We start from the raw sequence: 71,879 nt of genomic DNA, 5'->3' as shown, positions 1-71,879 counted from the left end.
CACCACACACAAGTAATGTATAGGAATACAAGCAGGGAAAATACACGTGTAAATTTTAGGCTGGATGTATAGTCATAGCACTTTGGAGGAAGAGGGAAGGGGATCTCTGTGAGTTCAGGGTCAGTCTAATCCTACATAGATTCAGGCTAGCTACGTATCAAAACCTTGTCTAAAAATAACAGCAGCAAAATTTGCCCCTGGCTGCTCAACAGTTAGTTGTATAATTTACCAACAACTTACAGCCTGTGAAGCCACACAGGTTCTAAATAAAGGCTAGCAGGTAGAGTTTCTGGTGCTGACAAAAGTATCTGTGATGGGAAGGATATCAGCTCACTTGAGCTATGTGATGTGCACCTGCCTTGGGGAGAAGCAGATGGGATGAGGCCTACTTTCAGTTCCTCAGAAAGTGATGCAGGAAATGGGAGATTAATTCTAATCACTTTAGAGTAGATTTACCAGGAACAGAAAACTCACTTGGAGCCTTCAAGTTGGAAATTTGCTTTTCTAATGTGATGATCTAACATCAAAGAAAGAAAAATCCCCTTGTTGGCAAAATGGACAATGCCCAGTGCCTGGAACTAAGAGCTAAAGAGAATATGACTTCCTAAATCTCATAAAGAGTGAAGGAGTCCAAAGAAGGAGTCTTCCAGATGTAGCTCATATACAAAGAAGAAAGGGGTTTGGGGGACCACACCTTGTCTTAATATCAAAAGATTTGAAAAAGGCCACTTCTCTCCATTGACTTCATTTGATAACCAGTCCTAAGGCCATCAGCAGAAAATGCAGGATTACGTCCACCCTTCTAGGGGTGCCAGCATGTTTTACAGCCTGAAAAATCCTGCACAAACCTCCACCATTCATACTTCAGAGGCACAAGAGTTATCCAAATTACTTGGACCGTGAGTTTGCTGCTCATGTATATCAAAGCCCTTTCATGCTATCACAAAAACCAGACCACTGAATGTAAGATGAATGCCCTGCCAAGAAAACTGGCCTTAGCGTAGTCCCCTACTGGTACCAAGTAACTTTCAAAAAGCCCTGAGGCTCTGAAAACCTAGCAGCTGCAGAACCCTGTAGAACTAAACCTTTTTCCACTAGTGAGAATTATTAGGTACTTCAGACTCAGACTTTGCCCTGGGGCTGTGTGACTCCCTAGTGAGGTTCCCCCCTACGCACACACACACTCCACACCCTTACCCCAGTGGTGTTTTGCTTCTTGAACTCCAGTGGCTCTTAGTTGTCACTCTCCTCCTGGACCGGGTGGACTTAAACTGGAAACAGTCCATTTCTCTTTCGGATTCCTTGCCCTTACAATACAGAAGTTCAAGTTAACATTTTTTAATTGTGTGGAACTGAATTAATGTAAGCGGCTTTCCCACCCATCTCAATGCACTGGGAGTGGTAAACAACCACACCCAGCAACACCCCCATGTAGTGACCTTTAGCAAACAATTCCCCAACCAGATCTTAGGAGTGTGTAACACAGGAATCATAAACTCTGCTACCTGGATCAGCAGGAACAATAAAAGCCCAGTGTGTGCTTATCTGTAAAGTGGCCAACGCTTTGCAGAGGTGAGGGCAGCGATTCAAGGTCTCCACGAAGACTGGAATACCACAGCAGCCAGCCTCACACACTGTCTGAACTTTGGAAAAACATCCAGAACCTTCTTTTTCTTTAGGACACTTGGATTTATAGAAAAGCTGCAATGCAGGGAAGCCCTAAAGCCTCCACTAGCTTCCTATTCTGAGCATTGTGATTTAGTTTGGTTTACTTATTATTATAGCTAATGAATCAATATTGCTGCATCATGGTTAACTATATACAGATTTACTTAGGGTTTTCTCAGTGTCTGTCTGGTTCTAGAACATCTTCCAGGATGCCATGTTATATCTCATTATCTTGGCTGTGACAGTTCTGAGGATTTGCTTGTTCTTGATGACTGGCAGTTTTAAGGATAGTCATGTATTTTGTGGAATCTCCAACTAGGATTTGCCTGATGTTTCTATCACAGTTCGACAGGAATTAAACCTTTGAGGAAGAAAATGGCAAGAGGAACACCCCCCCCCCATCCCTTCAGGGCTCATCTCTGCAAGAGCTGTAATTGTATTGTCAATATCTGGTAGAGTCAAGGAAAAGGGCCATTATCTTATGTCCATTACAGGAGGTTGGTCTCACCCCTCTGGAGAGCAGCAAGCGATTCCTTAGATTACCCCCTGGAGGGCTGACCTTGGACTCCCAGGGCAGAGACTCCCAGGGACTTGAAAGTGAACAAAAATGAAAGAAGGTCCCATCAAAGCAACATGCCTCCACATAGAAGTCAAAATAGTGCAGGGAGCTGACTGGCGGAAGGTCATCGTGTGAGCCGACTGAAAGGAAGGCAGAGTGCTAGTGATAAAAGTGTGACCACGGTTCGCCGCACCTGGCACTGAAACACATCCAGCCCCAGCACGGCTTGAAACACAAAGGCAGAAAAGTTGGGTGTTTACAAATACAGTCCAAGGCAGCAGGAACTGCCTGAGACTGGTCTGCCTGGAGGCAGCCACTGTTTCTTCTCTCCTTCCTGACTCTGTTTCTTGAACCTCTGACCCTATCAGAAGGGCAAATTTGTCAGAGCCTGCCTTGTAGAATTCTATGGGATCAAATGGGACAATACAAAAAGTGTTGGCACTGGTGCCCTGCCCAGAGTGTCAACATTCCACAGTCACTGTCACTGCCAGTGGAACATGGCTACAGCGCTTTCTTGGAGGCATGCTACAGTCTAAACACAAAAAGGCTCATAAGGCCTCTAAACTGTCTGCAGAAACATCTCCACTAGGCCTAACAGTGCATTCCTGTAAGCCAGCCACTTGGGAAGCTGAGGCAGGAAGGTTGAAAGTTCAAGGTCAGCCTGGGCAATTTAAGGCCATCAAAAATACATATTTTTTTAGTAAGTTTGGAGATATAGCTCAGTCAGTGGTAGAGTGCCTGCCAGCATGGTTGGTTCAGTCTCCAAAATGCTGACTTTGGAAGATAACTGTCCTTTTACTGCACATGTAAAACTTGTAGCCATTGACTTTCTCACATGCTTTAAAACTGCAGTCACAGCCCAACAGCCGTTACACAGCTTTTATTGGTCCAGTGAATGTGGACTCCAGCTAAGGAGCATGTCGTCAGTCATTCTGACCTGCCACTCAAACCAACACCAGCACTTCCCCCTCTCAGAAACTGGTGGGAATGAGAGCGACTCAGATGTGTGAAACTGCCTCCCAGTCTCCATGGAACTCCTCGCTGAGAAACGCCTTGTCTTCTGTTAAGTCCTGTGCCCAGCTCTGTGACTCTAGTGGAGGTGATGAGAAACCACAGCATAGATTTTCTTTCCTCTACGTGTGCCAAATACATTTACACTCCAACGACGATGTCATGGGTGATACAGGTGTGAACAGCGGCAGCAGAGAGGATTTGCTGACCCCTGAGTCATGCTGGCTATTATTCTAAATTTTTTAATCTATTTATTTTATACACAGTGTTCTGAATGATGTATATCTGCATGTCAGAAGAGGGCAGGAGATCTCATTATAGATGGCTGTGAGCCACCATGTGGGTGCTGGGAATTGAACTCGGGACCTCTGGAAAAGAAGTCAGTGCTCTCAGCCTCTGAGCCACCTCTCCAGCCCCATTCTAAATTCTTAACGTGTATTAGCTCAATCTTTGTAATAAGCGTTCGGTCAATATTATACCCATTAAAAAAGAGTAGAGTGAGATTTAGAGACAGTTTAATAAGTCATTAAAAGGCAAACGGAGGGCCTTCAAGATAGCTCAGCAAGTAAAAAGGCACTTGCTGCTAAGCCTTGATCCACAGAATCTACATGGTAGGAATGCCGGTGCCCACAGATTTCTCTGACCTCTTCTAAACTAAATTCTGTCTCCCCCACACGTTTCAAAAGTTATTTATATTATTTTATTTACGCATATGAGTGTTTTGCCTGCAGGTATGTGTGTCTACCATGTGTGTATACCATGTGTCTGGTTTCTGGATATGTCAAAAGAAGGAGGCAGATCCCTTGAAACTGTAGTTAGAGGTGGTTAGGAACCACCATGTGGGAGCAGAGAATCAAGTCCAGCTTCTCTAGAGGAGCATCAAGTGCTCTTAAGTGATGAGTCTCCAATAATATTTTCATCAGTTAAATGGCTGTTAGGTAGCTCATTAGGATCTGTGTTTAGCTGTACTTAACAGAAGATACTGTTTAAATAAATTGAGTAAAAAAAGCAGAAGGTGGGTAATTAAAAGTTACAGTAGCTGCTCCACTGTTTTGCCCTTCAGGTCCTCTCTTCTGGGGTCATGTCAGTGAGTGACTTTTAGCCTCAGGTCCTCCTCAGTAGTTCAGTATGGTGATACACTGTGCTTTTTCCAAGAGCCACTAAATAGCAATGTCTCTTGCAATCCACGGGCAAGCCCTTCTGCGAAGAAGGTACCAAATGGATCTGTACTTTAGTGTTGCTCGTGTTTCTCTGGATCCTGTGACAAGGAAGGAGGAACCATGTGTCATAAATGACAGTTGCCCGACTGGGGCTGTGCTGTTGGCAGCCAGTGAGGACAAAGCGGCATGGCCATCTCTGGTTCCCATCTGTTAATCGTCTGGAAAATGCAGGTGAGGCGGGCCGAACAATTAGAGAGCCAGAAGTGGGTGACGGTAGCCAGGCTCGTCTCAGACCGAAGTTATGTAGAGTTGAGGAAATTCTTTAACATCACAGTATTTAAGCAGGATTCTGAGACTTACAATCAAGATGAAAGAAAACTGGTAATTTATTATTATTATTATTATTATTATTATTATTATTATTGTTGTTGTTGTTGTTGTTGTTATTCTGAAATTTTAATTGGAAGATTTTTCTCTTGAGCTCCTGAGGAATTATTTTCAGATTTTCTTTCAAGAAGAAACATTCATCATTAAGCTCATGGTTCGTCTTTTGGGGAAAGAAAGGGAATGTTTGAATTTGATATTTAGAACTTTTCCTAACTGAATTAGACTAAAACTTTTCTTTCGACCTCAGTTATAAAGTTGGTAACAATCATTTAGCCCTTGAGAACTTCCTTGGGACTTAGTAGGTGTTGAATGCATCATTCTTTATAGTCATTTTTGTTTCATTATTAGCAACAATCGGGTAACTGGTAAGAAATGTTTAAAAATTTGCTGGTGAAGGAGTGCTTCTGCAGCTGAGTGTGTGGTGCGTTCCTTTCAACACACGTTAGCCAAATATATCTTAACAGTACAGTAAGAAAGAAGACTTAAAACCCCCTTGGGATGATATGAAATACAAATATTTCCAATAAATATGAATAATGTGGAGCAAGACACATATATTATGAATGTTTACATGTTACAAGAGAGATATTAACAAAATTCCCTTTTTGAGTCTAAACCCCATACTGCATAATACCTTTCTGAAACACAGAGCTCTCCTAACAAACTGATGCAGCTCGAAAATAATCTTCTCATTAATGCTAAGCTATAGCTTCTCTAAGGAAACATTCATAAGTTTTTACCACTGTGTTCCAGAAATACCTTAGGAAGAAAACTGCAGTAGACAATGTAGTAGAACATTTCCCTTGATAGAAAGCAAAGCTATGCATGTGCCAGTAAATGAAGAACTATAACTTCCAATTCAAAGACAGGGCCATGGTTAGGATGCTGTGAATCTTGTTCAGTGTCTGGCTGGTTATATCTCCTGTCTGCAGAGTATGACCTCACACCCGAGGCTGAGGGAGGCACTCAGAGTACTTGGGGCTGCAGCAGTCAGTCAGCTGCTATGCAGGGGCTGTGGCACTGTGGGCCCAAGACAAACAAATGTGGTCCGTAAGACACAGTATATTCAGGTAAAGCAGAGTCCATGAAAATGCATCAAGAACAGTGAAACAGTGTGGGGGGAGGGGTGTCCTGTGTCAAGGGAGTAAAGGTCATTTCCTAAAATTAATTTTTAGTTTGTGTGGATAGGTGCTTTGTCTGCAGACACAGGTGGTACCCACAGAGGTTAGAAAAGGACATCGGATTCCCTGGAGCTAGAGTTACAGAGTTGTGAGCCACCATGTAGGTGGTGGGAATGGAACCTGTGTCTTCTGGAAGAGCAGCCAATGCTCATAGCACTGACTGAGCCATGTCTCCAATCTGAGTAATTGTAGCATTTTTAGGAAGTAGAAAACATCAATAAGTAACAATTCTCAACATGCTTTCCCTTTTATGTCCCTTGATATTATTCAGAGAAAAATAGCTTTAAAAACATACATACATATGCACATATTACATACACATAGACACATCACACACACACAGACTCTTCAGGGCTATGAAATGGCTTAGAAAGTTAATGCAAAGCTTACCCACATGGTGCAGGAGAAACTGACAACAGCACAAACTGCGATCTGACCTCCACACATGTACTAGAGCATGTATGTGATGCCACAAACACATAACCACACACTAAGTAAATGGAATACAATATTTCAGAGAATCTTCCAAATTTATACTCCACAACTCACTCTCTCTCTCTCTCTCTCTCTCTCTCTCTCTCTCTCTCTCTCTCTCTCTCTCTCTCTCTCTCTCCTGACCTTGTGGCACATGATGAGTTATAAGTTAGCAGTGGGTGAGAATGAGCCTGGGCAAAGGCTGTCCTTTCTGTTCTTCAAAGTTAATGCAATTTTTATAATGTGATGCATACCAAAGCTCTTTCTTAGCACTAAGTGAATTTTGTCCCAGACGTTTCCCTGCTCTATAAAGAACCAACAGTGCTGAAGCCTTACCAAATACTCAGTTTAATCAATAAATGAGTGTCCAGTGGTGGTGTTATTAATGTTCTGAATTTATATTTAGTGGAGAGATGCGTCATGCCCTTTATTGGAGATGCCTGATGCAATACAAAGGAAATCTTCTTTTTTTTTGATATTTTATTTACATTTCAAATGTTATCCTCTTTCCTGGATTCCCTTTTTCAAACCCTCTATTCTATCTCCTTTCCCCCTGCTTCTGTGAGGGTGCTCCCCCACCCACCTATCTGCTCCCACGTCACCGCCCTGGGATTCCACTACACTGGGGCATCGAGCCTTCACAGGACCAAGGACCTCTCCTACAAGGCCATCTGCTACATATGCAGCTGGAGCCATGCAAACCCCTTCAGCTCCTTCAGTCCTTTCTCCTCTATTGGGGTCCCTGTGCTCATCCCAATGGTTGGCTGTAAGCATTCACATCTGTATTTGGGGCTCTGGCAGAGCCTTTCCAGAGACAGCTCTATCAGGCTCCTGTCAGCAAGCACTTCTTTGGTGGAAAAATAGAGCAATCATCACGATTTATCATTTTTCTGTATTCATTGATCAGTAACTAATCTTTCACTATTTCATACCTCCTAATATGTCTCTTCTCACTCACCACCCAGGAACACAGTATGGATGTAGACCTGAGAGCCTGTGGGCTCACCTTGTCTAGTCCTCCTCCTCACTTTCCTTGGTCAGCACCTACCAAGCAAACAACTTTCCATGTAGTTGAAGAACAGGGGAGGAGAGTTACTACAGTTAGGTTATCTAGTGATTTCAACCTGTGGGTCATGACCCCTTAGTTGATGAAATGACCTTTTCATGGGTTGCATACCAGATATTCTGCATGTCAGATATTTATATGACTATTCATAAGAGTAGCAAAATCACAGTTATAAAGTAGCAATGAAACAGTTGTATGGCCGGGGGTCTCCACAACATGAGGAACTGTATTAAAGGACTGCACATTAGGAAGGTGAAGATCCACTGCTTTTTAAACACTTCTCAGCGCTAGAAGGAACCCTAAGGTGGAAATGCCCAGCTGCTTCAGAACGGTACATACAAACAAAACACTCAAGCTCAACCACATTGGAGATAGAGGAAGGCAAAGTGGACCTTTGACGCCAGACGACCAAGGTACTGTCATAAGGTCCCTCAGGCTTGAAAGAAGCAAACTTTTGTGTCAGTAACACAACCAGGCCTGATGAGTGAAGCGGATCAAAGAAACTAAAAACGGAGCCCGTGGCTAAATTATTTATGCTGCTGCTGCAGTTGTATTGATCAGAGGTTGTTTCTTACTGAGTCCCACCTTTGTGTATCTACAGACGCTGACGTCTCCTAAAGAATCCTGCCCCAATATGGGGGCGGGGTGGAGAGCTAGGCAGGACCACAGTTATTTGATATAGTCTTGCCGTATCTAATGACAGCTGATGATGTCTTTGTATATCTCATCTCCCGAGAAAGAAATGGTGTATCATTTCACCCTGTGGCCTGAAGGAGAAACGGTTCTGCCTGACCTGCAGAGATCATATTACCTCAGCATCAAAGAACCCAGTGCAAAGGTACAGCTTCCAAAATGTAAGCTCGGTGCTAAAGGGACATTCCCACTTTGAGAATCTTAGTTCCTTATTCAATCTCCACTCTCAGAACTCTTCATAGTCCACAGTAGGTAGTTGTTTATGTTTGGTGGATGAGTTCGTGAGTGAATATTGTACTGGGATCCAGGCCCTGGAGGTCTTATTTAGAAGCATGTCTTAGGCCACTGTCTCCCAAGATAGCCTGGTCTTCCTGTACTAAACTTCCTTCTCTGCAAAGTCTTGCTCGTCACAGGAACAGCTTTCCCTCCCTTGAAGCTGGAGATGATTTTAGGATATGGCCACAGTGTTCCAACTTCACCATTGTGGAAAGCCCAGGATAAGGATTGATTCCTTGTCCTTAGCCAAAGGATTTCAAAGCATTTGCTACCATCTCTGGGCCTAAGATTGTGCTCTCTGCGCTCCCGAAGATAATCTGTGAAGGATGTGGAAAGGTTTGGTTTTTGGCTCACTTGTCATTGCCAGCACCTCATTTGCTACGGTGGGATAGGGTCCTGATAAACTGATGAGACGGGAAAGATGATCAACTGGTTTGATCAGAGGAAATTGTAAGAATTTGTGGTAAATGTTGTTTGGAAAGCTATTTAAGTAAGACATACAGAGTCAGATCTTTGGTTAATGCACTGGTTTTCTTCCAGATAGTGTTTTATACAATTAAAATTTAAAGCCTGCAGTACTGAAAAAGAAGAAATGCTAGGCATGCCTTCTTTCCTATGTGATCCAAAGTCCTCTGAAATCTCATCCATGCTGAAGACCCTACAGACAGAGTGAGATTTAGGGATGTAACACAGAGAGATAGAATTTAGCAGATCAGAGTCTAATTTGTCTTGAGCTGTTTGACGAAGTCCCCTTAGTGGCCATTTTTTTCTGCCAACCTCTGACCCAATATTTTTGTGAATACTAGGTAAACCTTTTAAAATGTTGTGTTATTTTTATCAGACCATATTGCTCCCATCTTAAAGCTAAGAACATTTCAAAACACTATCAGAATCCTATAGAAGGCACTCCCTGCTCTGCCGGACCCACCCAATGTCTCCAGCAATGCACTTGGTAAATGTATTGATTTATGGCTGTCTTTTGTTCTGTGGCTGTAAAGTCTCAAGTCATCTCTTTGGACCATGTGACTAGAGGTATAAGAAATTAAGGAACTGAAGACTCCAGTTCTCATAAGAGTGTGGGGAAATGTGCCTTCAAGGTGTTTTACTTTCGAGCAGGTAAAACAACTTTGGAAAGATGGTTTGGCAACATGGACTCTAATGGTAAATGGCCCAGCATTTCCACTCTTAGCCTCACTCAGAGATGACGGTTTTCGGGAAACTGTAAACTGCAGTGCACAGGAAGACAAAATCGTCAACTCTGTGGAAGATCTACAGCTGAGTAGCTGAGGAGGACCGTACCCTGTGAAGGATCAGATCATTTCGGATCCCCAGCAACGTCATCCGGGGCAATTCTTATTTCCTTTAAGAGCTACTTGTTGTCCTCCCTCAGGTCTGATTTAATCTCCTGTTGACTATCAGATAAAACTTTGGGAGTATATGTTTAACTGACCACCAACTTCCACTGAATCAAAAGCCAAGAAAGCCACCAGATTACACTGAAAACTGTAACAGAATTTTCACCACTTTCTTGCAATTCTCCCTTTCTCCAGTCCCTGTCTGTGTGTTGGTTATGCTTTGATTTATGACTTTCTTGTATAATTACTAGAAGCCTGTGTAACTCCTTCCACAGAGGGACAACCTCAATCCGAGTTCTCAGGCCATGGTGACTTATATTTGGCTCCTAGTAAACTCTCTTTGAGGCTAGAGATGTGGTTTGCATGGATGGCTCACAATGTTGGTCTTTCCAACCTAGGTCTCCCCTTTAAGCTTCACACAATGCCTTACCAAGGCATTGCTTCCTTGCAGTGAATGTGACCCTTGCAGTAAATATTGTTCAGCCTCCGTTTTTTTCCTAGAAGCTTGATGCAATTCTCCACAAACCTCTCATTGCATCTTTTATGCCCCCCTAAGAGAGCACCACGTGGCTGATGCTACCAAGTTTCCAGCCCATGGGATAGTACCGTCTGTCTTTAGGGTGCATCATTCTTGCTCTGTTAAACCCCACTGAAAATACATCACAGACTCATAGAGAGGTGTGTCTCCAAGGTGATTCTAAATCCAGTGAAGTTGAAAATAAGATTAGTCATCATGCCCAATTGTGTATGTTTTTGGAACAGGTGACACTGACTTGTTTATTCATTGTCAACTGTTTGTTTTTCTTTTTTATTTTATGACATCAGAGCTGAGTAGTGACACAGACTATTTGACTGCAAATCTAAAGTATTTAATCAATATCTTACCCTTTAAGAAAAATTGCCGGGCTGGAGAGATGGCTCAGTGGTTAGAGCACTGACTGCTCTTCCAGAGGTTCTGAGTTCAATTCCCAGCACCCACATGGTGGCTCATAACTATCTATAGTAGGATCTGATATCCTCTTCTGGTGTGTTTGAAGACAGCTATAGTGTACTTATATATAAAATAAATAAATCTTTTTTAAAAAAAGAAAAAAAATTGCCAACTTTCGTGCTGGTTCACAAAATAGCTACACATATTTTAAAATTGGGATGGAGAGATGGCTCAGGGATCAAGATCACTTGTTGGTCTTGCAGAAGACCTGAGTTCAATTCCCAGCACCCCTGTGGTAGTTTACATCCATCCATAACTCTACTTCTGAATTTCAGCAAATTCAGTGCCTTCTTCTGACGTCTGCAGACACCAGGCTTGCACCATGCATGAGAGACACATACAATTGGCAAACTATTTATACATGTTAAAATAAATCTAAAAATTTAAACAAATTATGTAAGAGTAGTCTGTATACAAGAAGAATTATATTAGAAACCAATACAAACTTATGGGAAATATAAAATATTTGGTATAATCTTAAAATTAAGCAGCTCATTTATAGATAGACCATGTATCAAAAATTACATGTGACAACTGAGAATTTTTATTAAATAACAAAAAAAAATATAAAAATTTATGAAATAGCTTAAGTAGTCAATAGTTAAAAATTGCTCAATTTTGGGAACAAGGAAAGGCTTTCCATTCTTGCAACATTCATTAATTATTTTACTGAAAATACTAATTGAAGCAATATGACAAGAAAGGCAAGTTAAAGACATGATTAGAAACGAAAATGAAATATCCGAATTATAGATGATAGAAAAATTTACAAACACATTCTAGCAGAACTAAATGAATTTAATACCATTTCGGGATCCAACTTTATTATACAAAAATGTGTTTGTTTATACCTACTAAAAATAAATAGAAACCTAGAGAGGTGATCTTCATTCCTAGCAATTGTTGGCCTTCCTGCTTGGATGGAACGGTGTCCTGGGACTCAGAAGCCCAGGAACCACAGCTCTGTGGTGGGACAGTGTCCCAATGGAAGGCCTTCCTGAGCCCAGGAACCACAGCTCTGCGGTGGGGCAGTGTCCCAATGGAAGGCCTTCCTGAGCCCAGGAAGCACAGCTCTGAGAGGAAGCAGCTTCAGTAGAGGGGCTGCAGCTCCCAGGGGAGGGCATCCCCAGCTGACCTGAGATCAGGAGCCTCAGCTCCACTTCTTCCCTTCTCTCTCTTGCTGCTTGGCTTCTACCGATGAGAGAGCAAATCTCATAAAAGAGATTGATTCATCGGAAGGGTCCAGGGTGTGTAAGGATGACTGAAAGGTTGGCTGCCTCTGCTTCCCAAACTGGACAGCAGGGAATTCAACAAAGGGCAGGGCTCATATAGGGTTTCTTAGGGGAAGGGGGAGCTTTTTTCCAGAATAGAGATTTACAGATTGAGGATTGGTGGGATTTCAAGTCCTGAGTTTAGGGAGCTTAGGGATTGGTGTGCTTTCCTGCTTATGGATTGGTGGGGTCTTGTGCTCAGGAACTTATGGGATGTGTGAGAAGCTCAGGAATTGTGGGTTTTCCTGCTCAGAGACTGCTGGCTTTTTTCACACCCTCCCCCCTTCCCTTCATCAGGCCCATGGGTCAGTATAGAAAGACCTTACAGGCTGCAGGCAGCTTTGCTGAGGCTCCATTACTGCTTGAGGGCGCTGGAGAGGAGTTGGCACCACCGTGGACAGCTCCTGTGGCAGAACCTCGTGGTGGCTGCAGGCTGAGGCCTGAAAGGAGCTGTTTTTGACAGTTCCTGCTGTGTGCCACTCGGGGATACAGCAACACTAACCAGAATAAAATTCCTAGCTATATACAAATAAGCATATGTGTAGAACACAAACACTGAAAGGTACAAGGCATGGAGAGTTTAAGGCTTAAGAATGAGGTTAGGATAGGATCACCTGGCTCCATAATTTAAAAACAAACAAACAAAAGAAACCCAAAATCAGTAAGACAGGCACTGTAATATGCCCATAATGCCAGCACCTGGGAGGTGGAGGAAGGGGTTACTGAGTCTGAGGGCAACCTGGGTCACATAGCCTGTCTCAACACAAGCCAAATCTTCATCCAGAAGATGCACAAAGCATGGGTGCTAGAAAAATGGCTCAGCGGTTAAGAGCACTGACTGCTCTTTCAGAGGTCCTGAGTTCAACTCCCAACAACCACATGGTGGCTCACAACCATCTGTAATGGGATCAGATGCCCTCTTGTGTATCTGAGGACAAAAACTGTATACTCAATAATTAGAAATCTTAAAAAAAAAAAAAAACCCAAATTCTAAAAGTTTATTCTTAGAATACACCTAATGTCACAGTATGCAAATGTTACTTCAATAAAGGTGTTTTTGAAAGACAAGGCTTTCCTTTCTCCTTTCTGTTTTATTATTGGGAATCTTATATCTTGATCACTTCCCAGTCCTCCCATGCCTGCCCCTCCCCCATATTCTCTCTCCCCAGCTCCCCCAAAAACATAAAAGAAGAAGGAAAAGAAAGAAAAGATCTATTGTGTGTTGTTCATACACTTACTGGAGCATGGTCAAATTCCTAGTGGCCAGCTCAGAAAGGGGCTGTGAGTCTCTGTCCCCAGCCCCTAGAAGGGACTATGAGTCTTTCTCCATCTGCACCTCTGCCGGAATTCATCAACTGTGGAAAGCCATGTGGAGGGAGGAATGGGGAGTGGGGCTAGCTCAGCACGGCCCAAGGATATCAACATGGCTTCAGTTTGAAGCCCAGACCATGGACATCCATATTGTCTTCAGTGATAACACAGGGCATTGACCCTGCCTTTAACCGTATCAGGCCCTCAGCAGCTGCATTGATCCCTGACCTCAAGATGGCCTCCCGTGGATATGATCATGTGGGAGCATGGAGATTGAACTTGAATCTTCTAGAAAAACCACTTGTTTCTAACTGTTGGGTTATCTGTCCGACCCCAGGAGAACAGTTTATATTGGAGACGATCCTTCATTTGATGGAAATTGATAAGTAGCAGATTGCTCACATTGCTGGTCTCAGTGTTGATATTAGGTGCAGCATTTAATCCTTCGTGAAGTATTTTCTTTGGTGGTAAAGTTTTCTGAAAACAACATCTGTCATGTTAATTTTATTTTCTCTTTTTTGAGAAATATAAATCTGCTTTTGAGAATGAAGGTTGATATTAATCTCTGTGGTTTTAGTTCGCTTTTGTTCTCAGTGCATAAAAATGAAGCGACTTAATTTGGGGCCTAGTGACAGTTCCACCAAGTCTTTTTTTTTTTTTTTTTTTTTTTTTTTTTTTGGATAGTTTATAGTTTATGTATTTACATTTCAAATGTTATCCCTTTCCCCATGCCCCCTCTCCCATTCCCCCTGCTTCTATGAGGCTGTTCCCACTCCCACCTCAACACCCTGGCATTCCCCTACACTGGGAAAAGAAGCCTTCACAGGACCAAGGGCTTCTTCTCCTATTGATGCCAGACAATGCTATCCTCTGCTACATAAAATATCACCCTGAGTGAGGAAACCTAGACACAAAAGAACATACATGGTATGCACTCACTGATAAATGGATATTATTCCAAAAGCTTGGAACACCCAAGACATAATTCACAGACTATATGAAGCTCAAGAAGAAAGACCAAAATGTGGATGCTACCGGCTTTTTTTTTTTTCTTTTTTGGACATCTATGAGTTTCCCCTATGGAAGCAAAGACCCCATGGAAGTACAAGATCCTAGACAACTGGAGAAGACCAAGCTGCTGGACTACACTCTAGAAGCCCTTGTTTCCAGCAAGGCTCTGACGGAACTTTCAGAGAGACTATCAGTAGCCTGACAATAACACTCGACCAAGAAGCAGCAATGACCTGGGAGAACAGAGAAGTTACTCAGCAGTTATGGTAGGGAGCAGGGGAGGGAGGAGGAGATACCTAGTTTTGGATTTCTCCATTACAGAGCAGAAGTTACAAAATATCTCCAAAGAAGAAAAACATCTACGGTTTATTGAGACAGGGGACCTCCAAAGTAGCTGTAAATTAGACCATTGCTACACAGCTCCCTGCCTCTGATGGCCAGACCAGGGCAAACCCTGCCAACATGGTTTCCTAAAGAGGTGTTCTTGTCCAATCGTGTGCATGCCTAATCTAATTATCGATGTCAATTGCAGATAGATAGATAGATGATAGATAGATAGATAGATAGATAGATAGATAGATAGATAGATAAGACAGACAGACAGATAACTCAAGTCCTATGACTAAGAGAAAGCCTACAGCACAGAAATAGATTGTGAAGCCAAGAGTAGTGGGTGTGGCCACTCCAGCTGCAAACCTTTTAGAGAGACAGCTATTTAAATAAAGGAGTATTCGATCTGGGCAGCTGCACCGAAAAGGAACAATTAGAAGAGTGTGTTGAAACTAAAGGTGAGAGTCCAGGAACCTTGCTGGCACAAATGCTTTTCCGTTCTTTCTCTCTTTTGTTAAGGGAAAGTTGAGCATCTGGAGGATATTGAGATCTTATCGAAACCTGCACACTTGGAGTGTTTACAACACAGTCCCTGTGTCTATTCTCATCTCAGAAGCCCTGGTCTTGGTCTTTGTTACCTATTGGGTTTCAGGAAGGCTGACTTGAGATGCGGCGTTGCCATTTCCTGGGCCTTTACTTTTTTTCCCCTTCTGGAAGCCAGGCTCTTTGTTGTGTCTCCTCTGCATTCATTTTCCTCTGCCCTCACACCTCCCAGCAACGCGATGGGGATTTTTTCCCCTTGTCCTGGCTCTTAGAGCCTGGGAGCGCCAGTCTAACCGCATCAGATCAAGTCCCTGGAGCTGTCTTGAGCTGGGTGCTCGCCTGCCGGGAGCCCCGCTTTGTGTGCTGGCCTGTTTGTCGGGACCGCTGGGGGACACGACCCCCGAGGAGGCGTGGCCTCGTCCCAGCACCACCCGGGAGGGCTGGACAGCTCGCCGCCGCCCTTATTTGTTCCGTTAGCTGGCGCTGGCCAGCCTGGTGCAGCCAGGACCCGGGAGGCTGGACAGGACTGCCCGGGTCCTCCTGGGCCTGCATCCCACCCGGCCCCGCCCTCGTCTTTCCCCTCTCCACTTTTAACCGTGCCTCTGGAGGAGGGCTGGGCAAACTCCAGCTGAACAGAGAAAGGCGGGGAAAGGACCACATTCGATGAGCCTGGCTGGCTGGTCTAGAGTTCCTAAAGGGTCTGGACCATGTCGGAGTCAGGAGAGATGAGTGAATTTGGCTACATTATGGAATTGCTTGCCAAAGGCAAGGTAAGCGTCTCCACTGTTGGGGTTGTGTCCGAGGTCCCGGCTGGGCACTCAGGACCCGAGGGTGGGCTGCGGCATCGCAGCGGTCCCGTACTAGGGGGACACAAGTCAGAATCTGGGTCCGTGCTCCTCACTAGCGCGTCCCAGCTGTACACAATGCACGGTGGCCGCCTTTTCTTTATGTCGAAGAAAGGGGACTCTTTGAGCTAGTTGGGGCAGCGGTGCGGGAGCCTGGCGGGAGAGGATGGAAACTAAAGGGATGCCCTACAGCACGGAGATTTGGAATGGGTGACAGGCGCGGGGTGTAGAGAAAGGGTCTTCGGATCTGTTAGCTCAGAGGCCCGGAGGCGGCTCGGGGTCCGCGGGCAGCCTGTGGCTGTGTGGGACAGGGACAGTACTAGCTCTGCTTCTCAGCTGCTGCCCTAGGCGGGAAACATGCAGAGCAGCCTTCCTTTGGTAGAAAGGTGGAGGGAGCTATGGACTGGCTAAATGCCAGCCAGTCCCATACCTCTCCTGAAATCTTTGGGACAGGAGCTGGGAATGGCTCAGGACGTTCGTAGGGTGGCTTCGCCTGAGTGGAAAGCCTTTCGAGAAGCTGGACCTCAGGGGAGCGTCTGAGAAACTGCCAGAGATGCCCTAAGTGGTATACAGGCGGAACATGCCACGCCGGGAAATACCGAGCAGGGCTTTGCTGGTCTGGGTTGGAAGAAACCGTGCTTAACTGCGGCTACGTTTGTTCACTGCACCTGGGGCTTGAAGGGGAAAAAAAGAAGGGAAAAAAAAAAAAAAGAAAGAAAAGAAAAAAGGAAGAACCACAATCAATGCATGGCCATCAGAAAGGAGGATTGTGCCTTCCCGATGTGAGCCCTTAAAACTTCGGCCCCACACCCCATTCCAATACGCATAGCTGGTATGAAGCATGAAGTAATTTAGCTTTAGACCAGACAGTCCTGCGACTCCCAAACTGAGTATCAGGGCAACTAGTCCTCCCTGGATTCTCCTATTCTGTAGCCGCGGAATACATTAATCCAAGATAGAATATCCAGTAACAATTTGAAAGTGAGGACCATGTCTTGGACCCTCCGTAGCATTCATAACCTGGACCAGAAACACAAATGGTGGACCCCGTTGCACTTTCCCAGGTACCTGGGGCTCCATCCAGAAAACTTGAGTGTTTTCTGGTTTGGAGTCTGAGCACATATGGAGTCATCCTGGCCAGAAAGAACATTTAAGCACTTCATGTTCCTAAACAGCCATCCTGTTATGACTTCTGGATTTATAAAGTATACCAGCCTACACCTTCCTCCAAATGGATTTCCCTTAGAGAAGCCCAGAAGCAAGTGCCTGCCAGGGAAGAGGGTCCTGGGTCAGAGGTGGAACTCTGGAGAGCTGGGACAGTACTCAAAAAGGGAGCGTCTGTTTAGGAGCTCGTAGGTTGGGGAGAAGATGCCTGTCTTGATGGGCTAGGGAACGGGATGATCAGTAAGTTGCCTGTGCTCAGATGTTCTTCAGCATACACCAGTGGGGTGTGCTTTTCTCCAACTGCATCCAAATCGAGAAACTTGGAGAAACCAGTTTTTGGTGGGGTAGGGGGTCAGGCCAGGGATGGGCATATTGCCAACTCTCTGGTGACTAAAGTAGACAAATGAACGCCCCCTATACACTGAATGAAGAAGGCAAATCTTGGTGAATTCTGGAAACTTCTTGGAATAAACTAAGGCACATGAACTCTCAGAACCATGGTGTGCTTGTCACAACGTGCTCCCTGTAGTTGAAACCTCAGACACACCAGGTGTCCTGCACTGGATTCCCCTGCCTCTCTCCCTCAGTCAGACTGCCTTCTCTCTGCTCCAGCAGTGGGCCAGTGGCTGCCAGGAGCACTCTTCCCAGACCTCCACAGCTAGAGAGGCCAACAATCCTTGGAAATCTTTGAGGTTGGAAAGTGGACTGTTGTTCCTCCATATCTTTTGGGGGTCTGGGCGGGGCAGCAGCAATAGCTTAACTGTTTATTTCAACTCATGTGTGCCTTATCTACTTTTTGGTTTTTCTAAACAAGGCTTCTCTGTGTAGCCCTGGATCTGGATGTCCTGGAACTCACTCTGTAGACCAGGCTGGCCTCAAGCTCAGAGATCTGCCTGCCTCTGCCTCCTGAGGTGATGGGATTAAAGGCCTGCATCTCTACCTCCCAGCCTGTCATTTTCCAACTCCATATAAAATCTGTGCTGTGTGTGATTACAAGAGCTTTAAGCACTTAATGTTAGCCATGGAATAGCAGACTTTTAAGACTGATTTTTTTTTTTTTTTTTTTTTTTTTTGGAGTTCACTGGGCAATGTGGGTTTTCAGCATATCTAACGATGGGAGGCTGGACTAATCAGGAGAGGCAGAGGGGTGGCTGGTAGTCAGCCAGCATTCTCCCTGCTTCCTTCTAAGTTTGGTTTGTGAGTTGATTATCACTTTCCCTCTAGATGCTGTTTCATCTTTACAGCACTTCTCAAGCCCCGTGCATGGACTCATTTAACAAACAGCCAGCAGTGTTGCTGGCCCCTGGAATACTCAGGGAACATGCACCAGGCCTCGGGTTTGATCTCTAGAACTGCTAAAACAAAACTGTTCATTTAAAATTCATGGCTTTGGGGCTGTAGATGCAGCTCAGCTCGGTAGTGGAACGCCTGATTAGCATGTATTAGGCCATGGACTAGTTCCCAACACTACAAAAGATAAAATAATAAAACATGTGCTTTAAGGAGCCTTATTAGAAAACATGGGTGCATGTTTGTTGCAACATACTCAGACTTTTGGGGGTTCACAGAAGAAATTATGGGAGTTCATTTCCACTTCTGTCCCTCTGTCTGGCAGCATCAGGATATGTGTCTACTTGAAATTAAACCAGCTCAGTGTATCCCCTGCCTGGGGAGGTGAGTGAGCCTTTAATCTTAGGGTAAACTAAAACCTTCATGCCTAACCTGAGCACTTTATAATGCTCTCTTGTGGAGCTCGCTTTAATATTTAAAGTACTCATCGAGCCCCAGCATGGTGATCTTTCTACTCACCAAACAATACCCTGGAGACACACAGTTCATTAGACATAGGCTAATTCTCAAGAGCCCCACCCCCAAATAAGTGTAAATGCTTCCTCTTGCATTTCCCTGCCAGTAAAACTTTGGCCATTTCTGAAAGCTTTTTGCTTCTTTTGTAACAGAAGAGACTTTGAACTAAAACCGAGTTTTAAAATCTGTGGTCAATATCTAGAGATATTCAAAGCAATGCTCGCAAATGCTTTTGGTCTCTTGAAAGGGTTTCTTCATTAATTTTTAAAAATCATCTTCATACCCATCTTTCCTTTACATCATGATGCAGTCTTTTGGACTGGCAGAATGAAGCATGCGGAATGGAATGTTTACGCTTCTAACATTTCTTCATCTACCCTGCACGCGTCAGAACCGTACCTATCAAGGCCCAGACAATGGTTTTTCTTTCACAGTTGCCTCTCAGGTACATCTTAGGAGCACAATAGTTTCAGTAAAACTGAAAGGCAATTGGGAGAGATTACATTTCACTTAGATAGACAGGCAATAAGGCCACCACTTGACCACGATTGGAACTTCCAACATTTGGGAGGTATAAAAGACTCAAGAACTTTAAAAAATACTTTGTTTTGTTATTTTATCTCTGTATATTTTGCTTACATATATATGTCTGTGCACTTCATGGGTGCCTGGTGTCTGAAGAGGCCAGAAGAGGGCGTCCAATCCCACGGAACTGGAGTCCTGGTGCTGTGTGCCCCCATGTAGTGCTGACAGAGCAGCCTTAAGAGTCTCAATCCACCTTGCCGCCTCTCCAGCTCCGGCACCCAAGAACTTTTACAAATAAATATGTAATGGGCCTTGAAACACGAATGTCTGTAAATGATGCAAGAATTAGGTTTGCAAACAGAAAAATGCAAGGTGTTAACATCTGAGACAGAAACAAAAATCCCACTGAAGACTTTGAAATGGATGAAAAAGTAGTTGTTCCAACAACTGACATCCAAACTGGGTGATAATGGTGAGGTTCGGCCCACTGTAAAGTGACGTCTCTTTCTTTCCTTCTTTCTTTCTTTTCTTCCTTCCTTTCTTTCTTTTTCTTTTTCTGTATATTAGGGTTGAATCAAATATATATGCTGTGGGAGAAGAAAAAAAGACAGATTTGCAGTACCACTTAAAAACAGCTAGTCTCACAAATACCCCATCTTTCTTTATTGCACTGTTGTAGAAGTAATTTCAAGATAGTATCTCCAAATACCATTTAGAAGGTAAAAGTGGGTATCTTCATGAAATGACTAATTACGTGCTTTATATTTACCGTGGGCTGTGCAGTAGGAATGGTGGAGTGCCATCCAGGTTTGCACTCTGGCTCATGGGTGACCAGCGCCTTGGTTAGTCTCAGGTGGAGATGGGGAAGAGTACAGGCTGGTCCATATCCCTTCTATAGAGAACTCTACACACTGTACAGGAATGCTGCAAGGATTAAAGGAATACTGTGCACAAGCTTCCTGGGAATGTTATTGATACTCAATAGACCTTCAGCAGATAAGCTATGGATTCCAGCAATGGGAGCAGGTCTTGAGACACTTTATATTGTAACCATATGGTCATTAACAAGATGTTGAATGTTTAGATAAAATACCTAATATAAGGCTGGTGGAGTGGCTCAGTGGGTAAAGGTGCTTGCTTCCAAAACCTGACCCTCATGGTATAAACAGAGAGCTGACTCCTATAAAGAGATGTTTTATAAAAAAGCACTTGACTTAGAACTGCAGAGATAGCCCAGTCCATAGAGTGCTGGCCAGGAATGGTCTGTCCTAGGTTCTCGGAACCTCCACTGAAAAGAGCTGATCACGACGGCCCTATTTGTAATCTCAGTGCTGAGAAAATGGAGATAGGCAGATCACGTGGGTTCACTGGCCAGCCAGCTTGCCGCCTATTAGAGGGTTCGAGGCCAATGGGAGAACCTGTTTTAAATATAATTTAAATATAATATAATATTTAAAATAAAAAATGGAAAAAGGCTGAGAGATGGCTCAAAAGGTAAAGGCACTTGCTGTCACATTTGATAACTAAACTTGGATCCCCAGGACTCACATGTTAGAAACAAGAGAATTAACTCAAGTTGTCTTCTATCATCCACACGTGTACCATGTTTATTTTGTGCGTGCATGCATGTATGTGTGTGTATAAGCACATATGTGTGCCCCACCTCAATAAATGCAAAAAGTAGAAAATACTTAAAAAGATAGGTGACACTTTAAAGAATGACACCCAGGACTGTCCTCTACTCTTCACATGCACACTTGTGCACACTCACATGTATTAATACACATGAACACACATATACAAGTGTGGACTATAAAATTAAATTTGAAATGTGTATAAAACAACTTAATACAAGTATGTACACTATTTGAGACATATACTAGAAATGATATTGTATATCGTCTAATTTTAACTGGGTGTGTTAATGCGAGCAATCCTAAATAGAATAATAAGATATGGCCAAAGGAACAGCAGACAACCTGTATATACCAGTATTATCCACCTCATTTGCCCAAGAGTCCTTTGCCTGCTGACCATGCAGCCTGTACTTTTGATACCAACCAGAAATTTCTGCCAGGGCAGACGTACACCTCTTCACATCTTCCCAATGTGGAACTGTTGGCTGGGTACTACTGTGTTGAATGCCTACAGGGTTTTATCTTAAGACATAAAAGCTAAAGTACTTTCGGAACAAGGCTTCCAAACATCAAACATTACTGAAATGAGAGTATGTAACTTAGTTAAGCTGAGCACCATAAACTCTTAAGTACAAAGAAAGTCAGAATTAGGGAAGATGGTCAATGAAAACTAGACTATAATGAATCCTCTGTGGGGTTCTTATCACATTTGATTGTTTGCTTTGAAGCCAGCCTGTAGCCAAGGCTGGCCTCAAACCCATCATCTTTCTGCCTCAGCTTCCCGAATGCTGGGATTACATGCATGCACTACCATGTCTGGCTTTTGGGGGTTTCTTATCCTTTGTACTATTAGATACCTTTTATTTCTTGGTTACCTGTCACACCACACTGGTTCTTTTTCAGGTTCTGTTCTTTCTCCTTTTCACAGTTAGTAGTCTGAAACGGCAGCTGGATGCTCTCTGGATGCTTCTCTCCTGACTGTTCCCATTGCAACAGTTTATGACTGGGGAACATGCCCTGTCCCAGGTTTGGGTGTAACTGGTAGACAGTTCAGTTTACTGCCTTTCACCTTGGACTTCTAACACCTGGCAGTGTGGGTTGCCGTGTGTCAAACTACTGTAAAACCCCATGGTTCCCATAATTTTTAGCTTCTTTATTTCCCTTAAGTCTAGGAACTGTCTGCATTTTCTTCTAGGGATGCTGAAAGTCTGAGGGGGGTCCCCTTAATCATGAGTGAGTTAGTCTGTAGTCATATCTCATTGCTTCTACATTGCGTTTAGGACATAGTAGAATGCCACTGTCTGCTTTAGACTGGAAGAAAAGCCTGGTGTTTCAGGGTGCTCACTGAAAAATGCACTGTGGTCACTAGGACCCAACCCAGTGAAGAATTTAATCTCTTTCTGGTGGCCAGAGCCAACATGGGAAGAGAATAGGTGAGCTGAGTAAGTAGCGCTAATGGGTTGTTAACCTTTTGGACTTCATGAACTAGGTACATGTGACATGGCTCACAGCCCTGTGGCAGAGCAAGTAAGTAGGCTGGAGAGTCGACTATGATAGAACACTTTGCTAGCCTCAGTCAGACTCTGGGTTTAATCTTCACTATAGAACATGCACATACACAGAGAGGGGGGAGGGGAGGGGAGGAGAGGAAAAAGTGAGGGGGGAGGGGAGGGGAGAGGGAGGGAAAGGGAGAGAGGAGGGAGAGGAAGGAAGAGGAAGAGGGGAGGGGAGAGGGAGGGAGAAGGAGAGGAAGAGGGAAAGGAGGGGAGAGGGGAGGGGGAGGAGAGGAAGAGGAGAGGGAAGGGAGAGGGAGATGGGAGGGGAGGAGGAGGGAAAGGGAGAGGGAAGGAAGAGGGGGAGAGAGAGAACCAAGGATGCTGAAGGTCTATAGGCTTGAGGGAGATGGCAGACACAGAGCAAGCTTCCATGTGCTTTATTTTGGCTCACACAGTAACAGAAACCAGTGGGACAGGCAGAGTAGGGAGGACAGCTTATAAAGGGCAAAGTGGGATGATGATTAAGAAATTCTTGTCCTTTGTTAGCCATCCATGTTGTGTGCCACGTGTGTGCCTGGTGCCTGTAGAGGCGAGAAGAGAGCATCAGATTCCCTGGAGCTTGAGTAGAGATGGTTGTGAGCCACCATCTTCTAGGGTTGGTCCCCTAGAAGAGCAACCTGTGTTCTTAACCACCAAGAAATCATCTCACAACTTTATTCATAGCCTTTGGAAAATTCCCAGCATGTACATAAATCTTGGTGTTCCCAGCCTTTTGTATTTTCAGACCTATTTTGTGTCATTGCAAGTTCAGCACCTCTCCTATAACTCCCGCCTCCCAAACCACACAGAATCACGAATTTATGCACATCCAACCTTCTCTCTCTTACATTCCAAGAACAAGGTGCTGCGCTGTAGCACATAGCTTATTCTGCTCCCTAGGCACACAGAGCCACCAGAATAGTCAACCTCAAGCAAGCCATCCTTAAATACCTGTTAGACCAGTGGTTCTCAACCCTCCTAATGCTATGACCCTTTAATGTTGTGATGACCCTCAACCATAAAATTATTTTTCCTTGCTACTTTATAACTTTAATTTGCTATGGCTATGAGTCATAATGCAAATACTGGTGTTTTCTGATGGTCTTAGGTGACCTCTATGAAAAGGTTGTTCAACTCCTAAAGGGGTTGTGACCCACAGGTTTGAGAACCACTGTGTTAGACTGTCTCTGCAAGATAGGTAGGCAGAAGGGCATCTCAGGTAGGCAGTGGGGTTAATTGTGAGGGTGAGAAAGAACAGGGTCTGAAAAGAAACAGCATGACCTGGGAAAAGAAGAAATGAAACAGATTCAAAAGCCCAAAAAATAAGAAACCCATGCAAGTCAGACTCGGTAGAGCACATTTGTAATCCCAGCATTTAAGAAGCTGAGGTAGAGCAGTCATGGGCTTGAGACCAACCTTGCTACACGCGTATCTCAAAGCAAATTCATGAACATGACTAACAGAACTCACCAGGGAATTTTAACCAGGACCCAGGAAGGGTCTTGGTACCTGTTAAGTGGAGACTTGGAGTTATGAGTGCCAACGGTGGGAAGCTGATGGAAGCCTAGCCGCCAAAGAGGATGCTGACTCTGAGGGAAGTGGGAAGCTGGTGGTTTCCAGCAGCAGACTTCAGACTTGCTGCTAACATTACTGCCTTCCTGCTTTTAATAGTTTTCTAGATCAATAGGATTCTCAACAAATGCTTTAGAATTAAAACAAGCATATTCTGAAAAAAGAAATGCCAGCAATACAGTGTGAGTGGAAAATAATTCTCATACACCTGACTAACCCTATTATCTCTCCTGACCTATTGTGCTCTATTCCATTCATTTTGTTTACCTACATAATACTCGTTTGTATTCATTTTATTATTTACCTATATAAATACATGCCTGCACACACACACACACACACACACACACACACACACACACACACGAGGAGCAACAATACACTGCTGAGGATAAAACTTCTGTCCTATGAATGCTTGGTCGATTTAATTTAAAAAACTCACTGCATTTTAGGTATCCTTAATATTTTAAAAATTTTGGATATTGTATGTATTATTTTTGGTGACTATGTATATTTAAGCAGTGAATCTTGCCATTTGCTCCTCCAACTTCTACCTATTTCCCCAAGCACCCCAACATGCCCTTACCTCCACTGTGTCCTCAGATTTTGTCAATAACCCACCGAGTCCCAGCTAGTTCTGCCCGTGGGAATGCTCACTGCTCTTGTTGACTAGATCTTGGGAAGGAAACCATGGCTACCTTGAGTTCATAAGTACAATCACCATGTCATGCGCCCATGACAGCATTTACAGTACTCCCTCCCAACCTCCAGCTCTCCTACTCCTTGGTCCCCTCTTCTGTCATTTTCCCCGCATCAGGCATTCTTTCTCATCAAATAGCTCTGCTCCCAAGTATTTTATAGCATAAATGTACATCATGGAAAGTATTTAGTCATTATAAGTGCAAGCAAGAGTTTTGTATTGTTTTGCATATACATGACAATTATTGAAATAGTCTTAGCCATGAATCATTCTCAAGGTTTATTGTAGTGCAGTTTAAAACAAAGGAATTGATAGACTTCCCCTTTCAAGCACGGTGTAGCAATTCATACTGGCAAAAAAAAAAAAAAAAAAAAAAAAAAAAAGTTCGAAAGTGCCTAGAACCCCAAGTTTGCTGGCCAGGTGTGAAATATTTCAGTGATGTTTGCTGTGTATAATGGAAGGCCCTTGGATTTTATTTTCGCCCAGGTGTTGTCTATAAAAGTCTTATCCTCAGTTTGTGCTAATGAACCCTCCTAATTTCTCTTACTCTACCATCTAGTATGTTTTGGCTCAAAGGCCTACCTAAGCATGCTAATGGATCTTTAATACAAAGGCCAAAATCAGAAACAAAAGTAGACATACTTTCTGACAGTCAGGACTTTAAAGAGGTGAATTAGGTACATGTTGTAGGGCGCAGAGGTCTGTTGCTCTCTTTTCCCCTCTTGCCTAGAAACCATGCTCCAGATGTAAGGACGCTTACAGGATCTAGCATGTGCTGCAGCCTATCTAGATAGAAACAGCTCAGTCATCCCCCGCCGACCCCTCCCCCCGCACTCCCCCTCCCCGCAAGGTGTAAATCCTCTCAGTAGATTAAGGATGCTCCAGTAGACACTGTAGTCCCTCGACATTCTCAATTCTATACTGCTATGGCCATTAACTGCCTGGTTAAGATGTGTGAGAAGATGGGGAACTTGCCGCAGGTCTCGATAGATTTCTTCCAAGCAGGAAATTAAAAAGTAGGATGCGTTTCAAAACCTAGTGGAGATGTGGCTCTGCAGCTCCGTGCTCCCTTGGCCTAGGAGTTAGGACAGAGGTTCTTTCAATCTAATACCTACAGACGAAACTAGCCATCAAGAAAGCAGTGGCTTTAATTACCTAGTAATATTTGCCCCTGACTGTGGCAGCGGTGTACTCTGCGGGTGCGCTCGTCCAGACCTTTGGCCAGAGCAGGCAGATGCGGAAACCCCAAGCTGGCCGAGGGCTGTGCTAGGGCGGGGTCTTTGCCGCAGTATCTTGACTTCAGTCCTTGGCCAGCACGGAGGGTTGGAATCCCCGCTCCTCTGGCTTTCCCAGAGATACCCGGCTCCTGTGTGGCGTGAGGCGACAAGCTCTGATTGAGGAAAAACCGGAACGTACTTTAAGAGCCCAGTGACCAGGGAATGCGACTCCAGGAAAAAAAAAAAAACCAAACCAAGCAGGAAGAGTAGGTTGAAGAGCCCAAGGGAGAAGCCTGGGGGACCCACCGGGGAACTTCCCCTAGGTCAGCCTGATTAGGGGTGGCGGCAGGAGTGGGCGGGATCTGCTTCGAATGCTCCCAGGGGCGCACTTGCTCTGATCCCCACTTCAGTTCAGGGCCTGGGAGCGTCTCTGGTCTCCCGGCTTTCGCGCGCACTTTGCGAACGCACACAGAAAAAGTAAAACGGACCGAAGCGCCGCGGAGCCAGGATGTACCCCTTACGGCCCCGGACCCTTCACCCCGAGCCGGAGGATTTGGACTCCCGGTGCCCTTGCGGGAGCCTGAGTGGCGCGCAGCTCCAAGCCCGCATCCCGCCCCTCCCGAGCCCCACCTCGCCACCGACCACGCCCCAATTAGTCCCGCCTCCTTTGTGCGGCCGCGCCGTTGCCCGGGCGACAGCCCCTCCCCCTCCCGGCCCCGCCCCGCGCCACCGCCCCAGTCCCCGCTTGGCTGCTTGTCCAGCTGCAGTCCGCGCGAGCCGCCGCCGCAGCCGGCAGCCAGGCGTCATTCGCGGCTCCCGGGGCCCTCGCAGGGAGCAACCGCACTCTCCTGCGCCCGTGCTTTCGCCTGCGCCGGCCAGTCCCGGATCTGGCTGACCAGCTTGCCCTCCGGTCTGACCCGAGGCTACCGAGCCGCGGCGGGGACTCGCTCACGCGACCCTGCTGGGGCCCGCTGCGCCTGTAAAAGACTCCGTGGTTGATGTCACCCGGCGGAGGGCTGCGATGGAAGGGGATGCCCCAGACTCTCAGGTAGGCGATTACTCTTGGTTGTTCTCTCCCGGCCGGTCCCACCGTCCTGAGGCGCCTTTTTCTGCTCTTGGGAGGGTCGAGAGGGGCTTGGGTTCCCGTTGGAGGGAGCGAAACGCTGGTCCGGGAACTGTGCACCTGGCCACTTTGGGGACGGAAGAAGAGGCTCTTCCGTAGGGTTCTGTCTGCAGTCGCTTTGGGGTGTCTTGTGCGCTTATGAGTAGGGTGCGTGCCCCAGCGTGCCGCCCTTTGTCTGGAGCCCCGAGGGGCGCTGGAGTCCCTCTTGGACCCTTGGCTGCTTCTGCCACCGGCTGGGAGCCTTGTCTCCTGCTCGCTGGGCGGGGTCGGGGTCCCTGCAGCTCTGCGGTTCAAACGTTTTCTTTGCAGAGGTTAAGTGGGCATGTCTACCGAAGTTTCCTGACCCCACCCCTTTGCAGTTGCTTGAGTGAGCTATCACATCGCATTGATTTTTAACTCAAAGAATGTTAAAAAAAAAAGAGAGATACTGATTTTTCTTTAAAGAATTACTGTATATCCAGCGTAATCAAATAATTTAGGTACAAGAAAAAGGGAAATTATTTTTAGATATTTCTACAGGAGGTGGGGCTTTTCGGATGGTATTGGTTATATGTAAAACGGGACAAGATTCTATTTTGGGCAGTCAGGATATACCCCCCCCCCGAAATTAATGTTATACTGGGTGAAGTGAGATAAAATGTTAATATCCAGTATTTGGTGTGAGTTGAAGGTGTGACCGTCTTATGTCCAGGTTCGTTGGAAATCGTAGCCTGCTGTGAGCCTTTTAAAATAGTTGTGATTCCTCAAGAGACACTGCATTAAATTTCTGGTGGCAGTGATGAAGCCAGGTGTTTCTGGTGTGATTATCAGGGTTTACTAAAGCCCTTTGTGTCGCCGGTGGGGAAGCAGATTAGCATACACTTATGTCACCAAAGCGCGAGAATTAAATTTTACTTTCTGAGCACTTTTAAACTCAGGACTGGGAATGAATATTCAGGCGAGTTTCTGGGTTCGAGGCCAGCCTAGTTTACAGAGCTAGCTCCAGGACAGCCAGGGCTACACATGAAAATGGTCTTGAGTAACGCCCCCCCCCCCCCCAAAAGCCACCAAAAATTTCTGTACATTTCCTATAGAGAAAATGATTGTATAAGACTGAGACTTTATAAAAATGTTGGCTTGTCATCAATAATTTCAAGGATGCCAGTAATCTATAGAATTTGAAGCTTAAGCACTGTTCCTCCCACCTCCCAGCACTTCCCCCCAAACCTGTATAGGTGATGGATGGGAAACCCGCATAGAGTTGTGACCCTAGAGTGTTTCTCATTAAGGTGGTGAAATAATACCAATAGGTTTGAAGGAAGAAGCTCTTGGGGTGGTGTCTTTCAGTTCTCTGCCCACCTTTAATATTTATGATGGGCTTTTATGACAACTGCTTTGATATGCAGTACAGAGCCTTAAGCATTTTAGCAGCATCTTCATAAAACACATGAAAACAGTCAAATTTAACGTAGAAAACTGCTGGTACTCAGCTTGTAGGTAGAATTCAATTAAGATTTCCTGAGCACACTGGCTTAGCCTGCCTGGGTGTTTATTTATTACCAGCCCTTGCTATCTGGCAGTCGTGGAGTTAATACATTTAGAATGGTTACTGTCATAGGGAAACTATTCTTTTTGTTGTTGCTGAAAATTATCACTTTTAGAATTTTACTAAAGTCCTAAATCAGGGACTTGTCCCTGATGGTTTTGAACAGTCTGTGATTTTTGATAGGGTATGGTTCTCTAATATTTTTATTCTAATCTTTTCTTACATTTTATTTTTTTTTGTCTTATATCATTAGTTCTTAAATCCATGCCATGTATATTAAAGGAATTTCATAGTTACAGCGATTTTTTTTTTTTCTGAGACAGGGTTTCTCTGTGTAGCCTTAGCTATCCTGGAACTTGCTCTGTAGACCAGGCTGACCTTGAACTCACAGAGATCTGCTCCCCTGGCTGGGAAGCTCGAATTTTAAGGTCTATTTCTTAATTCTGTTTTGGGAAGGTAAACACATGTACTTACACAGAGTGAATAAGCATGCTGACGTATCTATCCACGAGAGTTCTGACCTGGTTTTGGTTTCCATCCTAAGGTGACTATTAAGAATATCGAAAGGGAACTTATTTGCCCAGCATGCAAGGAGCTGTTTACACACCCGCTGATCCTTCCCTGCCAGCACAGTGTCTGTCATAAGTGTGTGAAAGAACTCCTACTGTCTCTTGATGACTCATTCAATGATGTGGCGTCAGACAGCTCCAATCAGAGCAGCCCTCGACTCCGGCTCACCTCCCCTAGCATGGATAAAATCGACAAGATTAGCAGACCAGGTATGTGGGGGAAGCTGGGTGGGACAGGGAGAGCTTATTGCTAGAGATTCAGTTATAACTGGAAGGGAGATGGGTTTTGTTATTTTTTTTCCAAGTCAACAAGTTGTAATTGTAGCCCCCTACGCTTAAAATGTCAAAATAAGCTTGTGCTTTTTGATAGGCGCTTAAGATGGATATTGAATACTAACTTTGTGCTAAACTGCTTACAACTGTGATCAATAATGGTAGAATAATGAAGTGCTTAGAGAAGCATCAGTGAAGTTCATGTGCAAATAAATCCTGTAGAATTAAGGATGGGACTACATCATAGTTACTTCTAGAAAACTTTGGTTGTTGAGATTTTACTTATTTTTATTTTATGTGTGTGTTTCAATGCATGTCTGTGTTCTTCTATGTGCCTGCAATGTCCCCTCAGGCCAGAAGCTGGCGTCAGATCCTCTGGGACTGGAGTTTCAGTTGGTTGTGAGTCATAATGTCTGTGCCAGGGAATCAAACCCAGGTCCTCTAGAATAGCAGCCAGTATTCTTAACCACTGAGCCGTCCTTCCAACCCTTAGAGAACTTTTAAATCAAATTCTACCTGAGAAACTTATTCTTACTGCACAGCATTCTTTTGTTAAAGTGTTTGGCAGGGAATGGTGGCCTGCACTGCCAGCGCATGGGGGGTGGCAGGAAGCTCTGTGATGTCAAGGCCACCCTGGGATGCATGAGAACCTGCCTACTCCCAGAAAAAGGCTTTTGACTACCATGAATAGTAGAATAGAATTGAATAGAATTCTATACAATTCTGCAGAAATGTATAGAAGTGGTTTTAATGACACATACCACATATTTTGCACCTGTATCAAAGGGCCAACATTTACCTTGTTTTCTGTCAAGATGGTTTTGTCTCTGAACAGTTATTGTAGGGGTGATGTAGAGTAAAATTAACTTAAAATTACAGAAGCTGCTGGAATTCCTTTCAAGTTAGTGGTGACCGTAGCCTCATGTTAAGCATGGTCTTTATTCTAAGGAGTGTGTGTGTGTGTGTGTGTGTGTGTGTGTGTGTGTGTCCAGAAGTTCCAGGCTACAGAGTTTCTACTCTGAGCAGTTTGCATTTGGAAGTTTCATCTTTAAACTTTTGGTCTATTCTACTCAGTTTCTCCTATTGGTAGGATAGGGGCCACTTTTTAAAAAAATTGGATATATTTTATTTACATTTCAAATGTTAGCCCCTTTCCTGGTTTCTCCTCCATACCCCCTATTCTGTGCCCTCTCCCCCTGGTTCTGTGAGGGTGCTCACCCACCCAACCTCTCCCTCCCATCTCCCCGACCTGACACTTCTCTACAATGGGGCAACGGGCCTTGGCAGGACCAAGGATTTCTCTTCCCATCGATGCCCATCAAGGCCATTCTCTGCTACATGTGCAGCTAGAGCCATGGGTCCATCCATGGGTACTCTTTAGATAGTGGTTTAGTCCTGGGGCCACTTTTTAATCTTGTGAATTTCCTTCTACTTTTCAGAAAAGCATCGCTTTCTAAGCTGCATTTAAAGAATATCATCTTTTTCTGTGTCTGCCTCATGCAGTGGAGTCTTTGTTCAGTCTTCCTATTAATGTATCCACTCCATCAGAGTAAACAAGAGCACTTTCATGAGTTATATTTACATGTTTTATATACATGATATATATATATACATATATACATATGCATATATATGTGTGTATATATATGTATGTATGTTTGTATATATACATATACATACATACATATATATACATATATGGTGCTTTGCCTGCATGTTATGTGTACCTGGTATCTGAAGAGATCAGAAGAGAGTGTTGTATTTCCTGGGACTAGAGTTATAGATGCTTGTGAGCTGCCATATGGGTGGGTGCTGGGAGTCAAATCTGTATCCTCTGGACCATCATCTCTCTAGTCCCATGCAATTTTCTTTGAATGCCAGTCATTAATTATTTAGAAGATACTTCTTGCATATAAAATATACATATATGCCATTGAAGTCAGTTGGGGAAATTGTGTTTGAGAGGAACTGAGGACAAAGAAGGTCATGTTCATTGTCAGGTCTTGACGTTTATGTTTTGCTCCTTGTGAATCTGGTGCCCTGAGGGACAGAAAGACCATAATGAGTTGAAGTCATTCTTATCGGATAAAACTTAGTTATTGTGGGTCTTCCCTGGCCAGTTGGGAATCCCCTTGGTGGATGGAGGAAAATTTATTTCTTGTGTATTACTATTCAATACAGTTAATGGAATCTTTTTCCTTAGGTTGTGAACATATGCATTTTTCATTCTCTATGAGACTAGGTTGTGCTCACAAACATCTTTCATGAAGTTCTGTGTTTTAATCTCTAGATTTGACTGATTGTCGTGTGTGGTTCATAAGAAATTAGAACTAACTTTTAGGAGCTTAATATAGTTTCCTAACCATAATTGTTGAACAGATATTGAACATTTAGGTATTAGAGTCACACAGAACTTTCCACCACGACTGCAGTGTAATAGGGTTACATATTCTTTTCTTCAGAACAAGAGTTCCGTGTCATCATATACCCACTGTCCAGATTAGATGTGAAGTGAATAAAATAAGCTCCTCCCCGTTCCGTAAGATCACGGTGCAGGCGGATCAGGTCCTGAGCAGGGAGTTGAAAGTGCTTGAAGCGTTTTTAGAAGGACGGTTGCAGGTGCTCGTGGTGTTTGAGTTGGAGGATGACACTGGAAGGTTCCTAGCACCATGTCAGGTGACCCACAACCACCTGTAACTTTGACTCCAGAGGATCTGGCACCTTCTTCTGGCCTCTGTGGGCAGGCACCCTCCCAACATACACAGAAATAAAAATAAATCTTAGAGAGGTGAGGGGCTTGGCAGGTGAAACTGTTTGAAATGTGGTAGTCATTTCCAAAGAGATGGTTTGTGATTCAGTGGTCACAAATGTCAGATCTGTCTTTTGTCAGCAGTTTTAAAGGACCCACTGCCATTGTGTTGCAGATACAATAATACCTTTCGTTTATGGGCAGACATGATAAGACACACTGGAAAAGGAAGCCAGAAACCGTGTTCATAGCAATGGATGTGGAAGGGATATATTTCTTTTTTTAAAAAAACAACTTTATTTTACAAAACAAAGATAAATGTACAGATTTTAAGCATTTTTTTGCATAAAATTATACAATACATTTTTGTCAGTACTTTTTTTTCAGATTTTAAAATAATTTTTACATAAAACTGTATGAATATATTTGTTAGTCAGTACTTGATTTTTTTTAAAGGTTTGATAGTATGCATTGAAAACTTAATAGTTACAATGAGCATAAAGTACTTGTAAAACAAAATGTAACATGGAAATAGTCAAAGTTTTCTTGTTGTAGGGATATATTTCTAAAACTTAGGATTAGACCCTAAGCTGTCCAGGGCACACTAGCTGTGAAGTGCTTGAAATAGGACTGTTCTGATTAAATATAGTATTTCCTGCTGTACATATAAAATGCTTACTAGATTTCCAAGACTTCTGATAACAAAGACAGATTTAATGCTTTTTATCTTATTTCATTCTGAGATTGTATATAATGATATAGTGAGTTAAATAATACCAGAACTAAACTTGTTTCTTAACTTTTATTGTGGCTCCTAGAGAGCTTAAAATCACATTGTGCTGGGGCTCATGTATTTTACTGGGATAATATTGCTATACACATTTAATAGAGTTTTTAACAAGAGGCTACTTTGAAATCACAAAGTTCTGGTATACATGTCAGTTACCCATTCAGGTGTGTAAGCAGGAAAGCTGCATTGTTTTATATTTCTGATTATATGTGTGTAATCTTTCCCTCCATTTTGCATTTTTCTATTATAAGAGATATTGAGTTTTAATAATCTTTTTGTAAATTACTTCTTTTAGCTCAGAAAAAAGATATCTGAATTTATTTAGCATTTCTAACAGTGGTCAGATATGAGGTTGTTTAAAAACAAATTTGTAGGACAAAGCGAGTATCTCGAATGTTGCTTGATAGTGTTGCGGTCAAATTCTGAAAGATCATTTGACTGTTTTATATTGCTGCCATTGTAAACATCCTGTGTGTCAGGAAACACACCCATTTACTGTTGATCCAATAATCGAATTCTGTGAGGGACACAGTCACTGCTTTCTCTTTTGTTAACAAGTTGTGAGTATTCTCTTTGGGATGGAATTTTAAATCCAGCTTTCTGTTCATTGTCCACAGCACCACAGCGGAGATCTTTGGGGTGGAGAGGTAGAAAAAAACCGCTTTATTGCTTTTGTGGCTGCAGGCAGCGTGGTGTTAGATTTAAATGCTCTTGTGTATCTAGAGTTTCTCTAACACCAGTGGTCAAGTCTTCAAAATTATATAGAAAGTAAACAAATTGGAATGACAGGACAGAATTTCGATGTCTTTAAGGGGTGTATGTCAAAATGATTACCACTTCCATTTTGTCCAAATACACAACACACTTTTGTCTTTTAGTATCTGGTACCTGAAAAATCTTACATTTCTGTAATCTGTAATGAAATGCAACAAGCTACATTGGGAAGGTTAAACAAATATTAACGTTTTGTTTGAAGCTGTCATTTTCGTAGTCTCTCCATTGTTTTATGCACTTTATGTCTTTTTTTGTTGTCAACATCAGTATTTGAAAGTGTTTGCCATCGGAGATTTAATATGGAGGTCTTACCCATTTGTGGGTCATGTACACAGCCCCCCCCCCCCAAATCTAGTTGACCTCTTAAAGTAAAATTGGCTATTTTTTGGTCAAATTCTGGTGATACTCTTTGGTTGAGAAATGTTACCCTTTTCTGTTTCTCTCACCTTCTGAGAAGTCCAACTGGTGGCACCCAAAGGCCGGGAAAGCTGTGAGACAGGAGCCGTTACCACCAGAGTCTGGGAGAGGATACGCTGGTGGCAGTCTGAGTGTGCTGCACACATTTGATGCTCTTGCATTAGTTCTTAAATATTTGATTCTTCTCCCCGACTGTTAAGGGATGAAGCGAACACTGAAGTCTGGCTCCTCTGGTGGCTATAAAACCATTTTGAAAATTCTTTAACTATTTTAAAATCGTGTCTTGGTGTTTGCTTGCTGTGCCTTTGAAGCAAAACCGCATGAGTTGAGAACATTTGCCTGACTTACAGATGCCGCCTCCCCCAGTTGTGTGGCTGGTGTTTGGTCTTCAGGACTTACTAGCCTTCCCTGTCATTGTTTGGTTACTCCCTCGCCCCCCATATTGTGTCACACTGTAAAGAAATACTGTATAAATAGAACCCGAAACATTCAAAGCTTCGCTCATGCGTGGTACCCACTAGCCTCAAGTACTCTTGAGAGTTTGAACTATGGCTATTGATACCAAGACAAAATGAACATTTAGTTATGTTACATTTAAATTTCCACAGCCATTTGGCTTCATGGGCCTTAAGATGGCACAGATATTGAGAGTAGACTTTATTAGTTTTATCTTTTTGTTCAGGTTTTGTTTGTTTTTGTTTTTTATGAAGTTTACTTTCCAGGATATCCTTGGAGCTGCCATGCTTTCTCTGTTTCTCTGTCTATAATATTTTGTGAAAGCAACAGTAAAAGCATCTGGCAGATAAAATGAAAGCCTACTAGCATTCTTAAGGACACTTGAGGAGAACCTAGAGAAACAGCTAGGATAACTATTTGAATAAGTTACCTGGGAATTATTCAGATCTTAGATCCAGCATTTTACCTCCTTGAACAGGTCCAGTGTAATATTTTATAAAAGCTTTGCCATAAAAAGGTAATGGATATACAGAGAAGGAATGCAACAATTTTTAAAAACATTTCTAAATATGAAAGCAACCAAAGTTTGGGTGTCACCAGCTTTCATGATAAAGCATGATTTAATTTTCATGATTTTGTTTCCTATCACTACTTGATTGGTCCCAACCTTCATAAACTATAATAAACCATTGCTTTACACATGCACTGTTGAGACTGGCTATTCAATCATTTATATTTCTAGCATCTAGTTGATGTGTAGAAGATTTAACTAAATGTGAATTTCTATCTGTTTAAACTTGACCACTGCATTATTTGACTTCCAGAATTGTTTGGCTTCTTTCTTTCACACAAACATTTTCATTGGCATGTGTGTGTGTGTGTTTTGTTTCGTTAATTAGCCTGGCGCTTCTTTCATTTCATGCCTGCTGTGGTGTGAAACTCTTGGACTGTACTGCATGCTTTCGAAGTTACTACAGGGATCTATTTAGAATAGGACTTTCAAGTTTGTGTGGGAAGTTTCTTTTTATATGATTCACATTTTAAAATGTTAAGATGTCATTAAATGGGGATATTAAAGATACTGTGCATGCTGTACATTAGATGCTGTTGGAGTCAGTGATACCTTGCATGCTATAAAGTCATTATATAAACAACCCTTCGGGCCGTCTGCTAAGTGTTACTGTGATGTCATACCAGACATCTTTTAAGACATTATTTTTAGATGACAGTCATTTCAAGAGTAATGTTAGTGAAGCTATTTAAAGACCTTTGCCAAATAAAGCATACTGAATTTACCCATTAATTTCTGATGTTGAACATGGTAGTATGAAAGAAGGCTGGAGTTGTTAAGAAGTTGCTTGGTTTGTGTGTTATGGAAGCTCTTTTGTGGGCAACCAAGATTTCATACTCTAAGAAACTTTTAAGTAAGTATGCGTCCACCCGTGTTAAACGGACAGATTTGCATTTCTGTGAACCAGCAGGTAAGATCTGCCATAATTTGGTTTCTTGACTTATTTTGATCAGAATGATAATACTGAATAAAATAATCTCATGTTTAAAGTCATTTATTATATTTTCTATAATACAAAATTACATGTAATGCTTCTTGGCACCAAGTTAAATAATCTTAATGATTCTTTGTTTTAGGCCCAAGTAGATACTGAATGATTGGCCCCTCTTAAAGTTACTAAGTTCTAGATCTATGAATGAATTAATTGCTTTTCTATGGATTACGTTCAATCTCTTCTGGTCTTTACCACTAAATTTTCCCAGATAAAACACTGCTACAGTGGGAAACATTCTATTGAGATGGTTCTTAAGACATGTGACCACCAATGCCTTTGTGCATGTGCTAAAAGTTCATACTAAACAGAAATATACAGTATGTGTAGGTGGCAATTTTGTAGTTCCAAATAATCTCTGGAATTGCATTGAGCATTCTGATTCATGGACCCAGATTAAGGTTCTTCTCTTTCATTTACCCCATTTCTTCCCAGCAAGCTAAGATGGTATTTACTCGATAACGTTGGGTATGATATATAAAATTAACTAAAAACCTTGGATTCACTTATTTAATATATGTGAGTACACTTGTCTTAGTTAGGGTTTTACTGCTGTGAACAGACATCATGACCAAGGCAAGTCTTGATGGCACTATTTAATTAGGGCTGGCTTACAGGTTCAGAGCTTCAGTCCATCATCATCAGGGTGGGAGCAGAGCAGCATCCAGGCAGGCATGATGCAGGGCAGTGCTGAGAGTTCTGCATCTTTATTTGAAGGTGGCTAGTAGAAGACTGACTCCCCAGGGAGGGTCTTATAGCTCATGCCCACAGTAACACACCTACTCCAACAAGGCCACACACCTCCTAATAGTGCCACTCCCTGGGCCAAGCACAACAGACCCCCTCAAGGGACTACAGAATTATGGCCAGGAGAGGTTTCCCTGGATCATGCCTTTGCAGAGTTAATAAAGAAAGGAGCACCACAATGTTCTCTAGAAGGTTGCTAGCCTCAAATGTTAGTTTAACCCTGGCAGAGGACTACTAGGCAAACTAGTGACAAACCCACTTCAACAAGGCCACACACCTCCTAATAGTGCCACTCCCTGGGCCATGCCTATGTATACAAAACATCAGAACACTGTAGCTCTCTTCAGACACACCAGAAGAAGGCATTGGATTTCATTGCAGATGGTTGTGAGCCACTATGTGGTTTCTGGGAATTGAACTCATGACCTCTGGAAGAGCAGTGAGTGTTCTTAACTGCTGAGCCATCTCTCCAGCCGCTTAACTAGAAATCTTAATTATATAAACTCCTATCTTTATATATAATGAAGTATTGTATGTTTTGTCTTCATGTCTGTGTTTGGCTTAATATGAGTTTATGTGTAATTTATTATAGATTTTTTTTCCTTTTTCTGTGATAACTTTTAATAATTTGAACTTGTTTTTTTATATACCAAGTAAAAATAATTGTTTTAAAAAGCATTTTCAGAATGTAGATGGGGCCACTTGGAATGTTTGTTATTGTAGAGACATGTCTTTCTAAAACCTGACTTTTCTTCTTATTAATCATTTATGATGTAACTGAATGAAGACTTACTAATTACACAGGCTGGAAGCGTAATTCACTGACCCCCAGACCAACCACGTTTCCTTGTCCTGGCTGTGAGCATGATGTGGATCTTGGAGAGAGAGGAGTCAGTGGTCTGTTTCGAAATTTCACTTTGGAAACGATTGTTGAGAGATATCGGCAGGCCGCTAGGGCAGCTACAGCCATTATGTGTGACCTCTGTAAACCACCGCCCCAAGAATCTACAAAGAGCTGCATGGATTGTAGTGCAAGCTACTGCAATGAATGCTTCAAAATTTATCATCCCTGGGGCACAGTAAAAGCTCAGCATGAGTATGTGGGCCCCACCACTAATTTCAGACCCAAGGTAAGTTAGGGTACCAAATGTGATGGGAGAAATCGCCAGGAGTATGGAGACAAGGAGATTTGATTGGGTAACATTTTCATAATAACAGCCCAGTACTGTAAAGCTTGGAATGTAGAGGTTTTATAATCTGCTAGGTAGATTTTGCATTTCTCAAGTATTCTGGATAATTGGTTACTAATGCTCATAAGAACTTCATGTCCTATGATCTTTGATGAGTAAAATAATTTTTATGTATTTTCAAGATGTTCTGATTTGTATAATTGAAACAATGAATGCTTTAAAGGTTGTTGTTCTTAGTAACTGATATGAATATGAAAATATAATAGTATTTTTAAGAATACAACCTTTAATGTGTAATAATTTCACGTGTAAATTGCAAACCTCTTTTGGAGCCAGGGAGATGGATCAGCGGTGAGGGTTACCTACTGACTTTAACAGAGGACCCATGTTTGGTTCCCAGCACCCACACGGGTTCCTCTTTTGTACCCACATTTGGAAGGCCATTTTGCCAAAACTATTAGTCTGATAACAGGTTTATCAACTAGCTCTGAATTCCCTGTTATATGTCTCCTCATAACTCCTCAAGGTCGTTGAGTTTTAAATATATATGACTTCAAAAGTATTAGTGTTTCATTAAGAAGACCACATTGGTACTGTTCAGTCATGGAAGGGAGAATGAGCTACACTAGGTTTTTATAAGTTAAGTATGTCAGAGAATTTGGAATGCAAATTAGTCACAAGGTTTTATTTGCAACCATGAAATCCTGATGAGTAAACCAAAGGTGTATGACTAGGCTATATTTAAAAAAAAGTCCCTTTAAGCCATTTGTGTTAGTCAGTAAAAGCTGTCTCTTACGATAGAGAATATTCACCTATAACTGAACTCACTGAACCTCTTATTATGGAAATTCTCAGTTTTCCTACTTTTCATAACATGTACACTGGGTGTGGTGGTGCATGCTTTTAACCCCAGCACTCAGGAAGCAAGGCAGGTGGAATTCTGTGAGTTCAAGGCCAGCCTGATATACAAAGAGAAACCCTGTCTCAATAAACACCCTCCTAAATAAAACAAAAACAAAACAAAACAAAAAAAAAAAAAAAAAAAAAAAAAAAAAAAAAAAAACAAACAGACCAGCAAACAAACAAACCATGTGCTTTTGAGGCTTTGGAACTTGGACATTCTGAAACATTGTTTCTTCCAGTTTTGTCTTCCCCTGAAGCTGTATTGGCCGCAGGACTTTTCATATTGCTCTTTTATTTTCCTAGTTTGTTGGACCAGTTACAGTTGCCTGACATCTAGTCTCTTGAAATAATGAACAGCTATTGGATTAACATGCTATATAGGCACTTGTTTCTGAATGGAAACATTATTCTATGTACAATTTCAAATGCATCTGTGATGATATTTCATAGAGTAAGTACAAAGGTGCCCTTTCCTTGAGTCAGGAGCTAGCCTGTTGGAGTCTTAGATCACAAAACCTTCCAGGGCCCTTTTAGCAACAGGCTTGTGTGGAGAGTCAGGCCATCGACTCTCTTAAGGTCTTCTGATACCTTGTAGGGATGCTCATTAATCCGTGTGCCTAATCCATGTGGTGAGAAGGCCTTTCTTGCTCGCTTAACCCTGCACTCTACTTAAGTCCTATTGGCAGGACTGTTTTTTGCCAAATTTAGGTGAAGTAACATCTGTATTAACTGTTTGAACTTAAACCTGGCAGTTCTAGAGTTTTCATGTGACATTTTGTGTATGTGTATTTTTATTCACTTATATGTCTGTATGTTATATAACAAATCTTTGTATTGGGGGACTTACTAGAATACATGAAGCCGAGACCTTTAACTGTCCATTCATTTTCATTCAATAGGTTTTAATGTGCCCAGAACATGAGACAGAGAGAATAAACATGTACTGTGAGCTGTGCAGAAGGCCAGTTTGCCACCTCTGTAAGCTGGGTGGGAATCATTCTAATCACCGGGTGACCTCCATGAGCACTGCCTACAAAACTTTAAAGGTATGACTTGTTATTTTAGAAGCGGGATTAACATTGGATTTTATTTCACTTTACCTTTAGAGATGCTTTACCTGCAAGTATGTCTGTGCACCATTTGTGTGTGGTGCTTGCAGAGGGTCAGAAGAGGGCACTGGACTCGTGGGACTGGAGTTACAGAGGGTTGTCACCTTGACTACAGGTGATGGAAATCAAACCCCGGTTCTCTGGAGGAGCAGACAGTGCTCTTAACTACTGAGCCATCACTCCAGATCTGGAAGGAGGTTTCAACATCTGGTGATTTTATGTCTCAGGTTTTATGTATAAAACCATGGTTTGTAATATGGTCTGTTTCACTGAATGGAGTTAACAGTATAAAACTTATTATAAAAAACACAATTATTTAATATATATTTATATATAATTAAATATATAAATATTTGAATAATTAAAATTGTTTTTCTATATTTATATACTATATAGCATATATAATTTTATGTTTATATTAATATAAAATAAATTATATAAATATATTCTAAATAAATTGCATATAATTATATAATTATATACTTATTAGTGTAATTATAAAAAATAGATATAAATTATTTTAAAGAAATTTATCATATCATTTTTAGTTTTTTTGAGAGTGTTAAAGCTAGTTCTGAGGTGTGGGGAGAAAGGAAACCCTCCAGTGAGCTGGGTTTATCACTGATCCTCTGGGTACAGAGGTAGGAGGCTCCTGAAAATTTTCGAACTCAGTGGTCAGTAGCAGAGTGGACAGTTGTATGGTGCTTTTTTGTATCTGTAAGAGTAGTTTTAAAAGAACTGATGCATCCTTAAGCTTCCCTTTTATTTTAATTGTTCCCTTTGTTCAGCAGTTTGTGTGCAGCCTCCTATATGTATCCATAGACATGGCCACTGTAGCTTTTAGTTCTCTATTCCTTTGCTTGCTTGGTGACTTAGTCAGGGCTTCTGTTGCTGAGGTAAGATGTTATGGCTAAAAGCAACTTGGGGAGGAAAGCTGCTGTTTACTCCACAGACAACAGTCCACACTGAAGGAGTCCGTCCAGGACCTCAAGCCAGAGAGGAACCCGGAGGCAGGAACTGGAGCAGAAGCCACGGAGGAGTACTGCTTACTGGCTTGCTCTCTGTAGCTTGCTCAGCCTGTTTTCCTACCACCCAGGCCTCCCTGCCCAAGGGCAGCTCCACCCACAGTGTGCTGGGCCCTCCCACAGCAACCATTGTTCAAGAAGACTGCCCACAGACCAAGATAGGGGGTATTTTCTCAACTGAGGGTCACTCTTCCTAGATGACTCTAGCCAAGGTGACATAAAACCAGTCAGCTGGAAGTTTTGATTAGCCCTCAGGTATTATTAATTACATAGTGTTTTCAGTTTGGGCTTGGTCAGACTGACTTTGGAGGTAAAGCCCTTTGATGATGATTCTTCAGTGATTTAGGTCTTCTCTCTTGGGGTCAGGGGTCTGGATGGTGGGGAGCATGTACAAACTTTAATCGTTTCTGGAACTTTCCTTGACCTCGGGCATGGTTGATTGGTATTCCTTGTGTACCTTTCTGCCGGTTTCCCTTTTCTCCTTGTCTCTGTGGCTTTAGGCTTTAGAACCTCTGGCTTTCTCACCCCCCCACTTCAGGAAGACGCTGGGATCCCTTTGAGTTCTTTGCCTTAAGCCCTAGAAACTGCAGGCAACAAGGTAGGGTAGCCAGCTTTTCTGGTTTCCTGTCCTCTAGGAAAATGTCTCTTTGAGATCTGGTGCATAACAAGAGGTTCCAGAGGTTGTGTTCGGTTGTTTTGGAAACCCAGATACATTACATGATTCATCCCTTTATCACGAGTCTGCAGTCGGTTGGCTTCATGTGATGCAATCTAAAACATACCACAGTTATAAGGTTAGATTTCATCTAATTTTCTCAGTTTTAAAAAATATACTAAGTCCTTGCCACTAGTAAAGCTACATTGTTGGTAAAACAATCCACATTTCTCTGCTCTGCTGTTCCTAGACCCCACAAGTCTTTTGTTTCTGTTTTTGTTTTTTGAGACAGCTATGTAAACCAGGCTGGCCTCAAATTTGCCATATACTCCTGCCTCTACTTCCCGAGTTGTGGTTTACACCCGGGCTGGAAGGCTTCTGTGACGTCACATGTTATCAGCAAGCAAGCGGTGGGTTCTCTATAGCAGCAGGTGCCCGCTGGGGAAATCCTCTAATTCAATTTAGTCCGGACATTGTACGTGCTGTGCTGTCAATTCCCACCGGTGAAGGGCTCAGTCTGCAGGGCTGTCTGTGCCTCTGCCCCAATGGTTTGCCTGTTTAAATGCCTTTTATCACAGGATTGTGAACAGAGGTTTCAGTTACTCACCCTCCTTGGATCTGATTATTTTATTTGAGAGGCTCACTGAACTCAGGAGAACACAAACAGCAATTTATCGTACAGGATGTTACAACAGTTGCTGATGAAGATGCCCTGGGAGAGGAATGTGGGAAGGGAAGAGCTGCCACACCCTCTGGTTGTACACTATGAGAACCTCCATTGGTGCTGCTGTATGAAGTTCTGGACCTTCTCCTTTCATAGAAGCCCCTTTGACAGGCACACTTGATTAAGTGATTGGCAACTGATGATCCCCTCCACCTCAGGGCTTCTCTTCCCTGGAGGTTGTGAGTTTGGACTGAATCTTATCGACCTAGTGAGGCATGCCTCCGTGTTCTTAGTGACCATCTCTTACCCTAAAGCCAGCTGCCTCTTGAATCATTAACTTACCAAAACAAAACAAAAAAGAAAGACATGTCAGGAAACTTGATAAAGAGCATATACATAGTAGTAACACAGCTATCTTTTATTTCACGTAATTCTTTAATTTCAGAACGATATTCCGTAATACACTTTCTAATTTACATACTCATTAGTAAGAGACTAATTGTCTAGAGTACTTAGTCTTTTGTCTTTTGCTAAGAGTAGCAAGTCTCTTTATACTGGTTTTAGATTTAAGCTGAGGGGAACTGGTTACATGACACAAAGACACTATAGCAACACCTTTGCCAGTTTGGTGTTGAATTAGAGAAATGAGGGTCACAGAAGGGTGACCGCGCCTTTGTCTTGTGTCTGCTCTCTGTTGAGTCTGCTGAGGTAAACACCAAGTTGTATATTAAAGTGTCTCTGGGGTATATGCCCAGAAGTGGAATAGCTGGGTCTTTAGGTAGTACTATGTCCAATTTTCTGAGGTATCGTCTAAGGACCAGTCTTACTCCTTTTCTGTTTGCTCTTCTCAAAGGCACTTTGATTTCAGACAAGTAACAATTTTCTACAAGTTTCTACTTTCAGAGAAGCAGAAAATGCAAACATTCCTGTAAGCAGTCCCCACTGCGTCAGAAAATGCTTGGTGTAGCATTTGTATTTTAGGGTGTGTGAGATGTTTGTGGTGAATATTATTGTCAGAGTTGTTGAAGTAGGTCAGCACTTGTTGCTGTTGTAAATGTTGGTACTGTCGGGATTTTCCAGCATGATGGTGGTTAACATTTGACCAAAAATGCTGCCATAGGTTCTTGTGTTTGAACATTTATTCCCATTTTGGAAGGGTATGAGGCTTGGCTGGAGGAAATGTGTGGCCTTACAGTTATATTCCATGTGGATTCTAGCTGAACTCTTCATGTGTATCAGTACAATGTAAATGACATGCCTCGCGCCTGCTGCCACCGTCCTGGCTGCCCCGGCCATTGTGCCCTCACCTGCTGTGATGGGCTTGTGTCCTCTCAAATGGAGCCAAAGTAAATCTTAAGTTGTATCTTTTAGTTATTGTATTACATCAAGGAAAAAATAACAAGATAGTAGCTTGAATATGTAGCATTGTGACTTCTTTTTCAAGTAGTACACTTGCACAGATTTGTTATTACAAAGGTATTATTCTGAACATCTCTAGAGATGAAGCAAGGCTGGTATTACCTTTGAACTCACACATTCTGAGTGCAGGAGCCATGCTAGATATTTCTCTCCTAGACTGCCCAAATGCATAGATTGTTGATGTTGTTGGATGCCTTTTTCTTTGTCTTGCTTACTAATGTTTCATTGGTGGCTTGTATTGAAGATGTGATATATAAAGGGGAAAAATAGTTCTCAAACTTGGCTTGGAATTAGCCTCTCACAGGACCTTTGGGACAGCTAGGTCACAGGACTAGAGGCCAGCCTAGCCCTACTTCACAGGGTCTTAGCTGTGTTGTGTGGCTTTCTTGGAAAGATGTGAGTAAGTATCTTTTCATTTCAGAATAGGCACTGAATTGATGACAAACTAGAACAATCTAGCAGAGTACAATTTGACAAATTAATGAGCTTCTTATTGTGTTTAGTTCTGGAAGCACAGGTGGCTCACAGGCAGTTGTGTCACTGAAAAGCCCACAGCAGCTGTATTGCTGATCTTCCTATTGGGGTTGCAGGCAGTTTGGTTGGTGGGAGAGTTATGGACTGCGTAACCTTAGGAAGAGTGGCCTGCTTAATCTTGTAATACTCAGGAACTCTCTGAGATTTGTGAGATTGATCTCCTTCATGAGTCTTGAGGAGTCCCTCTTTGTGGTGGGCAAAAGAGTATTTAAATTTAGAGGCACTTGTTGCATAGCAAGCCCTTAGGAGACTCAGATTCACACTAATAGGTTATATTTTTTTAGCAGTTAAGAAGGGCATTTATTGTAGATGAAGAAATACACACATGCAGTAGACACACAGAGAAACAAAGAGCATCTGCAAAGTTGAGGGGGACTTGAAAAGCTTCTCCCCCACAAATAATCCAGTCTCTTCCTTAGGGAAGCCTCTCAAGAGTTTACCCCTCTCCTTTAGAACTGGCCAATTTGAAGCTGATATCACTTTTAAACTTGCGCATTCAGAGTTCAGGGGCCAAGCTAGTTATGTATTACTCTCTTAGACTACTCTCACAAAAGGCTTTGTGTTGTTGTGGTGTGCCGTGTTCTGATCTGATCTTGAACTCTTAAGCATGTCCACTAGCAGGGGTCTTGCTGTGTCAGACAAAGCTGCCAGGGTTTTGTCTCAATTCAGATAATTGAAGAGGCTGGCCATCTTGGAGATTCACCATCTTTAGCCATAGTCCTTTTCCTTATATGTTTGCCTCTCAGGAAGTCTTAACTTTAGTCTCACCTTCTTTTCTCTCAGATGTCACCCTGACTGATTTTTTGGGGTTTGGGAGCAATGACTAGCTGCTTTGAGCAAACAAAGGGTGGACAATGGGGGGCGGGGCAGATACAGCTCTGTCATGGTAGTTAAGAAAAAAACAGTGCCTGTGCACATGATTGTGGTCCCAGTATGTGCCCATAAGGGACAGGGCTAAACTTGGCATTTGGCTTGCAGTGTGATGCTAATACTTCCTCACCCTGGAGAGTCGTTACGTTAATCATGAGTAGGTTTCTGGTTCTGCTATTGACTGTGGTATTTGTACGTCATGAACTTTGGGTTTCTTGGATGGGTAAAATGCTAGGTCACAATGGAAGATTTTCTGTCTCTTTGTAGCATTATCATCCTGTAAGGTCCCATTTTCTTCTGTCTCTGTGTCTTTGTGTCTGTCTCTGTCTGATTACAGGCTTGTACAGCCATGTCTGGCTGTTAGAATTTGTTAATATGGGGGTGGGAGATTGATTAGGACTTTGTACGTGCTGGGGACATGCTCTATCCCTAAGCTAGATCCCCATCCCACTCTGTCTTTTGTGTCTAGAAACCTTGTTCCTTTCTTGTCAGCAGCCACTTCCTCTTTCTCCAGTTAACACTCCCAGAGGGCTTCTGTGTATCTGGTTGCACAGTGTCCATCCTGACATGGCTCCTGCAGAGCCAGTCATGTCTATTTCTGCTCACATCCTCTTTCGCTCGCTAGTATAAAGAGGAAGATGAAGTCAATTAGAGACCTACTTCTTGAATTCTTAAACACCAAGTGGTTGTCTCTCTTCTCGCCCTCACTTTACATTTCAGGTGTTCAGCAGTGAACATTCAAGGAGAGCCCTCATCCCGAGCATCCTGATGCCTGGGCCTTGGGAGGTGCTTCCTGGCCTTTCTCATTCTCATTTAGATTTTCTGTTGTAACTTGGTAGTCCTACCTTGTGCTCTCAAGTGGCTTTTGCTTTTTAAAAACGTATTTCAGATTCCAAACTAGAGATTACACCAAAACCTGTGATGTAATTTTGCCGAGAAATTAGAGTGATCAGGATACCTAGTTTACAAATTAGTTGAAAATCCACGTTTTCACCAGTGTATGGTGAATGAATAGCAAGGCTTGGATGAGCTGGGATTAGTTTGGATTGATCTTTGGTGTTTTTCCTGGTGTATGTGTGTGTGTGTGTGTGTATGTGTGTGTGTGTGTGTGTGTGTGTGTGTGTGTGTGTGTAAATTGTGAAATGTGAGGGAAGGCTATACTCTTTGAGCTGCTATACTACTTGACCTTCAGTTTGCTTAGAAGCCTTAGAAACAAGAATTCTGAGAGTGATAAACAATGAAAAGTTCTACTTGCACATTTGGAATTTTTGACTGTCACTCCCACCTCCCTCAATCTCAGTCTTTAACTAACCTTTCAGATGACCTTGAGCCTAGGTGCTAAGGCCAGTAAATATTTACCTTGAGTTAATTACCATAGTTTTGCTGATCCTTCAACAGGAAGGGAGGGTACCATGTAATTTACAAAATTATGTTAAGTATTAAGTCTTTGTTGACTTATTTATGTATCTGTGTTCTGTGTGCTTCCACAGGAGAAACTTTCAAAAGACATTGATTTCCTTATTGGTAAGGAAAGCCAGGTGAAGAGTCAAATTTCTGAATTAAACTTGTTAATGAAAGAAACAGAGGTAAGTTATAAGCTGGTCAGAGTACCTTTCCACATCCAGACTTTGTCTTATTTGTTCATAACATCCTAAATGTGTTCTCTGAGCTGGGAATTGTGTGACTCCATACCTCTTCTTCCCTAGAACTCATGGAAATATATGCAGAGTAGATGCCTGGGTAATCAGTGCTCAGGAGTCATAGGGAAAGAACTGCATGTGAACATGAACAGAGGTTAATGTATGTGATAGGCCCAGGGTTAGTGAAAATTCCAGGTTCTGCTGAATGCATGTTCTAGATTGCTTACGTACATAAAGATGGGTGTTCATGCTTGCCTTGTTTGCAGAGGCCACAAGGCGGAAACAACTCAAACGTCTATTAACAGTGGTAGCGACGGGACTATAGTCTAGGTACATCCTGCCATACATTGTGTGGAAGGCATGATGCCATTATGACATCTATAGAAAGTGTCCAGAGCAGGCTTCAGAGATGGCTTTGCAATAGTTGAGAGCACTGACTACTCTTCTAGAGGACCTGGTTCAGTTTCCAACACCACATGGTGGTTCACAGCCATCTCTAGCTCCAGTTCCAGGCATCTACATGGTACATATGCATATGCAGGCAAAACATTCATTTACATTAAATGTTTTTTAAGTAGCTACGCAGTGAGCTTAGATTAGGTTAGATTAAAATTTTCATAAAGTTGTCCTTGAGGAGAGGGGCTCAGCACTGCAGAGGTTATGAGGGTGGGTGCTGGTATACAGTAATGTTCTGCTAGTCAGTATGTATTTATAGAGTCCCGGCCTTTATGCTTATGTGCACGTTTTTCTGTTTGGATATTCTACTTCAATTAAAGTAGGGAAACTTGCCAAGGACTAGCCTAGGCTTGCAGAGGGGTTCTGAGGAAGAGGTGTCTGGGAGTGGTGAAACACACAACTTTAAGTCAAATTGTGGATTACAAGCTGACAGCCCATGTTCTGCTCCAGACAGCTTTCCAGATTGCTTTCTTTGTGTTCTGATCTCTCTGGACATCTCCAGTCAGCTCTTTGCTTGAGACATGTTTTTTGCAATTCTAAAAAAAAAAATCTCTGGATAGCTCATCTCTTGCAGATCAAAAGCCCATTCTTTTATTTATATATAAACTTATCATTCCCCCAGGTTCCCTTTTGATTATCCCATAAATCAGTATCCTTTGATTCTTAGAAAGCAACAGCAAGCACAGACAGTATGATAGCTGGGTGAACATGCCCTGAAATTACCTGGACCGAAACTCCTCTGTCCCAGGCTGACTTGAACCCAGGAATCTGCCTGCCTTTGTATCTTTCTGACGAGCTGGTTCATAGTGTGGCTGCCTCTGTTCCTGTAGGCCTGTGAAGCTCCTTATACAATTCATATTACATTCTTGAATTTTGCATAGTTGACAATTTATATATTCTTGAACTCGTGTTTTCAGTGTTCTTTCCTACAGCTTAAAGGGCTGTTCTGAAGGTCTCAGGGTCCACCATTTTCCTGAGACATAGACACACCCACACCTCCCAGATTTGTGCTGTCTCTGATTATTCTAGTGTCGTTAGCCATGGCAGAGAGGACATCCTCAAAGGAGGAACAGGAAAATATGTACACTGTTATACAAACAGGCCTTATGCTCACAGCAGCCATCAACACTCAATTTGCTGGCTCTGTTCTAGGGGCGGAAACCATAGTATTTTGTTCCTACCATGGCCATGCATGAAGGAGCAGAAAGTAAGCTGGCATGGTGGTTCTTACCTGTAATCCTAGCTCTTGAGAGATAGAAGCAGAAGGATGAGTTCAAGGTCAGCCTTGGCTACATAGAAATGAAAGGATTGTATAAGACTGCCAAAAAAAGGGGTGGGTACCGGCTAGATGGCCTATAAGGTAAAGGTACTTGCTGCCAAGCTTGATTCACCTGAGTGTAATTTCTAGAACCCATATATGGTTGAGAGAATTCTCTTGGGTTGTCTTTTGACCTACACACACACACACACACACACACACACACACACACACACACACACGCGCGCGCGCGCTCATACAAACATAGTAAATAAAATGTAAAAAAATCAATAAGAACAAAAAATTTTAATAATAAAAAGTAATAGCATTTAAAAAATACAGTATGAGTAAGGCTGGGTTATTTGACACTTGAAGTACTTTTCATAGGTTCTGATATATGGAGTGGAGTTTTTTTTGTTGTTTGTTTTTCTTTTCCTCTTGATCACTTCAAAACTTATAATTAAATATAAAAGACCTAGGCTGGCTCAAGATTATTATTTCTGGTGGCTGGAGAGATGGCTCAGTGGTTAAGAGCACTGACTGCTCTTCCAGAGGTCCTGAGTTCAAATTCTAGCAACCACATGGTGGTTCACAACCATCTGTAATGGGATGAGATGCCCTCTTCTCATGTGCCTGAAGACAGCTACAGTGTATTCACATAAAATAAATATATCTTTAAAAGAAAAGATTATTTCTTGAAATGCTTTTTTTTTCCAGTAGGAAGAGAAATAATAAGGGATGGAAGATGCCTCTTAGTGGTAGAAAATTTACATGATGTGTATAGGACATGTAGATTTTGATTTTGGTCTATATCACCATCACTGCAGAAGAAATAATGAAAAGAAGAGAAAAAAAGAAAAGATGCAAATTAAGTCAAGTACAGGTGGAACACACCTTAATCCTAGGACTTGGGAGGCAGAGACAGGCAGATCTCTGGATCTTTGAGTTCAAGGCCAGCCTTGTTTACAGGCTACACAGAGAAAAGCCCTGTCTTTCCCCCCGACCCCCAGCCAAGCAGATTAATGCCATGTTTGTCTTCATCCTTAATACTTCCTCAGTGATGATGAGACAGTTTTTGTATCTGCAATTATAATTTTTTATCTATGCGTATTTCTGAGCTTAATGTGGAAAACCATGGAGAGAATTTTACTGTTCTTTGACCTTTTCCTTTAAAAACTGAACTAGAACAAAGTATGTTGGTAGATACAAAAGTATCATGATAAACCCCATCACTTTGTATGTTACATTAAAAAACAAACAAACAAACAAACAAACAACCCACCATTGACTGGTGGGGTTACAATGGAGAAGGAATCCATTCCTTTCCCAGTGCAGAGGCCACTGGGAGGCCTGCAGCCCCAGCAGTGCCTCGTTCTGAAGACTTTGCTGTTGGATGTGTTGTAGTGAGCACTCCCAGCCCTCACTGGGTTCTTCCAAAGTTGCTCTGAACACTGATTTTATAAAAATTCAAATAATTTGGCCCAGGCAGGTTGACACAGACATGTAATCTCAGCACTAGGGAGGGTGAGGCAGGGGGGATTGAGATTGAGGCCAGCCAGGTTATGTAAAGATTCCTTTTCAAGTGTGGTATGTTTTTCATGTAAATAATCTTTAATCATCCTCATAAGAATCTGAATAATTTTGCCATCTATGTGTTTTGCCTGGGAGAGGAAGAGTAGTAGGCACCGAACCCAGAGCTCACTCTCAGCTTCAGCTTAGCCTACAAGCTCATGGCTGGGTAAGGACTAAAGAAAAGTCATTTTAAAGACCTTAATGGAGAATATTGAGAACGTTGCTTTTAATTATGGCCACAATTTAACTTTAGGATAGCTTCCTGTATTTAGAAATATTCCCGAATTTGAGATGAGGTGCAAACTCTCAAGAATTGTGCTGTTGCTGTGTTTGTGGGTAAATCAGTTCAGTTCTGCCCTTAACTAGTTTTGTCACTGAAAATTAGTTTCTCATTTGATTAAATCATTTGTTGCTGGACCTTAACAACACAAAGTTCTGACATCACAGAGCAAATAGAAATGAAAGCGGACAGTTGTATTTTTTTGTGCCTCACCCTGAGATACAGCTTTGAAGATTCCAGGGGCAGACAAAAGCTTCTTTTACAACACCTGGCCTTATTTTGTTGATATTGTGTAGGGTGTCACGAGAACACCTTAAGTGGGTTCATGGCTAAGATAATGCTTGTGTTCTACATTCATGCAATGGAGAGATTGGGCTCAGCACAAGGTAACACTTGTGTGGTTTTCACTAGTGCAACGGAGAGAGGGCCAAGGAAGAAGCGCTGGTACATTTTGAAAAGCTCTTTGAAATCCTGGAAGACCGGAAGTCGTCTGTTCTGAAAGCCATAGATGCCTCTAAGAAACTAAGACTAGACAAATTTCACACGCAAATGGAAGAGTACCAAGGCCTTCTGGAGAATAACGGGCTTGTGGGGTATGCTCAGGAAGTGCTGAAGGAGACGGATCAGTCTTGCTTTGTGCAGACGGCGAAGCAGCTCCATCTCAGGTACTTGCTTAGCTCCTTGGCTTTTGAAAAACCTCACCTGGCCGAGTAGTTCCCGGTGGTGGGTTAAGGAACAGTCTGGCTCTGGTGCATCCTGGGTTCTGAATGCAGTGTCCGTTTCTTTGGCCTGCCATGTTGCCAGTGTTTAGTGTGATTGCCTTTTAAAAGAATGGCTTTTATATGACATATATCTGCCCACAGAATACAGAAAGCTACGGAATCCCTAAAGAGCTTTAGACCTGCAGCCCAGGCTTCTTTTGAAGACTATGTTGTTAACATCTCGAAACAAACAGAGGCGCTTGGAGAATTGTCCTTTTTCTCTAGTGGTAAGTGGTGAAGTGTTCCTCCCTGGCTCTGCGCACAGCAGGTGCGCATCCTCTCTCCTCTGACGTGAGTTGCTCATGACCATCTACCCTGGAACTTTAGTTTTCATGCACAAGGCTATACTCCTGGCTTTTTAGACATTGTGTACATGACATCACATCTTCTTGAAATTATAAGCTTATAATATTTTTAGTACATGAAATCTGGTTGAAAGTATATTCTGGTTTGCAGCTATATTGAATTAAGGCCACTGTGAGCATCTCAGCTTCATTTAATATGTCTTATGAAGACCAAGTCTCTAAACATAGTCAATCTTTTGAGGAGTGCTATCACAATCCCACAGTCTTCTGGGTCCTGACTTCAACAGATGACTTTTAGGAAACACCCTCGCGGGCCACCCCATCATAAGGAGGGCTTCCTTCCTTTCTTACATCTCAATACATTTGCCTTGCTGAGGTTTCCCTTCATGTGAAGTTGGAGCTGCACAGATTGGATGCTAGCCAGATGCTCAGGGACTAACAGCAAGTACTCCTCGTGCTGAGTGAGGACCAGAGGTTGATTCCCAAGCTCTACATTGGTGCCTCACAGTCACCATAGTGCCAGCTCCAGAGGCCCTGATTGCTGCTGGTCTAGGAGGGCACCTGTACTCACTTACACATGCTTAACCCGCAGACATAAAAATTTTAAAACCTAAATTAAAAAAAAAAAAGACGTTTTTGGACGGGAGAGGTGGCTCAGCGGTTAAGAGCCCTGGCTACTTTTTCAGAGGTCCTGAGTTCAGTTCCCAGCAACCACATAGTGGCTCACAACCACCTGTAATGGGATCTGATGCCCTCTTCTGGTCTGCAGCTGTGTGCATGCACATAGAACAGTCATATACATTAAGTAAGTAGATATTTTTTAAAAGATGTATTTTGGAAAACAAAATTTGTCTTCTTAAAGGTTAAAAACTGTGGCTGTAGCATCTTTTCTTTTTATATGTATGTCCAAATCTGGTATTTTTTATGGGTTTAGTTTTTCCAAGTAGGTGTTTGCTGTCATTTCACATGCTGAATTGACTTCCCACACTGTTGGTTTTGCACACACCAGTTGCCTTTTGCTTACTTTTGACTCTAAGATTTTTACCTATGGACCCAAACTTTGCCCCTGCAAGGGTAAGGCTGATGGGGGTAAGCATGGGTTATGCGCAGTACCAAGGACCAAGAAAACCCTGGGTAGAAGAGAGGGGACACCCCTACTTCCTGCCTGTGGGTCTGTTTCATTTTCCCTACATGCCCATTCTTACAGGGACCACGTGGCTGAAGATAACACTACGATTCGGTCCTGTTTAGATTTTTAACTTTAAAGCATGCTGCGGATGAGCTTGCTGGTCTCACTGTGGCTGTGTAATCTTCAGGCATGTTCATGCACTGTCAGGCTTCCTTATCAGAGGCTTATACCTACAGGGGGCTGTGGGATAAGCGAAAGGAAGCAAGGCCGTTCCGTTATTTCATTTCCTCCTCTGGGCTTTGATGTAGGTGGTGTGTGTGGACATGTTTGTGTATATGTAGTATATTCATGATGTACTCAAACTTAGTATGTGCCAGGGAACACCTTGAATTTATTCTCCTGTCTGTGCTGGTATTATAGGCATGTGTGTCATGCCCTGTTGGGTATAGGGTGGTGGAGTTCCCCATGTCTGCTTTGCCTCAGGGCTCTGGCCACTGGGGGAGATGGGACACAGGAAGTTGGACCATGCTTACCCCATGCCTCTGCCTGATGGGTGTTGGGCTGTGGACCCGGAGTTCACCAATATGGCTAGACTAGTTGGCCAGCAAGCTTCCGAGATCTGCCTGTTTCTGCCTCCCTACAGCTGGTGGAATAGACATCTGCCACCTCTACCAGCTTTTCTATGGGTGCTGGAGGCATGGACTCAAGTTTGCACAGCAAGCCCTTCACCAGCTGAGCCACCTCGCTAGCTGCTTTATCATGCCCTTACTAAGAAAAAGTATTTGACTTTGCAAGTCTACATTGGTTAAATAGTAAAGAAAATGTTCATTAGAGTTTGGTTGAAAATCACAGAACTTAACCTTTTAAAGATTAAAATGGTTTATGTACATTTACATAAAAATTTATAACTCCAGAGACATGACTCATTATGGGGAAAGTCTATATTTTTAAAAAATAGAATTTCCAGTGTTTCCAAATTCATAATGATACCACCTAGTTTTTCACTTATCTTTCCTAACTCAAGTATAATTACAAATTTACCTTGTTTGAGATTTACTGTCTTCTTATACATAATATCATAAGTTTAGAAATTTCTTAGGCATTATAGAAACGGCCAGTACTTTATTTTTGCTGAAGGAAATACTGTCTTAACATCGTGTTCTCTGTCATAATTCTTTCAGGCGTAGACATTCCTGAGATCAATGAGGAACAGAGTAAAGTATATAATAACGCCTTGATAGACTGGCACCATCCAGGAAAGGACAAAGCCGACAGCTATGTTCTGGAATACCGCAAGATTAATAGAGACGAAGAAATGATAACGTGGAATGAGATAGAAGTTCACGGCACAAGCAAAGTTGTCTCCGACCTTGAAAACAACAGTCCCTATGCGTTCCGAGTGAGAGCTTACAGGGGCTCTATCTGCAGTCCCTGCAGCAGAGAACTGGTTCTGCATACTCCTCCAGCTCCAGGTACTGGGAATACAGGAGTCAGAAACACAGAGTTGGAGACGCCCAGAAGTGTAAAGAGTATCTCCTTAGGTCGACCTTCACTGAAACCAGCTTTGGTCTTTTGAAAGACTCTAGACAAGTAGATTCCACACTTGGGTGAGATTTAGAAATGGCCCGAGTCGACAATTACCTCATAGGCTGTATTAGATTTTGATCGATTGGGGGTAAATTAAAATCAGAAGGACATGGAATTTATTTTACATGATTAAGATTGCATGACTAGGGCTGGAGAGATGGCTCAGCCATTAAAGGCTAGGGTCATAACCAAAAATATATTGCATGACTGGACGAGCTTGGGGGAGCAGGTCTTTAATTCCAGCACTTAGGAGGCAGAGGCAGGCAGATCCCTGGATCTGAGACCACTCTGGTCTGCATAGTGAGTACTAGACCATCCAAGGGCAAAATTATAAAACCCTGTCTCAAAGCAAAGAACCCAAACCATAAAACACTAGTAAGTATGGTTTGGGACTTTTTAAAGGGTCAGTTAGTGCCAATGTCTAAAGTATAGGATATTGATAGTTATTTTTTTAAATTCATTGGCATGGTCTGACTTGCCTAGGTTTTCTCTCTTAGTATGCTTCTTGAGGGCAGAAGGCATATTTTAGAACCATGTTGCAAGCTTTCCCTCTACACAGAAAGCTCCTTGTTCCATGTTACTCCGCTTCTCCTTCTAGGATACGTGACATTACTTATCATTTATTAGAGAGGCTGAAGAGCTTTACTGGCTAGGAAGGGTATACAGGTTAGTGAGTGTCTACTGCAGTGTCTTCATAGAAGGGGGATGCTTAGAACTAAACTTGTTCGACTCATGGTAATGGGAAGCATTTTACCCTGCCCATCACTGCCTCAGACAAGCTCAGTTAGTTTTTGGGCCATAGACTCTACCTCTGTTTTAATGTCTTATAGACCCATATTGTGTGTGTGTGTGTGTGTGTGTGTGTGTGTGTGTGTGTGTGAGAGAGAGAGAGAGAGAGAGAGAGAGAGAGAGAGAGGAGAGAGAGACTACATGTGTGTACTTGTGTGTGTGTGTGTGTGTGTGTGTGTGTGTGTGTATGTGATTTTCAGGAATATTGTGGCTTAAAAATTTTCTATAACATAGATATTGTCTTAATAGTTTCATTGTTGTGAAGAGACACCATGACCATTACAACTCTTATAAAAGACAACATTTAATTGGTTGGGGCTGGCTTTCCATTTTAGAGGTTCAGTCCATGATCATCATGGTGGGAAGCATGGCAGCTTCTGGGTAGACATGATGCTGAAGATGGAGCTCAGAGTTTTTAAGTGTCTGGTCTCTAGAAGCAGAAATTCTAGATAAGGCTGCTGTTTTTCTAAAGAAGGCATGCTAAGAGTCCTATCTCCCTCTGTGAGAGAGTCCTATCTTTCTCTCTCAGAGAAGTCATTTAAGTAGTGGGGCCATTTAGATTTACTGTTCAAAGTAGGAGATTCTAGAGATGGAAACAAATCAAGAATAACTATGCCCGGGCACTAGCCATCACCAAAGAGAAGGATCTGCCTGTGTCTGGGGAATAGGTTTAGTGTGCTGACAGCTATTGTTGTAAATGTCACATAATAAAGGTAGACGTGCATTGTAAGCACACAGTTTAGTGCTAGGCGGTACATTCATTACTGTACAGTGTAAGCACACAGTTTAGTGCTAGGTGGTACATTCATTACTGTACAGTGTAAGCACACAGTTTAGTGCTAGGTGGTACATTCATTACTGTACAGTGTAAGCACACAGTTTAGTGATAGGCAGTACATTCATTACTGTACAGTGTAAGCACACAGTTTAGTGATAGGCGGTACATTCATTACTACACATCGGTTATAAAGCTAGCACCATTCACATCTTCAGGGAAAAACGTAAATCTCACGTGAAAAATCTGTAACCAATAAACAATTCTTCAGCCCCCTTCCCACAGACACTGGCAGTTTCTTTCTTCCTGAGGACTGGACGAGCTGGGTACCTCAGAGCGGAGTTTGCAGTATCAATCCTTTTGCATCTGGCTTATTTTGCGTTGTCAATGTTGTACTGTGTGTCAGGATTTCCATTTTCCCCTGTGCATCTACCATATTTTCTTTATCCATTATTTTGTTGATGGATATTTTTGTTGTGTATGTGTTGGTTATTAGCTACAAATGTTATGTTTGAAATAGTCGTTAGCTCCATTCTGTAAATGGGGAAATTTAGAGATGAATCTTTTTGTTAAATCTTTACACTGGATGTAAATGTCTTCAGCCTGGAAACCCATGATGTTTTTGAGAGAATCATCCCTATCATATCTGTTGTGATGGTTGATAAGAGAAAGAGCTTACAAAATTTCAAATTAAGAAAATTCAGAATATTTATAAATATATGCCTCCTCTTAGTGTAAGCTCCTGGGATCCAAAGTTATGTGCACATACCCTTTCCACTAATTAAAAATAATAAAATAAATGTAGTTTAAAAAATGAATGATTGGCCAAGTATGTTCTATATATAGTAATTAACACTGCTGACCCCAAGGTATATACTTGTTGCAGTAAATATTATAAATGGAAAGTCTTATCTTTTATCTGGCCCCAGGTCTGTCTCTGTCACTCAGTCCACGAGCTACACTCTCCATGAGATTTGCTCCCCAGGTTCTTCACTCCATCTGTCCTGTTTCTTTACCCCACCGCCCAGCACAGACAGGACTGTAAATCTAGGTAGCTTTTCGTGGTAGATTTATATATTCAATTCTCAGTCCACAAACCCACTACACAATAAGATTATATCCAATAGACAAAGGCACAAATTACCCTTCTATATAAGATAGAATGACCTACAGAAACCCTGAAAATATTTATACCTACCTATGTCCGATTACGGCCACCAGGATCTAAGTCTGCTTTCTCCAGCTCCATCTTGATCTCCCCCAATCTCTGTTCCTCTTCCGGTTTCCTACCATTTCTTCACCTAACTCTCCACTGTCCAATCATGTATCAACTTAACATAAAACTACACATACTCATAAATGTTCACACGCACACACACACACACACACACAGAACATTTTCTACTGCTTTGGTTATTTCTGAAGATCTTTAGATGTAGAGAATATTCTGGAATGTACTGCTGCATCAGAGTTGTTCTTTTTGATTGTCATAGTTGTCTAGCATAGTATGACAGCATTCCTGCATCTAAACTATCAGATTAAGCTGTAAAGTATGGGAATTCTGGTAGACGTCACTCAGATTGCTTTAAGAATAATTTTGGCTTCCGTTTAGTTTTTAGTTTCCTGTTTGATGAAAAGTGTGGCTACAATACTGAGCATCTCCTGCTGAACCTGAAGAGAGACCGAGTGGAGAGCAGAGCTGGATTTAATGTCCTTCTTTCTGCGGAACGCATCCAAGTGGGCCATTACACAAGCTTAGACTACATCATCGGGGATGTCGGAATCACGAAAGGTAAACACTTCTGGGCCTGCCGTGTGGAACCGTATTCATACCTGGTGAAAGTGGGAGTTGCTTCCAGTGACAAACTACAAGAGTGGCTGCACTCTCCCCGGGACGCAGCTAGTCCAAGGTATGTTTTTTCCTTGATGGAGAACTTGACACCTACTTTAAATATCAGCATTGCCCAAGATCACCCTGAACACAGACCGGGACTTGTTCATTACCTTTGGAACACATGCTTCTTAGATCGAGGTGACTGGCTGTCTTAGGAAAGGAGACAGGGTGTCTTATATTCATTCACAGAATAATTATTTAATTTTTGCTGCTATGAGGAAGCTAGTCTATTTTGAATTTCTTTTGCTCATGACATAACCTCACAGCTTAAATTTTGAAAGTTTCCCATAGTTCCTAAAATGTATGTTAAAACACCCATCCCATGCAGCACCTTTAACTACCTGTTTCATGGTTGTAATCTGGTTTATTTAAACAGCTTCTTTAAACTTTCCCACCAGTCCTTCTATGTTAGACATGTTTCTTCAGCAGGTACATTTCTTAAGATATCGAATAATGGAGATTGTGTAGTTTAGTTTCCCTTAAATGGGGATCGGCTTAGAAAATAGGTGTTAAAAAAATATCCAATCTGACTGGTTAAACATGAATGTTTAACATGTTATAATAGGGCATGAATGATAAGACAATGGTAAGACAATGGTAAAATGCCCTTGGTAAAATATTTGTGTTGACATGTAAGACTTGACAGCATGAGAAATAGAAGCCAAAAAAAAAAAAAAAAAAAAAAAACCCATTAAAATTATTGATGCATTACGATTCAAGATATAGAAAAAGACAAATTGTACACAGGAAAGAATGGAAGGCTCATGTATCAGAATTTTCTGTGACTTAACATGTGTCACAAAAGGAAAAACAGTTTCATTATTCTTACTTGATGTGGAGTTTTCCAGAGGAGAATGATCCATGCTCTTATCTCGTGCTCTTTTGAGTACCTGGTTATTTCCTTTAGCCTGTTACGTCCATGGATAAGAACATAGTTCTTTGTATTTTATGATATACCATTGTATACCATACATATCAACTCTCATATTAAGCCCCTCAACATCCTCTCCTCTGATTTTTTTCTCCAATGGAAATAAAATTTTAGGTTCCTATTTGTATCTAAATTTAGGTAAAAATGAATGTTACTAACGGGAATTTGACTCTGACCATATAGGACATCTCTAAATGACAATGTATAGTCTATGCTTTAGGTGTTCATGGACATTTTTTTGTGTGGGTTGTTAGCTTTAGAGCGGTGTGCATTATGTTGTGAGTGTGTTGAAGACCCTACGAGACCGTGGCTGGAGATAAGTTACTGTTTATTGTTGTGTTGTAGATATGAACAAGACAGTGGGCATGACAGCGGAAGTGAGGACGCCTGCTTTGATTCCTCACAACCGTTTACCTTAGTCACTATAGGCATGAAGAAATTTTTTATACCGAAGTCACCTACTTCTTCTAATGAACCCGAAAACAGAGTTTTCCCCATGCCAACAAGTATAGGGATTTTCCTCGACTGTGAGAAAGGCAAAGTGAGCTTCTACGACATGGACCACATGAAATGCCTGTATGAGCGTCACGTGGACTGTTCACATACCATGTATCCCGCCTTCGCCTTAATGGGCAGTGGAGGGATTCAGCTTGAGGAAACCATCACAGCGAAGTATCTGGAATACGAAGAGGACCTGTAGCTTGGACACCCCACGTGACGAGGAGAAGAACTGTGAACAAAGCCATACCTTGTTGTTAGTCTTCGTAACTAATTACATATCATTTACGTCTCTGTCACCACACCAGTTTGTACTGTGATTCTTTGTTTTGGTGTGTCCTGCTTTAACACAGGGTCTTGCTGTGTGGTCCAGAACAGCCTCGAACTCTGTTCTGTTATAGCCTCCAGAGGGGCTGGCAGTATAGACGGGCACCACCATACCCAGCTGGTGTATGATTCTTGAAGCTCAGAAGGACTTCACAGCCTTGTCTCTGCCATGTCATTGTCCTACCTTTGACAGATGGTGGGAGTGGTTGGGGATAGATAACTTTACAATGGAAGTCCTTCTCTTTGGGCACAGGGACTCTAATTGATGTAAGTCAGCTGATGGTGGCATTATTCATGTCCCTTTGCTTGGGGGCTGGGACGGGATACAAAGTATTTATTGTGGTTCTTTGTGCTTGTTTTTTCTTTTCTTTTCACGGTGTATCATGTCCATGTCCAAAGAGAAGATATTTTTAAATGCTTGTTGATAGAAATTAGTACCAAGCCATGTGTCTTGCATTTGATGTTAATAGAAAAACAAATTTATAGATAGGTAAAATGATGAAGGCCATAAAATGGTAGTATATTTAAGTAGAAAATTATGTATTTTAAAGTATGTAACTACTGAGCGTATATTGCCTGGCAAATGAATACTGCTTTTTCCCCCCTGTAGACCATAGACTGTATCAGTAAGAACATCTCTAAGAGTGTTCTTGCTGTAATGCCCATTGTCTGGTACATGTAGCAAGCATTGTTTCATATAGGAAACACAGGGTTCTTGAACCTGTGCAACTTTTCACTACAATAGAATTTTTTTTTCCAGGAAATTTTATCTTCAAATTTCTTACTTTTGAGAGTACTCATATTTATAGTAAAGAATTATTTTTCAGAAATACTAGGGAAGATGAACTGATAGTGCACATCTGTCTTTTTGTGTCTTGTGAATTTTCTGGTTTGGGTACATATGTTACGTATGCATCAAGGTTTTCTGGCTTTTGTTTACAGATTTGAGAAGTTCACTGTCCATTTTCAGCGGCATTGGAATAGCAGACATGTTACTTGTCACTACTGTCCAGTTGGATGGCGTTGTTTGTGGGCTCATTGTGTGGTCATAAGCATTTGTAGTGTGAGTCAGTAAAATACAAATTCCTTAGAAATAATAGCGAAAATCACAAGGGTGTGTCTAGTCAGTTTTTATACCTTTTCTACATTGGTTGTTAATTTCTGCAAGATTACCTTTATTTGAGTTGTCTTTTTAAACGTTAGTATGTCCAGACTTTAAGACTTACACGTTTCTAGCACTGATCATGTATGGAATGTTAGCATTTTGGTAGAGTAACCAAAGCTGTTTATTTTATTTGATGATTTTTAATGGAAGCCTGTTAGGCCAATCACATTTTGTCTGATCCAGCACTGACTGACACACATCCCTACGCTCGTGTAGAAAGGTCTGGAGGGTTTGTGTTTAGTGATTGCCCTTCCTCTCCCATTTATATCTAGCACTTTATGACATAGGAAACAGAGAATGTGCAGTGTTCCGTGGGTCATTGTGCAATGAAGCTGCTAAAGTCACCACATGTGTGTGTTAGTGTGATACTTAATACTCATGTAAGCACACGTCCTGTAGACATTTTAAATATAAAGCTTTACCAGGAGTCACAGAAGGAGGCTGTTCAAACACTGTATCACTGTATAGAAATTACTTAGTGGAATTTCATTATTTAATAAAAAAATAAATAAAGGGAAGCCAAGTGTAGTTATTCAAATCTTCACTCCAGGGATTCTGTTACTCTGAGTTGTGGAAAACTGAAATGCTTTGTGGCACATGTTAATTTTTTTAATTAAAAAGATTTATTTTTTTATTATATGTATGCGACTGTGCATGTACACATGAATGTGAGGACCCATGGTGACCGGAAATACCAATGCCCTAGAGCCAGAGTCAGAGGTGGTTGTGAGCTACCCAGCATGAGTGTGTGGACCTACAGACTCCTGAAGAGCAGTGCTTGCTATTAACCTCATGTTAGCTTAATGCAGAATTATCTCGAGCATTTATTTAATCCTAGTATGATGAAGCCAATCTATTTTAATTGTCTGCTTATATTGTCATGTCCGGTCCACAGTGTGTATGTGTGTGTGTGTGTGTGTGTGTGTGTGTGTGTGTGTGTGTGTGTGTAAGTCAGAGGGCAAGCCATGGAGAGTCAGTTTTCTTTCCAGTATAAAATCTGGATTTCAAACTCAGATCTCCAAAGTGGCATAAAGTCCGGAATGGGTACCCAGCAGATAAGCATTTGAAATGGTTAATCTCACCCAAGAAATCTTTTAGCCATTTGTGGATATATTTTGCAAATAACCAACGATTGTTCATGGAGAAGAGACAAAGCCAAGCAAACACCTGCAGCGGAAGATCTGAGCTGAGTGTTTTAAACAACAAGGTGCCCTATGATCCCTGCACCGAACTTGGAAAGTTCCAACACTCTCCTGTATTAGATACACTGGGGAAATCAACCCTTTGCTCAAAGCCCAAGGCAATCCAAAACTACCTGGAGAGCTAGTTTTGGCCTGAAACCTTTTCACTGACTGTAATTCATGCTGTCAGCCTCTCCCGTGCCTCCACAGAGGGGTCATTCTCTTCTCCAAAACACAGCTACTCAGTGTGTCCCACCCAGACGAGCCGTCCTCAAATGGATGGAATTTCTGGATCCCAGCAAGGAATTCCATTGTCTTCAATATGCAGAATTAATCCCAGAAGCACTTTGTCATTACTGGAGATGCCTGTGTATTTGTGGCAGTGTCCCCAGATATGACTTTATTGTTGGCTTATTCTATCTCTTCCTTTATCCTAAATTATAAACTGCTTAAATCATCACCCCCCCCACCATGGTGCTGGGCATTGAAGCCATGAACTTACACAAGCCAGACAAGCACACTACCACTGAACGACATCTCCAGCTCAGAAATTTCAAATGTGTGCACAGTCTTAATTATCTTTCATTTCTGTAATTCCTCCGATGATTTTTTTTATATCACTAGGTTTTAATTCAGCCAAGACCACAATAACCAGAATCCTTCCTTCAAAGCGCATTTAACTAGTACACAGTTGATTGATATGCAGCTTGAGTGATAGTTATTTTGCGCTTTCAAAGACCCTTTTTGGAACCAGAATGGTCTCCAGGATAGAATATATTGACTTCCTCTGTCTGCCCCCAACAGCAGTAAAAAATGAAGACTTCAAGGCAGGGAATGCTGCCTTGGTTGAGCTTCTACCTTTCACAAGATGCAGAAATTCTCAATATTCACTCACTGCTGACACCACCCAGGTATGAACCGGATCAGGAAAAATGCCCATCTGGCCAGGACGCCTGGCTGAAGTGACAAGCTGCTGAAGTGGGTGTCCAGTCAAAGTCACAGGCTGCAGGATTTGGTAGTGGTTCCAACTTTCTCGCTGGCCTGGTAGGAGGGAAAGTGAGGATTGGGGAGTGTTGTAAATATTATTAGATCATTTAGCTCCCAAATAAAAGACACACAAAGCCCTTAGTATTTATAATAATCCTTAAAGCATTACAGCTGGGCACATATCAACCCTCTATGCTATTTTGTCTACTTCCCCAGAAATAACCCTGAGATATCGCTTGACATGTTCTACCTGGGCCACACCAACATCAGCACTCATGATCCACCCACCCCATAGCGTCTTTCTCTTCCTCTCCTCTCTTCCTTACATCTCTGCCTGAGATGCCAAGGCCAGGAACCTCATTCCATTCCCTCTTTTCTGCCCAGCCCAGGCTGTAGGCATCTTTTATAAACCAGTCAGGGGTAACTTGGGAAGCAAGGTTTAAGTGACAAAAGCTGGTATCTGTGAGGAGCTCCTCAGGGATGCTTTAATGATCGAGTCTCTTTTAAACAGATGAGAAAGACTAGAGACTGTCGATTATTGTATTTTTTCTTGGATGACCTCAGGGATGAGGAGCTCCTTACTGGGGGTAGCCAGATCTTGGGGGCAAGTCTAGAACATCTGAGTAAGTAGCAGCTGCACACCAGCCCCTACAGGTGAGCTCTGCTTTGTTGGTTCCCATTCCTGTGTGTGTCTCCTCTTCCTCCCCCCTCCCAAACTTTCTTTCACATCTCCATCTTTCCTCTATATAGTCTTATTTGGGGTGGTGTCAACTGATTAAAATTTACCTCGAGCAGAAGCAGGTGTGGTGCAAGCCTTTAAGCCCAGCACTCAGGAGGAAGAGGCAGGGAGATCTCTGAGTCTGAGGCTAACCTGGTTACAAGAAATAAGTAGTAAGATTCAGTTCAATTACTTATCTCATATTCTACATTAAGAATGAAATACACTTACCTAAATCTACTTAATGATTTTGTTATTGTCAGATTATAAAAACTTGTGAGGTTGACATTTATTCTTTGGGCCATTTTTATAACAGTATTCTCTCATCTTTTTCTCATGTTTTTATGTTTTGCTCCCCCTTCTCTGTCTCTGTCTCTCCTGTGTGTGTTCCCAGTGACATTTCTATGTCTTCCCTATCTGGATTCCCTGAAAATAACGGCATGAGGCTAACTGGCATTCGGTTGATTGTTGACTAAGGTTAGACATTTGAAGGATCTAATTAGCACTAGCAGAAGAGGTGGGAGCTTTGTAACACAGCACAGGGAATATTCTCCTGAAGTGAAGCTGGCCTACCAGTCCTTCCCAAGAGATTATGTTCAAGTCTCTTTTAAACAGAAGAGAAAGACTAGAGAGTGTAGATTGATATCTTTTTCTCAGACGACCTTGTAGGAGAGACATCTGAGTCATCTTAGACCATCTGGGTTTGCTTTGGGAGTTTGTTGAGGATTCTTAGCATTAGCATTAACACTGTTAACATTATACCTATCATATCCCATAGCCTTGCAGGCCCTCTTTGCCCATGACTCCAAGTAAATATTTAGATGCCGTGGTTCTACAGTTTACTGTCCAAGGCACTGACCTTTCTGAACCTCATACCTACTTACAAAGCCAGCCACTTTTGAGAGAACAATTTAAACATTTGGGTCCCAGGCTCTTGACCTTTGCTCTCTCCAACCAGGCAATTCAATTAGAAAGAAAAGCTATTAGAAATCTTAAAAAGTAGGACTAATAGTTGAGGAGATACTGACAGAGGTTCCTCTCGGTATCCTTGACGGCTCATCAAATTGTGCCAGCAGCCTGTCAACAGCCTGTCATCTCCCTTCTGAAAGTGTGATAAGACACGGAGAGTCGTGGCTCTTCTGGTGAGTTCTCATGTCAGTGACATTTGCATTATTGGCTCATTGCCAGCTGGGTTCTCATTTGGCATGCTTTGAGGGCCACTGCCTACAGATCCCTGGATGTGGAAAGAACTGTTTAAATACATTTGTGCTCAAACTATAGCTTTGCTCTTCACTAAGGAGCAACCCCCTGGAAGCTGTGAATCCTCTCAGAACACATTTTTTTTTTTTAATCTGTAAAATGAAGTTAAAAAAAATCCATCAACTTGCAGAGTTCTTGTGGATTATACAAAGTAATAGCTGAGAGGCATATGAGTTTGTAATAAATCTTGACTCTTCCCACCTTCAAAAACTAGAAATACATTTCACAAAGTTACCAGAGTGTCTTAGTTAAGGTTTTACTGCTGTGAACACACACCATGACCAAGGCAACTCTTATAAGGACAACATTTAATTTTGGCTGGTTTATAGGTTCTGAGGTTCAGTCCATTATCATCAAGGCGGGAACATGGCAGCATCCAGGTAGACATGGTACAGGAGGAGCTGAGAGTTCTACATCTTCATCTGAAAGCTGCTAGCAGAATACTGACTTTCAGGCAGATAGGGTGAGGGTCTTAAGCACATACCCACATTGACACACCTACTCCAACAGGGCCACACTTTCTAATAGTGCCAGCCACTCGCTGGGCAGAGCAGATACAAAGCATCATACAATGTTTCATGCCCCAGCTTGGGACAAGGTCTCCAGTATTCCATTCTGATCTCAGTCTTGATGTGTAGTCAAGGAAGACTTTCAGCTCCTGATCCTTCTACTTCCAGCTCCCAAATGGTATGGATCACACACAAGGCTTTTGCAGTGCTGGGCATAAAGCCAGGGCTTTTCAAAAGGCAAACATTATGCTAACTGAGTTATACCCTCAGCCTAGAAGTTTCTTTAGAAGCCCTGAGTTTGTATATCACTCACCAGATGGAATTTATCCCTGGTCCCCTGTAACCCGAGCATCTCCTTTGATCTTGCTAGAATGAGGAAGTACTTGTTTTTCCTTCTGTTTTCTGGTGGCTAAGAGCAGAATATTCTTGAGGTTAAAAAAAAAAAGGTATTTTTTTTCCCTGATAACTTAACAGGTAGGTTTTCTGGTTTGCTTGCTTTGGTATAGTAGACTGAACTATACTCCTTGACTCTTAACAGTTTTATTTTAGAGTTACAGCATTTTCTTAGAATAGATGAGAAAAGACCACTCCTCAATTATTGTCTTGCCTTTAGTAACAATGACCCCAGAGCTGCCTTTTGAGGTATATTTTCTTGGTCACTTGCCTGCCATTATAGCTAACATACATAGGTGCTCACCAGGCCAGATCAGCTGTGACACTTGTGACACTTGTGACACAACATTTGTAGGCGAATTATAGAAACTTCTGATCTGTCCTTAGGGTCGGGGCTTGCTTTTCTGTTTCCTCCACTTTCCTCATCCCCTTCTCTTTCAGTGGTTCCTGGTAATAATCTTTCTAGATCGAGCCAACGCTGGGGTGCACGTGGCTCATGCAGCTAGAGTGGACTTCTCTCCAAACTTTTGCCATGTTTTGCTGCCTGGCTCCAGAACTGTCATCACTGTGTCCAGGGAAGGGGGCTGTAAAGATACATTCATACCCATCTCCTCCCAACTCTGCCAGCAACGGCTTCCTTTCTCACCCTCTCTAAAGTTTCAGATTCCCTATCTTACTTCCACAGGGTTGTGATAAAGTAACAACCAGATGACTTAGAGCAATAGAAACCCTTGACATCAAAGCAACATCAAGTCCTCATGCTCTGAAATCTATAGGGAAAGACTGTCCCTTGCACCCTCTACCCTCTGGCAGCTCTAGGTGTTCCATAGTTGTGGTGGCATGGCCATTCTCTTCAGGTGTCTACATTGTCTTCCATGTGTGTTCCTGTGCTCAGAGCACTCTCTTCTGTATTGACAGCTGTCAGTGATTAGAGCCTACCCCTGTGAACTCCTTTTTTTTTTTTGGATTCCCAAATGTGTCATCTTCTCTGGAGGTTTTGGGAAACACATGAAGTCCCATACATTCCAACCCATTCTTGAAAGAACTCCAAAGAACCACTTCTCATTATCAGTACTGAGAGCCTCTGAGCCCTGCTAGCACATTTCAGTGGAGGAGTACAAGACTAAACTGGAGGTTATCCATGTCAATCTCAGGTTTTAAAAATGGCTACTCTCATTAAGACATCTAGCAGTCTGCCTGCTTAAAAGGTTTTAAGAGATCTAAAATGAGTTTTTTAAACTGAAAACCAACATTATTTCACCTGTGTGAATGTAGTTGCAGTAAATAAACCAGAGTTTAGCAATACCTAGAATGTGCACACATCAATCTTCTTGGAATACACTTCAATTTTCTGGTTGTAGGTCATATTATCTGGGAAGTCTCTAAAACTATAAATACACGGACTATATCTTTTTTTCCCATGAATTAGCACAAACACATTTATTTACTAACCGAAGGAATGATCCTGGGTAAACCAACAGTTTGACATGGGTTTCATGTGAAGTGTCTGGCAGCTAACTCCTGTCCAGGATGATGATGAAGGCCTCATTGCACCTTGTCATAGAGCCTAGTACAGGTGGCATTGTTCATAACATGTTCCACCGCCATCTTCCTATCCTTCAGTTTCCTCGTTATTGTGCTTTCCTTCCCATCCCACTTCCGGTGCTGGACCAGGGCACCATCTGTGAAGGTGCAGATGTCTCAGTTCTCCTGCCGTCAGCTGTAATCTCATCAAACTTCTCTCCCAAGGCACAAGAAAACACCGTTGTCTCTGCTGTGCTCTCGGTTTTGATGGTGAGGTTGTTCCCGTCGACAGTAATGATACAGTCTGGTTTGGCCATGACACCCATCTTCCGAAGAGCCAGTCCGACTCCCAGCTCTTTCATGTACTCCTCAAAGCAGTGGTTTTTGAACAAGCGTCACTTCCCCTCACGGTTCTTAAGGCTGGCCATGGTAGGCGAGAGAGCACAAAAGCAGCAAGGAGAAGTGATGGCAGGATGGGGGTGGGGGGCGCTCCAAGGACTGTATCTTTGTCATGGGTAGAATGGTAAAGTCTCTGGAAATATTTTACTTCTTCAGGGTAAATGGCAAGAGTGTCCAGGATCTACGGTCTACTCAGTTACTAAGTGCATGTATGAAAACACAAGCATCTACTGCTTGGGAATATTTGGGACCATTTTGTTTCCAAATAAATTTTGTTGAACAGTCTCTCAACATGGTATCATCAAGCTTAAAAGGCTTCACCTCGTGTCATCCAACTCAATGAAGAGATCTAAGTGTACAAGGCTATTTATGCCACAGAATCCTATATCAAACACATCGGTCAAGAACTGTATCACTGTTGAGGTGTAAGGAATAGGAATATCATGTACATCTTATACATGAACAGGTACATTGCAACATCACAGAAGAAAATCTCAAATGCCAACACAAGTTCAGAGAGAGAGAGAAGATATAACAACAATGAGATCTGACGTTTTGCAAGGACATATCAATGGGAACTCATATTTGCTATTGGAAATGAGTATTATGTCTTTTTTATTCTATCTCATGGTTTACAACTTTGACACAAGCTAAACAAAATGTCTGTACCAGTCAGAGGAAGCAACTCCACCTCAGCAGTGTGGATTACTATAACTGTTTTGGGAAAATAGTCTGTAATTTAGTAATTTGAAAATTAACATACCTAATGACCCAGTAAGTCTCCCCACTGGTGTCTATTACAGAACATTTTATGCCCTCACACCTCCGAATCCTTGTATGAGAAGGTACTGGTCCCAAACGAGAAATAACAGTCTATCAGGCACAGAATAAAGAAGGAAGCCAAGAAATACTTAGGCATAGAGAGCAATGAACTACTACCCTATGTGGGAATACAATGTTTTTAAACAGTATTAGCATAAAATTCAGGGCAGGGTTACCTCTAGGAAGAGTGGGAAAGATGTAGCTGTGCAGGCCCCATGGGTGAGGTGTCCTGACTTCTGGGTAATCAATCTGGGTGGGGACTCTAAGTTTTCACTTTGTCCTTTATAGTATATCTGTGCTCTTACATGGTTGTTATTTCACACAATACAGTAGCTGATGCAGTAGACTTCTAGTTGCTTGTTTCCTTTCGTACACTGACTGGGGAGGAAGGCACGTGTGGGGACTCTGAAAAAGTTACATGACAACTCTCCTCTGTGACACTGGTCACTGGGTGGTGGGAGTTGACTGTCAACACCTGAGAGGCTGGCCTTTGGGCCCACTTGTATGGGATTACCTCAATTGAGGTTAGCCTCCAAGAGTGTCTGGGAGAGATTGTCTTGATTCTGTTACTGGTGAGTGAAGTCAGTCTTCACCATGGTGGGACCATTCCTGGGGCGTAACTTCTGTATAAAAGAAGGGGAAGCTGAACAGGAGACTACACTAATCCCTGCTCTCTGCTCTTGACAGTGGGTGTAATGTGCCTGTTTCTCTTGATCCTCTGCCATCACGACTTCCTAGCTATGATGTGCTAAGATCTACAGTTGAGAGCCCAATGAATCCATTCTCCTTTAGGTTGCCTTTGTTGGAGTATTTTATCACAGCATCAGGAAAGGAAACTGAAGCACTAACCTCAGAGCTCTTAGCGGGTCTGTATCAGGATCTCTTGGTCTTGGCTGTGAACAGAGCTGTGGTTACAGCTTCCTCTTTTCCCATTTACACTGTGTATAGCACAGGGAACAGAGCTGTAGAATGAGACCCGTAGGAGTCACTTCAGACAGACAGTGACTAAATAAGATATATCATCATGGGTGTTTCATGGGTGCATTTGTGTGAAAGGTAAAAGATGTCTACCTCCTACTGGAGATTGGCTGGACAGATAGACAACACTGAGAGAGACTGACTCGTCACCACACAGAGCTGCTGCTGCTGCATGTTAAATGCATTGCATAGCATTGGTGTTAGCAAGTGACAAATGCCACTGCTGTGATCTAGAACCCAACACTCAGGAGACAAGCTCTGGCAGTCAGTTAAGGGGCTTAGGGGCAAGTAGAATCTCAATTCATTCTGCTGAAGGAGTCTAACTTTTCATATTATTATTCTGCCTTTATTACAAATTGACTGGATACAGCAATGTATTGGGGAGTCCTCATTTCTGGATGTAATTACTGCTGGATGTAAGCAGTGCATTCTCCGGTCAGGTTCCCCGTCTTCAAAACTGTATCCTTGGTTTCCTTCCGTTGTCTGGTGAAGCATGAGTGTTTCACGGTTAGCAGAACAGGTGATGGGGCAGGATATTCTGATGGGTGAGCTGAGGACTCCTTTGATTTTTTTTTTCCAACTAAGAGCACAGCATGCTCCGACCTGGATTGACCAGACTACTCCGATAAAATGAGATCATGTGTCATCTGACACTGGCAAACCAGGATTTTGTTCTCCACTGAAGTTTAATTAGCCAAGCCCTCTCTTTGTGATGACAAATCTTGATTATTGCTCTGAGGAAGTCTCAACTGAAGAATTGCCTGCATCAGATTGGCAGGTCAGTGGAGCATTTTATTGCTAATTAACATGGGAGTGCCCAGCCCTTTGGGGGGGGGTTACCATCCCTAAGCTGCTGGGCCTGGCTTGTATTTTAAAAGGTAGCTGAGCATCAGCCACAGAGCAAAAGCAGTAAGAAGCTTTTCTCTGTGGTCTTTGTTTCAGTTCTGTCAGAAGTTCCTTTCTTACTTTTCTTCATGAACGACTATAAGCTGAAAGCCAAGCAAACCATTTCCTCTCTTAAACTGCTCTTGTTACAAGGATACTATGACAGCAACGGAAAGTAACTGAGGACATTTTTCCTTACATACTATAGATCCAGTCTGTGATTGACCACGTACAGACATATCAGGGATAGGGCTCCTCACTTGGAAATTTACAGTGTTGGGATAAAATTCATTTTTCTTTTCTTCTTTCAACTTTCCCCTTTCTGTGCTGGAAATAGAAGGCATGCGTCACTGTGTTCACAAGCTACATCCTGAACCTGAAACCCACTCTTGAACAGAAGAGTGGAGTTTCCTGATGACCAGTTGACAGGTGGTGGGAGGTTTGGGCTTCTTTCAAGGATCATTCACATCGAAACTTCAAAAATAAGAATGCAAACCAGTGGAGAGCATTCTTCTCCAGCTCCTAAGTGAGTCCTGGATGATATATAATTTCTTTCACTTGGGTTAATCTTAGTGGGAAACATATAATAAGAATTACTTATGTCTGTCAGTGGAGAGTATTTTCTGAATGAAGATATTGCCCCCTAGTGCCGAACCATGGCTTAGCTGAGAGCACCCCAGAATCAAAACTGAGATTTGAGTTTTTAGTTTTGGTACCGCTTTTTGCCCTGACTGACTCGTGGGTTCTAAAAAGAGCCAGTGAGATTACTATCATGTTAGATAAGATCATGGTTACAAACAACCTGCTGCCTTTTTGATTACGGCGTGGGGCTGTGACTTTCCCTATGAAGTGGAGGAGTGGTAACTTCTGAGTAGCAGGTCTTTCAGAGAAGCCCACGGAGGTTTCTTTCATGGAGTACATGACTGTTGGTTTAATTGTGTGGATTTTGTCTCTAGGAGGTAAATAAAGCCTATTGTCTTTCGTGGATCACAATCTTGGTTTTTAAATTTAGCAAATTCATGCATCTGTCCTTCATGCCGGGTCAAAGGCGTTTTAAGATTTTGTTATCAGGGGAAAGGAAGTGTATTCATATTGCCTCCCTGAAGTAAAGAGTAGACAGCTGGAAAGGAAAAGTTAAAGTGTTAACTATTACCAGGAAGTAGCAGAGGCCTGGTTGCTAGGAGATAAAGACAACTTTAAGGAACAGCCACTGC

The 71,879-nt window shown here is 42.4% G+C and overlaps 1 protein-coding gene and 1 pseudogene across 5 annotated transcripts; one reads left to right on the top strand and one right to left on the bottom strand.

Moving 5' to 3' along the window:
* Nucleotides 1-15,994: 15,994 nt before the first annotated feature.
* TRIM36 (tripartite motif containing 36) lies at nt 15,995-59,719 on the top strand (the record flags this gene model as incomplete). 4 transcript variants are annotated; one of them, XM_080920230.1, is made up of 11 exons in its annotated part: nt 15,995-16,057; nt 29,481-29,715; nt 33,935-33,964; nt 38,078-38,403; nt 40,266-40,412; nt 47,133-47,228; nt 51,260-51,513; nt 51,712-51,836; nt 54,225-54,515; nt 57,807-58,104; nt 59,365-59,719. In XM_080920230.1, 11 exons carry the CDS (start codon nt 15,995-15,997, stop codon nt 59,717-59,719), a joined length of 2,220 nt encoding a protein of 739 aa, XP_080776356.1. The 4 variants fall into 4 exon arrangements, with proteins under 4 accessions (XP_080776356.1, XP_080776355.1, XP_080776354.1 ...); XM_080920229.1 differs by lacking the exon at nt 33,935-33,964; XM_080920228.1 differs by lacking the exon at nt 33,935-33,964 and having other exon boundaries at nt 29,481-29,719; nt 38,061-38,403.
* A 7,883-nt stretch (nt 59,720-67,602) lies between these two features.
* Nucleotides 67,603-68,009, bottom strand: LOC308423265 (fatty acid-binding protein 5-like; annotated as a pseudogene). The gene has a single exon. The product of its transcript is annotated as a fatty acid-binding protein 5-like (transcript).
* Between the last annotated feature and the right edge of the window lie 3,870 nt (nt 68,010-71,879).

Source organism: Micromys minutus (assembly GCF_963924665.1).
Source record: "Micromys minutus genome assembly, chromosome: 8".
NCBI lineage: Eukaryota > Metazoa > Chordata > Mammalia > Rodentia > Muridae > Micromys > Micromys minutus.
The sequence above is the reverse complement of the archived record's forward strand: the minus strand, read 5'-3'. Positions and strand labels throughout refer to the sequence as shown.